This window comes from Tiliqua scincoides, chromosome 10, assembly GCF_035046505.1.
Source record: "Tiliqua scincoides isolate rTilSci1 chromosome 10, rTilSci1.hap2, whole genome shotgun sequence".
In the NCBI taxonomy this organism is placed as follows: Eukaryota; Metazoa; Chordata; class Lepidosauria; order Squamata; family Scincidae; genus Tiliqua; species Tiliqua scincoides.
Window position 1 is genome coordinate 21,202,414 of NC_089830.1, and position 71,221 is coordinate 21,273,634.

The 71,221-nt window shown below is 47.8% G+C and overlaps 2 protein-coding genes and 5 pseudogenes across 2 annotated transcripts; 3 read left to right on the forward strand and 4 right to left on the reverse strand.

The window, feature by feature from the left end:
• Positions 1-12,813: 12,813 nt before the first annotated feature.
• Positions 12,814-12,936, reverse strand: LOC136662097 (5S ribosomal RNA; annotated as a pseudogene).
• A 1,694-nt stretch (positions 12,937-14,630) lies between these two features.
• LOC136662000 (5S ribosomal RNA) lies at positions 14,631-14,753 on the reverse strand (annotated as a pseudogene).
• A 203-nt stretch (positions 14,754-14,956) lies between these two features.
• LOC136662001 (5S ribosomal RNA) lies at positions 14,957-15,079 on the reverse strand (annotated as a pseudogene).
• A 126-nt stretch (positions 15,080-15,205) lies between these two features.
• Positions 15,206-16,228, forward strand: LOC136661543 (free fatty acid receptor 2-like). Its single transcript, XM_066638831.1, has one exon. The coding sequence runs from the start codon at positions 15,206-15,208 to the stop codon at positions 16,226-16,228; it is 1,023 nt and encodes a 340-aa protein (XP_066494928.1).
• A 14,002-nt stretch (positions 16,229-30,230) lies between these two features.
• Positions 30,231-49,326, forward strand: LOC136661544 (free fatty acid receptor 3-like). The gene is made up of 2 exons (XM_066638832.1): positions 30,231-30,264; positions 48,341-49,326. Exon 2 carries the CDS (start codon positions 48,346-48,348, stop codon positions 49,324-49,326), a length of 981 nt encoding a protein of 326 aa, XP_066494929.1. The 5' UTR covers positions 30,231-30,264; positions 48,341-48,345.
• Positions 35,986-36,105, reverse strand: LOC136662037 (5S ribosomal RNA; annotated as a pseudogene).
• Positions 49,327-54,903: 5,577 nt separating the features above from the next.
• On the forward strand, positions 54,904-55,023 carry LOC136661828 (5S ribosomal RNA; annotated as a pseudogene).
• The last annotated feature ends 16,198 nt before the right edge of the window (positions 55,024-71,221 follow it).

Genomic DNA, 71,221 nt, shown 5'->3' on the forward strand with positions numbered 1-71,221 from the left:
TGGATTTGAACCCAAGTCTTCCTGGTTCAGGAAAGGAAAACTCTAAAGAGCTAATGTCACAGTGAGAATGTTGGGGCAAAACTGGGTCAGACCAGGCTGAACCCCACTTTCAGCCACAAAGCTTGTTGGATGCCACAAGTCAGCCACTGTGCCCACATAGCCTGCCTTACAGGGTTGTTGTGCGTTTAAAATCTCCTGGATGGAAGGATGGGATAAAAATGTAATAAGCTACCAAGCTGAGCCAAAAGGACATGAAATTCAAAAGGCATGGTATGTAGTACGACTTTGCCCCTGGTGTTTAATTCTTATTGTCATCTGTGTGTGAGCATGTGTGGTGGACATGTGTGGCAGGGGAAAAGTGTAGTGACCTCTCTGTCCCATGTTCCCATTTTTGATCTTCTACTCCCTGCTGTTTTGGAAATAAAAGCTAAGCAAGGAAAAGTCATGTACATGCTTTAATATAGCCCTCAGTATGTAGCAGCTCTGAGAAAAAAAGGTGAAAAATGAATCAATTCTGGAGATTATTTGGAAAGGGGTTGAAATTTTTTTTTTTTTTTAAATCTACTGTAATGCCCTTGTACAAGTTTACTGTGCTGCCACACTTAGAATTGCCCATTCCATTTTGGGTGCTCTGTTTATGGAAGGCAACCATATGATTGGAAAAGGTGCAGAGAAGGGGGACTCGCAAGGGTCGGGGAGTGAGAAAGGCGAAAGGAAGGAAGGCTCGGAGGAAGGGCAAAAGCATTTGAGAATCAGAAAAAAATAAAAATAAAAACACTGCAGCCAGTAGCATAGCTAGAGGGGGTGCAAAGCACTAAGTTTTGCTCTACCACCCGGAATGGCTTGCATGGCGCAGTAAGGCACCTGAAAAACTTAGGGCACAATCCTAACCCCATATGTCAGTGCTTTCCAGCACTGACTTAAGGGCAATGCAGCTCTGAGGTCAGGGAACAAACATCCCCTTACTTTGAGGAGGCCTCCGTGAGTGACACCCAACTGCAGGATGCAGCACACGTCCCATTGGCACCGCTATGCCAGTGCTGGAAAGCATTGACATAAGGGGTTAGGATTGCACCCTTAGTGGTTGCACCCCCTCTAGCTATGCCACTGACTGCAGCCCTCTCAACACAGTTACTTGGGAGTAAGTCTCATGGAACTCAAAGGGGTTTTGTTTTGATCAGGTTCACACTGGAACAAGACACAGTGAGAATGCTCAATGCTCAAGGGATATCCAGCCACTATTAGTGCAGTCCAAGTATCTGGGGAATTTGCCGACACTGAATCATCCAATTCCCATTTCTACGTACATGGTCAAAGAGGCGCCTTTCAAAGTGGTATCCTCTTATATTTGTCAGGGGGAGAGAAACTTCCCTTGTCACCCCAGCATGGGGTCTTTTCCAGTGGCTGTTGCTGGTGTCTCTTCTGTAGTTTATTTTATTTTTAGACTTTGACCCCTTTGGGGACAGGGAACCATTTGTTGATTTATTTTACTATGTAAACTACTTTGTGAACTACTCCTGTTAAAAAGTGGTTTCTTCTTCTTATATTATTATTATTATTATTATTATTATTATTATTATTATTATTATTATTATTATTATTAACAACAGTCAAGAGCGACCCCTGCAAGTGATGGTTCTCTTATCAGTGGGAAAGCAACTATCCCCATTCCTTCAGAATAGCATCTTCTCCAGCGTGAGGGTGTGAGAAGATTTTTAGGGAGCCCATTTAAGGACAAGGAACCTTGTTTGCATATGTGCTTTTTGTTTGCTTTGCTGCTGTGTGAACATTTGGTTGCTGAAAAGTAATATATAAATATTTTGCAAGAGTGTGATGATGGTCTTTTCCCCCCAGAACTCTCCCTCATTGCTATGATGGCTTGGCTAAGATATACTCCATAAGTCAGTGCACGGCATCTTTTTTTTTTTCCCCCCTCCTGGCTTCATGCTCTAGATCAGGGATGTCAAACAGAGGGATGTGTCATACAGAGGGCTGAAAGTTGGCATTCATGATGCCTGCTGAGGGTCAGAAGTGACATCATTAAGCAGAAAGTGACATCATTCAGTAGATAATGGCCAGAAGTAAGCACTTAGTTCTCACTTAGAAATTCTTTAGCTGCACATGACGGAAGAGAAAATGTGCAAATCTTGTTCATAATTCCAAGATACGAGAGAACCCAGTTATCAAGCTTGGAGAGCCCAATTATAATGGGGGCTGGATAAATTACTTACTGGGGCTGCATTTAGCCCATGGGCCTTATGTTTGACCCTATTCCTTCCCTAGATGCTAGAGGTTATACTTCTCCTTTATGACTGAACACTGAACAGCCTCTGTCTGAGTAATTGACTTACAGTAGCTGTTTTTGTTTTAAAAGAAAGATATGACAGCGCATTCAAATTTTGCATAAAACGCTATGCAAGACTGACAGGTAAACACACAGCCTGTTCCCGAATCATGCATAGGAAACATAAGCATGGACTGTGAAAGGGAATGGAGAGATGCCAGCTTCTCGCCTCCTGTCTGCGAGTCTTCCATCTTCACAGGTGGACAAGCTATTTCTGGGAGGAGGAGGATAGTAGAGGCTAACATCTATGGCAGGGGTGGCCACGCTTGCTTAATGTCAGAGCCACATACAATAAACCTGTTTGATGTTTGAGAGCTGCAATATTTAAGAAGCATTTAAATTCTTAAATATGTTTGCTCACCTTGAACATCAAACTTAATCCAGGGGACTCTGTTTATACCTGGTACGAAAGCTTCAAATTGGTTTATGTATCTTTTATACTAATAGTGATGCAAAAAGGTGCTCAGCCAACATATTTCTGTGAGCCGCGCATGAAATGTCAAAGAGCACGCAAGCTGCCATTTAGCCATCCCTGATCTAATGGGAAGGATTGAAGGATGTCAATTGATTGATTGTTGGTTGATCGTTGGGAGGGACTGTGACTCAATGGGAGAACAAATCTTTTGCAGGTAAGATCTCTTAGGCTTGAACTCTGGCATCTCCAGGCAAAAGAAACTGCAGATCACTAGATAATACTGAATGAGTCAGAGCAACGGTCTGGTTGGGTAGAAGTCCACCTCCAGCTGGATCCTAACCAACACTGGAGTAGCGGGGCCATTCAACACATACTGTATCTGGAGCTGAGAAGGAGCAGGCTGGAGGTCTCTTTGAGATAAGGAGTTATTTGTCTCCATACCCTGAGTAAAGCTTCAGCTTGAGCAATGGGTTTACTCAGACCCTCACCAGCAAAACTGTTGTGCAGCTCACTCATGTTGGACTTTCAAGCCTGGAAGGGGAATAGGATATGGTGGCTGCACTGTTGCCACCAATTTCACCTTCCTCCCCATCTTCCCCCACCCTCTGATCCCCATCTTCCCCCACCCCATTAACACCTCCCCACTTTGCCTCTCCCTGTTACACCAACCCTGCCCCATACCACCTCCTCCTGCCCTCCCCTGACTCCGGCAGGAGCTTACCTGTTCCATCGGGCAAGCCAACTGGATCTGGTGCCGGTGGGATGGTGCAAACCATCCCTCTGGCACTCCTTATACTTAAGGTGTCACAGAATGCTTTGTGGTCACTGTACCAACGCTGCAGAGGCTTAGGATTGCGGCATTCCTATGTGGCTGAAGTCAAAGGTTCATACAGCAGGTAGGATTGGCCACAGGTGGTTGCAGAATCAGACAAAACATACTGTAGGAGAGCAGCCTCAACATTGATGTAGCTTGCATGATTTCACTGTTCAGAGCCCCTAATGATGTCACCAGCAGGAGCATTCAGAGGCTGCCTTTGAAACTCATTTCAAAGGACTTTAGCTAAGAAGAAGCGTCAGGCTCCGAAGGAGACCAACTGAGAAACTTGCCTTAGGGCTTATGTTCCTATCTTTCCTAAGGGCTACCTGAGAGACAGTGTATAGCCCATCTTCCAATGTTTCATTATATGCATACAGCCCACGCACACAATCCTGTGAAAATATATATGAGAGTAAGTCCTCCCTGACACCATGGAAAGGACTTCTGAGTAAGCAGGTGTAGCCCAGCACACTAACATACCTTTTAGATTCACCTAGAAAGTCTTTAAAATTCCATTTCTCCTGTTTGATATTCATTTGTTTTAAACTACTGCAACCCGCTGCAGGAGCATGATTGAAAAGCACGAAAATGAATGAAAATGATGAGATGGAGGATTAAAAGTAGAACTAAGAGGCAGGACAAGGAAAAATACTCTAAGAGCACAATTCAGTCAGGGTGCTCAGCCGGCGCAAGTCACTTGCGCCGACCTGGGAGGGTCGCAAATGTACCACAAAACACAATTATGCCCCCTCAGGTGTCAGTTGGGTCAGCGCAAGGATGTGCACTGGCCCCTGGAGTATGCGTACAGACTCTGCCGTGCCAACAGCAGGTAGGTTTGCGCCAGCCAAGGGTGGGGGTCTGAGGGGGACATGGGAAGGGCAGAGAGGAGGCGTTTTGGGTCAGGCCCATGGGAGGATGGTGGGAGAGTGGTGGGTGGTGGGGGATATGCTGGATCCTGACCCCCTTCCTGGGCAGCAAGGTGTGACTCTGGGCTGCTCGGATCTGCGCCACCTCCGAGTGGCGTAGATCCAAGTAGATCCATTGGGGCCGCAGCGGCTCTCCCTGGGGTAGGGGGAAGCATTGCCCGTTGCCCTGGGCTGAGTCACTTGCAGCCCAAAACCCACACTGGATATGGGACAGCCCTGCCGGCCTTCCTGTTCCAGCACAAGTGAGGATTGCGCTGTAAGGTGGCTGGTTTGTTCACTGGGGTCTGGTCATGATGTGTGTGTGTGTGTGTGTGTGTTTGAGACATGATGAGCTTTTGCACTTCAGAATTTAGTGCTTTAGAATTAAAGTAGTACTTTAGTCCTACCCACAACTCTCCACACGTCTTCTGCTCCTTTCCCTTTTTCTTTTGCTAATACTGCCTCAAGGATTTGATGGTCTTGGACAGGCCTCTCCTGTGCTCCCACCTCTCTCTCTCTCTCTCTCTCTCTTTCTCTTTCTCTTTCTCTGGAGTTGTCCTGCTTGTTTCCTCTTTATCCCCAAATGGTTGGCAACCTTCAGTCTCAAAAGACTATGGTATAAGCCTACAGCACCCAGTATTCCCAGGCGGTCTCCCATCCAAGTACTAACCAGGCCGGACCCTGCTTAGCTTCCGAGATCAGACAAGATCGGGAGATAGTGTTCAGTAGAGGGAGATGGTTGGCAACCTTTAGTCTTGAAAGACTATGGTATAAGCCTACAGCGCTCGGTATTCCCAGGCGGTCTCCCATCCAAATACTAACCGGGCCTGACCTTGCTTAGCTTCCGAGATCAGACGAGATCGGGCATATGCAGGGTAACAGTTGCTTGCAGAGTGAACAAAGAGGCACATGGAAAAAAAAAAAGATTGACGACATTAACCGCAGGTTGCCGTGAAGCTTGCCAAGCGTGTTCATAGCCACCCTTATCAGCAAGTGCCTTTCTGGTGAGCCATCACGTCCGCTGCTGCGGCGGAGGGGTAGAGAGCTGCCATCTCTCAGGTCTCACACCATGACTGGGAATAAATTTTCATATTTTCCAGCGCCGTCATCTCATCACGGAAACAAGGCACAATGCACGGGAATCTGTCATTTGCATAACTTCGAGCATAACTTTTTTAAAAAAATAAACAAATAGACCCTGCTCTTGCGTATTTAACTGGAGTCCGACAGGCTGAAATGATGATGGTGATGCTTTTTGGGATGCAGAGCTAGAAAATGCTGCAGCGGCAGGTCAGGTTATTGCTCCCTTTCAGGAGGGGCAAAAAAAAGAAGATGGCAACTCAATCTGGACCTTATTGTCAACTCCCAGAGAGCCCCTGTGCCAAGGCAGTGTGGTGCAATGCTTAGAGCAGCGATTGTCATTATTTTTCTCCTCACAGCGCACTGATCTCTAAGGTCTTCTCCATCTATGGTCTTTACCTCCTGCAGTGTTGCTTCTGGAGACTCCTCCCGGCTCAGTTTCTAGGACAACTGTCTATAGCAGGGGTGCCCAAGCCCCGGCCCTGGGGCCACTTGCGGCCCTCGAGGCCTCTCAATGCGGCCCTCAGGGAGCCCCCAGTCTCCAATGAGCCTCTGGTCCTCCGGAGATTTGTTGGAGTCCACACTGGCCCGACACAACTGCTCTCAGCTTGAGGGAGACTGTTTGACCTCTCATGTGAGCTGTGGGATGAGGGCTCCTTCCACTGCTTGCTGTTTCATGTCTGTGACGCAGTGGCGGCAGCAAAGGAAAGGCCAGCCTTGCTTTGTGCAAGGCCTTTTATAGGCCTTGAGCTATTGCAAGACCTTCATTCATCCATATAAGTTCATCTTTAATATATTCATTTATGTAAACTTATGTAAATTTATTCAAATTTTAAATATAAATTAATTCTTTTTCCCCCCCGGCCCCTGACACAGTGTCTGAGATACGACGTGGCCCTCCTGCCAAAAACTTTGGACACCCCTGATCTATAGTAATGAATTGTCTGACCTTCTTCCTTAGAGCCAGTGGAGGAAGAGGGACAGGCAATTCCTTACTACAGACAGTTGCCCTAGAAACAGAGCTGCAGAACCTGGAGGAGTTTTTTCAGTTATTTTCCAGTGCTGTGGTCCAAACTCCCATGGCACAGATGTGAACTTTTCGGGATAACCAAACTGCTTCAGCTGGGAGGGGGGTGACCAATGCTTACTTTGCTCATGGGGTGAATCGATCCTCACACTTGCCCTTGTCTCCGTTCTGCTCTAAATGCAGTCATTTTCAGAGGGGAGGGCCACACATGCGCTGGGAAGGGTGGTGGCAGTGCAGGTGTGTGTGTGGGGTGCGCGCCATGCTGCTCCATGATGTCACCTGGGCCTGGCACCCACCAGCCACTGGGCCTGGCAGTGCAACTGAACAAAAACTTCCAGGCATTTCTTAAGAACATAAGAGCAGCCCCACTGGATCATGCCATAGGCCCATCTAGTCCAGCTTCCTGTATCTCACAGCGGCCCACCAAATGCCCCAGGGAGTACACCAGACAACAAGAGACCTGCAAGGCTTCCTGGGAATTGTAGTTAAGAACATAAGAACAGCCCCACTGGATCAGGCCATAGGTCCAGCTTCCTGTATCTCACAGCGGCCCACCAAATGCCCCAGGGAGCACACCAGATAGCAAGAGACCTGCAAGGCTTCCTGGGAATTGTAGTTAAGAACATAAGAACAGCCCCACTGGATCAGGCCATAGGCCCATCTAGTCCAGCTTCCTGTATCTCACAGCAGCCCACCAAATGCCCCAGGGAGCACACCAGATAACAAGAGACCTGCATCCTGGTGCCCTCCCTTGCATCTGGCCTTCTGACATAACCCATTTCTAAAATCAGGAGGTTGCACATACACATCATGGCTTGTAACCCGTAATGGATTTTTCCTCCAGAAACTTGTCCAATCCCCTTTTAAAGGCGTCCAGGCCAGACGCCATCACCACATCCTGTGGCAAGGAGTTCCACAGACCAACCACACGCCGAGTAAAAAAATATTTTATTTTGTCTGTCCTAACTCTCCCAACACTCAATTTTAGTGGCTGTCCCCTGGTTCTGGTGTTATGTGAGAGTGTAAAGAGCATCTCCCTATCCACTCTGTCCATCCCCTGCATAATTTTGTATGTCTCAATCATGTCCCCCCTCAGGCGTCTCTTTTCTAGGTTGAAGAGGCCCAAACGCCGCAGCCTTTCCTCATAAGGAAGGTGCCCCAGCCCAGTAATCATCTTAGTTGCTCTCTTTTGCACCTTTTCTTGCTTTTATCGATTAATCTATTATCTATTAATGCAAAGATGTGGAGTACGCAACTTTCCGCCACCTCCAACGATGGAGGTGCTCGAGATCAATGACAAAAGTGCAAAAGCAGAGGAAGCACAAATATATCACAATGACTATGGCAACCGCAAAGCAAAGTACGTTGTAGGGGCAGAAAGCAAGGGCCATGGAGGAAGCGGCAAATGTAGAGCAAAAACCAGGTAACTATGGAAGCAGACTGTTAAAACCCTCTCTTGACAGCAAGCGGCCATGAACAGTTTTACAAGCCTGGATCCTCTGTGAAGATAGTACCCAAGCGTCCTATTACTAGGCTGTTTACATTCAGGCTCCTGGCTTTCCACCTTCCCCCAAGGGATTGTACTGAGTTCTTCTCCCATGATTCATCCCTCTGATACAGTAATGGATAAATAATCCCCATCGCTTGGGTGGCAGTCCCCCCCTTCCTTCGCCCACACGTCCTCCTCTAAACTATAGAGTAAAGCGAGTTGTTTTAAGGAACATTCAGCCGAGAGGCTCAAGGAGGCAAAGGGAATTAGATGAGGGCAGTGGAGAGGCAGACCTCAGAGGGCTAGTGAGCAAGGCTCCGATGGCCCTTTGCAGGGCTGGCCCAAGACAGGTTGGGTTTGGGTTGCCAACTGATCCAAGCCCCCGTCCGCAACCACAGCAGGCATCAGTGGGTCGTGCTTCAGTTGTATCGCTAAGTGGAGCAGGTGGGGCAGGCTGCGCAGGTGCCACACCCCAGAGTGGCAGGTGCCAGTGGGCCTGGACCAGCCATTCATTGCAATGGTGTGGGATGTCTCCCAGTGGGGTGTTGCCACCAAGGAGGTGGGACATTCCAGCAATGCCACTGCTGTGCTTTCTATGACATGGAGATAAGCATGACCAGCTGCCAATCTAGATGAACTTCTGGTCTAAAGTGGGGAATGTGAAAGTGTTGGGGGAGGTGGATTTTGGGGGGGACCGAGGGCTCTTTTCCATGATATCAGCCTCAGTTCATTTCACTGTTTGTCTGCTAATGTCCTGTTTGTTTAATCATGAATCTTCCCCATTTCTGTCCCCTCCCCATGTGTTGATCTGGTACCTTTAGAGGGGAAAAAAAAAATATGGTGGTCACCAAGAAACACATTAGGAAGAGCTGTGATGCTCCTTTGACATTTTAAAAACAACTTAAAGGAAAGGATGCCCCACACTCAACTTCTTGAAGAAGTAAGTAAGTAAGTCCCCAATCCCCTTTGTCACAAGCACAGGCTATGCCCTAATGACAGTGGCATATCTAGGGTGTTGTAGGTATGAACATCTGCCCTCTTGTAGAGGGCACCACTGAGTAGAAGGAACAGGGGGCAGACAGGTTATGAAGCTGCAGCCTTGTGTTTTGATGGCTTCACCTGCAGGAACAGGTAAAGACAGGAATATCTGTCCAGTGGCGCTCCTCTCTAAAGGGTGCCCCTTCAAGTGGGAGCCTCCGTAGGAGAAGGAATGGGGGGTGGCAGAACTTGAGCCCTACAACTTCCCTCTAAATAGGCGAGCGAACATCTAGCATCCATCTCTCCTGCTACTTCGAGGCAGAGAAGGAATGTAGCTCTGGACATCCCCGTCTGCTCACAACAGGGTCATTAAGGCACAATTGATGTCACATCTTCCAGCTGTCATCATATTAGGACTCCTTTACGATAGCTACGCTCCAAACGCAGAGGCATCTCAGGGATACTGCGTGCTTGGAGTCCAAGTTAAAGAGCATTTTTACAGCCCAATCCTTAACGTGTTTACTAGGAAACGAGTTCCCATTAAATTCAATAAACTTACTATGCACTAGGTATATTTGTGCCTTTATTAACCAAGGGCTCCGTGATCTCTGCTGCGTTTGCTTTCACAAGAACCCTGTGAAGTAGGCCGCTAGGATGTCTGTGTTCATATCAGGAACCAACCCTGAAAGGTTTAGAATCAGCCTTGGATAAATGCCTAGTACCCTGGCCCACCTCTTGGGTCTCTTTAGGGTCACTCCCCCCATTGATTAACTCCTTTGGCTTTTCCCTTTCCTAGCACTTTTGTCAGCATTGGGCAGCCTGAGCCATCATTTTAATTCTCCAACAATGCCCTTGGCTAAGGTCACTCTGGAGCAACACGACATCAGGCTAATATTATAATGCACAAATCTATGGTAAGGCCACACCTGGAGTATTGTGTCCAGTTCCGGTCGCTGCATCTCAAAAAAGACATAGTGGAAATGGAAAAGGTGCAAAAGAGAGCGACTAAGATGATTACGGGGCTGGGGCACCTTAAGAACATAAGAACAGCCCCACTGGATCAGGCCATAGGCCCATCTAGTCCAGCTTCCTGTATCTCACAGCGGCCCACCAAATGCCCCAGGGAGCACACCAGATAACAAGAGACCTCATCCTGGTACCCTCACCTTCCTTATGAGGAAAGGCTACGGCGTTTGGGCCTCTTCAGCCTAGAAAAGAGACGCCTGAGGGGGGACATGATTGAGACATACAAAATTATGCAGGGGATGGACAGAGTGGACAGAGAGATGCTCTTTACACTCTTACATAACACCAGAACCAGGGGACATCCACTAAAATTGAGTGTTGGGAGGGTTAGGACAGACAAAAGAAAATATTTCTTTACTCAGCATGTGGTTGGTCTGTGGAACTCTTTGCCACAGGATGTGGTGATGGCGACTGGCCTGGACGCCTTTAAAAGGGGATTGGACAAGTTTCTGGAGGAAAAATCCATTACGGGGTACAAGCCATGATGTGTATGCGCAACCTCCTGATTTTAGAAATGGGTTATGTCAGAATGCCAGATGCAAGGGAGGGCACCAGGATGCAGGTCTCTTGTGATCTGGTGTGCTCCCTGGGGCATTTGGTGGGCCGCTGTGAGATACAGGAAGCTGGACTAGATGGGCCTATGGCCTGATCCAGTGGGGCTGTTCTTATGTTTTTATGTTCAGGGGTTCTGTGGAGGAATTAGCATGGGGTCTCCCACCTCCCAACTGTTTGCCTACTGCTGCTGTCACAGCCACTGTCCAGTAAACCGACCGGGACCCACCCCCATGGGGGGCACCAACTTAGCTGGGGATGCAGGAGAAGGCACTTTGCTCTTTAAATCTGGAGCCAGATCTAGACCTGTTCGTGGTTACACAGTGAAGATGAGTCAGTGGATGAAGATTCCAGCCCTTGACCTGAGTTGCCCAATGCAACATTAATAATTCTGGTGGGACAGAGTGTCTCATCATTTGAGGAGGACATCTTCCAGAGCTACATTATAGTATTTCTTCTTCCCAGGTCCAGTGGCCACCCCATACCATACCCAACATATTTTTCTGCAGTTTTGATGGTGGAGCCACTGGGAAGCCCAGACTAACAGTCCCACTCTTACAGGTGGCTGTTCGCTTAAATGTAAGATTTTGCTGTTACGCAGATAAGAGGTTTCAGGTCACAGGTTCATTTTTTGCAGCACTGGTAATGACCCTTCTGAAAAACTATGCCCCTCATTCAAATAGTCACCCCCTCCCCCATTTTGGAGTCCTGAATGATCTCAAGTCTTTCCAAAGTGGAACTGGTGCATTAGAAGTTATCCTCATCCCCGTCCCCTTCAGGTCTCCTCTGTCATCTTGACTCCCACTCTCTAGGGCTGCCAAACACCCCCCCCCCCCAAGATTGGCTTGGAGTCTCCAGGATCCCAGGAAAATTGGGGGATTCTTGCTTTCCTGAAACCTGTGCAAACCTGAAATCTCACTTTCCCTACAAAAATGAGACAAGGGAGCTATTTTCAGGACAGTCTCCATTGTGTGTCAGGGATCCACACACGTACCGTTACACGTCTGTTCACATGTATAACAGGCATCATTGTGGCTTAACACATACAATAGGGTTAGGGGCAGCGCAACTTCAGGTGCCCACCCTTTCCATGTGTTCTGCAAACCCAGGCATCCTTCCAAATAGGGATTTTACCCAGTGTGCACCCAAAACTCACTCTATTTCTGTTGGGTATCCTTGAATTGATGGAGGCCACTAGTTGCTGTGATACAACAAAATGATGGTTCGACTACATGCAGCGATCACATTAAAATGTCAACCCTGCTATCAGAGGTTTCATAGAAAACAAACCAGCTAGTCATCCAGTTATCAGGTAGCTGGCTAAGCCTGTAAACCTCTAGATAAGCTGGTATTCATAGCGGCTATTGATCTGCTGCGGTACAAATTCGTGCCTAATCTTGTGCAGTGTCAATGCAGAGATCACTTCCTTATGAGCTGCAGATTTGCCTATTTCAGTGAGAAGGTTCCACACGTAGACCTGGCAGGGCAAATGCTAGCAGTCCATACCCACGCATGGTTCTATACCTGTGCCAGGTCGACTCCTGAGGCAGGGAGGGAGGGCCTGCTGATCCCCCCCCCCCACCCAGTAAGTCAGTAACTGTTGCAGGAGCTGTGGAGGACACCATTGTGTGTGTGTGTGTGTGGTATGACTGTTACCCTGCAGATGCCCGATCTTGTCTGATCTTGGAAGCTAAGCAAGGTCAGGCCTGGTTAATACTTGGATGGGAGACCGCCTGGGAATACCGGGTGCTGTAGGTTTATACCATAGTCTTTCGAGACTGAAGGTTGCCAACCAACCAACCAAGCATGAGAGGAGCATGACATTGGTCTCCTCCCATGGAGTTTTTCTTCAGATTCTCCCCAAAAGCTGTCGCCACCACTGCCTCTCTATGCCCGCTGCCATTGGAATCCTCAACTAGAACCTACTTTGCTTTCCTGCACTTATTTATCTTTATGTATTTAGTGCCACTTCCTTTTCAGATATGTCCAGGGAGGAGGGAGAAAGGGGACCGGGAAAACGTGTCTAGCTTACCCGATGAAAAATTGCGAGCAAATAATCCCTGGGCAAATAGGGAGGTCCTTCCAAGTAAAAGTAAAGGGCAAACTCTGTGGCAAAATATATGCTTAAGCAGCTGTGCTGTTACGGTTGGCAACCTTCAGTCTCGAAAGACTATGGTATAAGCCTACAGCACCCGGTATTCCCAGGCGGTCTCCCATCCAAGTACTAACCAGGCCTGACCCTGCTTAGCTTCCAAGATCAGACGAGATTGGGCATGTGCAGGGTAACAGTATTTGCCAATGTCTAGAGCAACGGGATGGGAGGCAGGTGTCACCTAGTTCATGAGAACGAGGTCATGGTGAGCATTGGCTCAAAGGAGTTGGTTTCGTGGATCTCCTGGGATGTCCCGCCCAGGACTGGCCCATCCACAAGGCAGGTGGGAGCGATTGCCTCTGAGCAGCGATTTTCAACCAGTGCGCCACAGCACATTGGTGTGCTGCAAATGGTCCAGAGGTGTGCTGCCAGAGTTTTGGGGGAGGTTCATTTATTAGTAGGGCCATTGGGGGATGTGAGCCCCCCACAATCAGCATGTTGTGCCTTGTTAATTGTATTTAAAAAAAAAAAAAAAAACTAATGGTGTGCCTTGACAATGTTAGCACCTCCTCAGTGTGTCGTGACATGAAAAAGATTTAAAACCTCTGCCTCTGAAAGCGGGTTGGAAATGGCACTCACCTCCGTCCAGCTGCTTGTGTCAGCCATCAAAGTTTGAGGGTGATTGAGTGAAAGATGAAGAGTGGAAGAGAGGAGATATTCTAGCCCAGTAATTTTCAACCACTGTGCCGTGGCACACTGGTGTGACCCGAATGGTCCCCAGGTGCATTATGAAAATCACTGTAGCCCACCATTTTCCTCTCCTTCACACTTCCTCTTTTGCTCCAGTCCCTTCACTAAATCTAGGGACTGAGAGGAAGAGGAAGAGGAATAGAGCCGCTGGTGCCCCATCTGAACATAGGGTGGCACCTGGCCCAGCGGTTCAGGTGCCAGAAGGACTTGGCTTGACTCTACCATTGCCCATTTACCGCAGACCTCCAGCCATGGGATCGGCTTGACCTCCTGCCCTCCCCTGGTCCAAGTTTATGCAGTCATCTTTAAACCATGAATGTTGTTCAAAAAAATGTCCTAAACTTATCTTCACGACACGGTGTGATGTTCTTTTTGAGCTGCTCTCTGCAGGTGGAAGAACAGACGCATTGTGAGCGCATTGAAAGAGAAATTCTGAATTCTTGCTGAGTCCTGGGAATATTCTCATATGAGGCATAACACAGGGATGCAATAATGTATAGGAAGCTTAGGTCCTGCGACGAGAGCTTCCTGCAGTTTTGTTTGGGGACTTTAGCGCATGGAGCAGGCATATCCAGGAGTGATGAGATATTCCTTCCTCTTATGCACTGCACCATGCTCTAGCAAGACACTGGCTGTGCAGATTGCACATAATGCTGGAGTCCAGCAGGGATTGAAACAGCTCTCAAGCCTGACAGCTGCCTGGAGCTGGACTCTGGGAATTGGAAAGGATGTGAAAGACCATTTGGGCAAATGACTCTCATTGGGCTGACTTTCAGTCTCCAAGAGTGTGGTTTGAACAGCAGGAACATTCCAAGGTTGGTGGCTGGTGTCTGAGTTCAGAGTGTGAGGACCTGTGGAACTAAGAGGGCCATCAGAGGCCTGTCTACTCAGAAGTAAGTCCCACTGTGTTCAGTGGGACTTGCTCCCCGGTAAGTGTGCATAGGATTGGAGGGGTGAGGGCTTGACTTGTAGGGACTTGTCTTAAGACATGAAAATACACGTTTGCTACTCATGTGAACTTGAGTCACGGATGTCGCTGGCTCGAACCTGACTCGCGACTTGGGGCAGTGACTCTTGACACGTCCCTGGAGGATTGCAGTTGGAAGAAGCAAGACTTATGGTTGGCAACCTTCAGTCTCGAAAGACTATGGTATAAGCCTACAGCACCCGGTATTCCCAGGCGGTCTCCCATCCAAGTACTAACCAGGCCTGACCCTGCTTAGCTTCTGAGATCAGACGAGATCGGGAGATAGTGTTCAGTATAGGGAGATGGTTGGCAACCTTCAGTCTCGAAAGACTATGGTAGAAGCCTACAGCACCCGGTATTCCCAGGTGGTCTCCCATCCAAGTACTAACCAGGCCTGACCCTGCTTAGCTTCCGAGATCATGGTATAAGCCTACAGCACCCGGTATTCCCAGGCGGTCCCCCATCCAAGGACTAACCAGGCCTGACCCTGCTTAGCTTCCGAGATCGTGGTATAAGCCTACAGCACCCGGTATTCCCAGGCGGTCTCCCATCCAAGTACTAACCAGGCCTGACCCTGCTTAGCTTCTGAGATCAGACGAGATCGGGAGATAGTGTTCAGTATAGGGAGATGGTTGGCAACCTTCAGTCTGGAAAGACTATGGTATAAGCCTACAGCACCCGGTATTCCCAGGCAGTCTCCCATCCAAGTACTAACCTTCTTGCCTTGGTAACAATTCTCTTTTCTCTTGCAGAAACGGAAGGGATGGCTATCTCAGCAGGCAATGGCGGCATCCTTGCTGTCTACATCATTGCTTTCCTGACAGGCCTCCCCACCAACCTCCTGGCTTTCTACACCTTCCAGGCAAAGTTGCGGCAGAAGCCAGTCCCCATTGACATCCTCTTGTTCAACCTGACCGTGTCCGACCTGATCCTTCTGCTCTTCCTGCCCTTCAAGATGGTGGAGGCTGCCTCGGGCATGACCTGGCCCCTCCCTGAATACCTCTGCCCACTCACCGGCTTCTGCTACTACAGCAGCATCTACATCAGCACCCTCCTCCTCACGGCAATCAGCGTGGAGCGCTACTTGGGGGTTGCCTACCCCATCAAGTACAAGCTGCAACGCCGGCCGGTCTACACGGTGGTGGCCAGCCTCTTCTGCTGGCTCTTGGCCTGCTCTCACTGCAGCATCGTGTACATCGTCCAATACCAAGTGCAGGGCCCCAATGAGACAGATCCAAATCCCAACGTCACCAAATGCTACGAGAACTTCTCCCACGCCCAGCTGCAGATTCTCCTTCCCGTTCGCCTGGAGCTGTGCGTGTCTCTCTTCTGTCTCCCCTTCCTCATCTGCCTCTTTTGCTATGTCAACTTGGTCCGGATCCTTGCCTCCTTGCCCAACATCAAGACCCGCAGGAAGCAGCGGGCCATCGGCCTGGCTGTGGCCACCTTGCTCAACTTTGCCATCTGCTTTGCCCCCTATAACATCTCCCACATTGTGGGCTTCCTCCAAAAAGACAGCCCAAACTGGAGGGTGTACCCATTGCTCCTCAGCACCCTGAACGCTTCCTTGGACCCGGCTATTTTCTACTTCTCCTCCACAGCCATCCAGCAAGCCTTCTCGGATTTCTTCACTAGCATTGGCTGCAAACTGCAGTCTCTAATGCCCAGCTGTTGTCAGCTTTGCCTACCCTGCTGTGTGACAGAGGGAGATGGCAATAGGCGGGAGAAATCCTCTGTTTCTAACCTTGGAGAACAGCCTTGTGAAAGGGTTGGGAGAGGGACGTAGCCCTTCTGGGAGTTGGGTTTGGCCATGCTTCCGAACTAGTTGTGGACGAAGTTGTCCATGGAGTGAAATGAGGGCCTTTCTCTCTTGCACCTCTCAAGAGGGTCTCACGTCCTCCCCAAAGTTCCAGCCAACCTCATGTGAAGGCCTTGAGGCCTTGAGCAGGTGGGACTTTTTTTTGACAGCTGGCCCAAGTGCGGGGGAGTTGTAAAGGACTAAAGAAAGCCATCCTGGCTAAGGATGCAAGGATAGGTCGTCCACTCAAAGCTACGGAAGGGATTCTTCTCACCCAGCCCGTACAGGACTCCCTCTGCCCGCTGTCAGAGGATGAGAGGAGAGGTCATGTTACAGGAACTGGACCGTACCACCTAGACTATTTGGTGATGAGGAGACTATCAAGCCTAATTTTACAGCTGCACATCAGACATCTTGTATGGTGACGTTGAGCTGCTAGAGTGGTTCTGACAACAGAGCATATGCCTGATTTGAGCTCTCCTAGGATTTGAACTCAGGGCAATCAGTTCTGAGGCCCACAGCTTGCTCGATGAGACAAATGCCATTTGGGGCACAACGGCAGCCTGATGGTGTATGCCCCCAACCAGTGCCCGACCTCTGACTCCATTCCAAGTTGGGATTTCTCGTTTGGCATTTATAGCAAAGGTGCTATCTTTAACAGAGATTGTACAAGCAGGTGCTTTCAGATGGTTAACGTAGTTGTAGATTTTAAAAGCAACAAAAAAAAAAGTGCCCATCATTGTTATCGAGTCTATCAGGAACAGAGTCCTGCCTGTGGCATTAATACAGAAGGTCTTTTATTGCAGAAAATGTGATAGATTAACAAACAAAGCTTTGATTACCTTTCGCTTTATGGTTGTGGGTTAATTGTTCAAAGCTGGGAACGGCTGGTCAGGGATTCTACCCCTCCTGCCCCACAATCTAATAAATTGCAAACAGCCGCTGGCTCTTAATGATTTTTATGGAAGTGCACTAAGACAGAGAGTTCTTCAACCTCTAGGTCATGACCCCAATGGGGCTGCGAAGCCTCCATCGGGGGGGGGGGGGGGGAGTTGCTTCTCGGCAACCTTTCAAAGCCTGAGCAAGAGAGGGCTTGGATCCAAGCCAATCATGGGATCACCTTACCAAACTGAGTTCTTGCCTCTTCTTGCTGTATTGCCCTGCAACTCCTAAGGCCAGCTTTGTTTAGGCTGCTACCTCAGGGCTGTTGGGAAGACACAAGACATCAGCGTGAGTAGGGATGGGGGTGGGCGGATTGGGTTCCAGGAAGGGGGGGGCGGCAGGATCAGTGGTGGGTCCCCAGTCTCATACTTTATATATTAATTCATTGGGGTTGTGGCATGAAAATGGTTGAATACCACTTGCACTAGGAAAAGGGCCGCATTTCGGGAGAATGCTTTGCATACAGCAGATCCCAGGTTCAGTCCCTGCGGGAGCATCTGTGGGCAGGGCTGGAAAAAAAACCCTGTTTGAAAACCTAGAGCAGTGCTGCCTATCGGTGTATATAATGCTTAAGTGGAGCAATGTATTGACTCCTTGTCAGTTTCTTGTACAGGCAGCCTCCATTATCCACGGATCAAGCTATAAGTGGTTCCTCACAGCCCTTCCAAATCCACTACCTTGGTTTATGTTTATTGTCTCGCAAAGGAATTGTGTACTTGTGTAATTGTGTACTTTAACTGAATGTCAGGGATGCGGGGAGGGGGGCAGGTTGCACTGGGTGACATGCATGGGGGGGTGACACCACTACTGGCCAAAATTTTAAAACCTTGGTATTTTCAAATACCATCATGTTATATATCAGTCGATGTGTAATTTCATGCAGAATGCAGTTAGACCCACTGTGTTGAAATATCTGTATTCTAACAAAAGTTATATTCAAAAAACCCAGTGGGGAAAGGGTGATGTTGCTTCACCATGCCCACCGCCTGGCTGTATCCCTGCCCACTGCGTGGAAGGAAGTCCGTCATGGAGGTGACATGCTGGCCTCTCACACAGGGTGACAAGACCCTAGTGACGCCACTGTCAGATGCTATAAGATGAATGCTTATAGCAAGACAAGCAGGCAAGCAGCCTGCAGCTAGAGGGGACAACATGAACTGGAAACAGGTTTGCTGTTTTCTTCTCTAGCTGCGGGCTGCCTGGTTGCCTACCTGTCTTCCTATAAGCTTTCTGCTTACAGCATCTGGTTAAAGCAAGCACACAATTCCTTCGCATGACTATAAACAATGTAAATGAAGGTAATGGGTGTGGGGCACACAGGGGAGGCCCAGAGATAGGGTTCCCCCCCATATCCATGGTTTTCCATATCTATGATAGGGCCAGGAATACATCCCCGTGGATACTGGGGACACACACACGATGCCTGTTTTCCTAGTCCTAAAGGGCAATGGTTAATCCTACATATTGGGATAGAATTCCCTGTGGGTTACACTGGTTTAAGGATTGCAGCAGGCAGAGTGTAAAATGCGCAGCACCTGTGTGAAGCGCGACGTCTTTGGGTGGCAAACAGGATGCTCCCCATTTGTGAGTGATGTGAGTGTAAGGAGCATGAACCACAAGGGCCCTGTTTTCCCATGCTCCAGAATGTGCGTCACCCTTGCTATCCATCTAGGTTGTAATCCTGGGGACACTTGCAGATGACTAAGCCCTACAACATTTGGCAAGGACTTGCATGGGAGGAAGCGCACCTAGGTCCAGACTGTGCATCTTTTTTGCACCACCGATGCACTGATTGGTTCGTGTGTCTACAATATGTCGGCTTAAAAGGTGATGAGCTTGGCAGAAGGTGGGGCTTTCGGGGGACAGGCAGGTATGCCTCTTTGCTTCCTGACATGACTTGTCCATCAGGTTAAATGAAGAACCTTGTCTACTGTATTACGAATAAAGTCACTTGGTACTAGGACATGATTCTTCTTTTGCTCTTAAGTGGTTTGAGAAATTCTAGAAAGCCAGTTGGAAGGGTGGGAGTCTAAGCCACTGCGGGGCGATTGTGGTCCAAATTATGTAGAGGTTCTTAGGTTTCCAAGCTCTGTGCCCTCTGAAAGGCACAGAGCTGAGGGGTAAAAGACCCGGATGCCTGGGTTCCATTCCTAATTCCGAGATCCTAATCCTAAAGAAGACACAGACTCAAAGGCCATCACTCGGGCAAGCTGGAGTAGCATGTTTAATTAACTTTAAAAAAACACAAGGCTAGTAATGACCGGTAGGTAAATAAATGTCTCTATATATTAAACAGGGAAGCAACATTGACATGGGGGTTAATGGATAACTGGTACTAGGCTATGTCTACAGCACTGGCCAAGGGGTGTGGTGCTGAGCTGTGTAGCCTTCCCTTCCCATAGAGGGCACTGCAGCAAAAACACAATTCTCAATAACACTTGAACCACTGAGAGAATAACCACTGTTATTCTCTATAACACTTGAACCATCCCATGAATTCCTTGAATAAAATTGGCACTACCGAAATGCATAGATTTTGCAGAGAAAACCGCAGCTCGGTTGCTTCCCCAGATCCTCTGTTGTGGGCACATTGCAAGTCCCTACAAAGTCAGTGTTGGATCTAGTGGGAAGATTTCTGCAGAGTTACTTCTAGGAGTGGATATTGAGAGAGAGAGCTCCATGTATAAGTCGTTCGGCTGGGTCCAGCAGCAACTGTTACCCTGTACATGCCAGATCTCGTCTGATCTCAGAAGCTAAGCAGGGTCAGGCCTGGTTAGTACTTGGATGAGAGACAGCTTGGGAATACCGGGTGCTGTAGGCTGAAGGTTGCCAACCAGATGTTCTTCCCCAGCAGGGCATAAGAGACCGATGCTACTCCCTTGTATCTGGTCTTCTGAGGCAGCCTACTTCTAAAATCAGGAAGTTGTACTTACCTATCATGGCTTATAAGCTGTAATGGAGTTTTCCTCCAGAAATTTCCTCCAGAAGTCGCCTCCAAAACCCCCATTTACAGGCAACTAGGCCAGATGCCATCATCACATCCTGTGGCAAGGAGTTCCCCAGACTAATTAAAGAAAGAAATGGGTAAAGAAATATTTTTCTTTTGTCTCTTCTAACTCTTCTGACACACAATTTTAGTGAATGGCCCCTGGTTCTGGTGTTGCATGAGAGGGAAAAGAGCATCCCTCTATCTGCCATACCCATCCCCTATATAATTTTGTTAGTCTCTCAAGTGTCTTTTTTCTAGACTGAAGAGTCTCAAACGCTGTAACCTCTCATAAAGGAGGTGCCTACACATGTGTGTGCATGTGTAGCCCCAGTCAAAAGAAAGTGTGGCACGCCTGAGTTTGTGTACATGGCTGTGGCAGCTTAATGTCTGTTCCTGCCTTGTTCATTACTTTGAGTACAACATGTACAAACAGAGATATTGGCTCGGCGCAACACCAGACATTTGGCTGTTTCAACAACTGGAACGACTTATTCTGCAAACAGAACCTTGGGTCTGAGATGAACTCCATGGCTCCGTGACAACATTTTGCACTCACAAGATATTCAAGCATGTGGGTTGCAAAAATACTAGGAAAAATTCATCTTAACATGTTGAAAAAGTGAAATTTGAAGTGAATCTTAATGGTTCTCCCAAGGAGAAGGAGATTCCCCCCCCCAAAGGAAAGCCACCTGAGTTTTTATAAGGCACATGACATTTCTCAGAGAGAAGAGGTTCTATGCACGATGTGTTTGTCCTTCCAACTGTATTAGGATTAGTTTTGTGGATTAGTTTTGTGTGGTGTTTTACCAAGGAGAAAGAGCACATGTAAAGCACCACACAAAAAAGAATCTTTGTTATTGGTGAAATTGTGGCTAAACAAAGTCTTGATGTGATTGTATTCATGATCGAAATAGGATTCTGTTTGTATGGTGTTTTATGAGCCATACCTGTATCTGGTCAATGTACACGTATGCATGTATCAAGTCAAACACCACACCAGAAGAACCTCACTTGGTTAATTAATCTGGTGCATTTGTTATTGGCTATTCAGCAAAGCTCCCAGGGTGGTGTACAATGAAAAGAGTAAAACCATACAATAAAAGACCAAAAACAAAGCGATAAAAGCCTTGGTTTTTTTTTAAAAAGCAGCAGCAGTTAATATAAACCGGCTATATCAGAAAACAATTCAAATGGGCTATACAAGATCCTGGAATGCCTTGCAAATAAAATTCTTCATCAGGCATGAGACAGATCTCCAAGAGAACTTCTTCAAGATGGGCATATGACATTTAGGAATGGCATGACTGGAAAAGCCTGATCAAAACCCACCTAGCACCTTAGATGGTAGTGGGACTCCACAGATCCCACCCTTTCCTTTGCTTCTCGATCCTGCGGATCTTGAACCCATTTCTCTGTCCGATCTGGGCAACTGCCAGCATTACACTACCAAATCTTTAAACACAAGCTTAGGTCTGGAAAACCAAGCACTCCAAAAGATGAAGGCTGCAAGCCTACATACATTTTCCAGGAAGTAAGACCCACTGAAAACAATAAGGCTGCATACAATTGTGCTGTCAGTCTGCTCCTGTTGAAAGTCCTCTATTTAGTTGGGGGTGTGTGAGTGGGAATGCAACCATCAACCCCCCTCTCCCATGATGCTAGGGGGAATTATTGGATAGAGTTTAATTGTTATAAAGCAGTTTATTTGGATACTGTCTCAAACCGTTTTGCAGAAGAGGTATTTTTTTGCAGCTTCTTCTCTCTTCACTGCAAGACTATGACAGGAGAAGCAGCACCTGTTGAAATTCTCCTTTCTGTGAAACTATTTGGTTCACAACCAACTCTATTGCAAACAAATCTATTGCAAGCAAATAAAGTGGTCTGTGGGCTGCAATGCCACGTCATGCCACAAGAGGGCAGAAGTATTTCAGAACTCTAAAAGAGTAAGCCTGCAAGTGTCCTGTAGTCAGTGAACTGTATATTTATTTGTTTTATTTTTCACATTTTAATATCCCTCTTTGTCGAAGGAGCTTAGGATGTTCCTCCTGTCCTTTTATCCTCACAACAACCCTGTGAGGTAGGTGAGGCTGAGAGAGGGAGTGACTGGTGCCAAGTCACCCAGAAAGCTTCATGATTGAGTGGGGATTCAAACCTGGATCTTCAGTTCTTAGTCTGACTCCCAAACCACCCTGGCTCTTCACATATCATGGAAGACCTGGTTTCAGTAACAGAAAGGTCTTTGGTTCCATGAAAGGAACCTGTTGTCAAACTGAAAATTGCGTCACAAAGTCCCTTTTTTTATGGTACTATATTAGTCAGCAGTTAAGCGAGCTGGTTGAGACTCACCTCTAAATGATGCAAAAATGATCTGATTTTTTCTCCACCAAATCAGGAAAGAAAAAAAAGAGGAGACAGTGGTGGACCCAGGGGGCAGGGGGGGCAAATGCCCCAGGTGCCAGGAATTTAGGCGCCTGGGGGATGGCACCGTGACCTGCCCCTGTACTGGCTTTTTAAGCGGTTGGGAAACCGGCCAACAGTGGCTGCACAAGCACCACTTGAATGAATGGCTACAGGAGAGCCATTTTAAGGTGTAATGGGTGCCTTTGCCAGCTCTCCCATCATCCAAGCATCCTCTTCATCAGCCGTCCACCTGACCCAACACACCCAGTGGCACTGGGGAATGAGTTTCAACCATGCAGCCCAAGATTTTTCCTTTTCTCCGAATAGGAGAAAGAAAGGTTATAACACAAATGGAAATATGGAGGCTATAGCAATAGTAACCTTTGCAAAAAAAAACTACAACTCCCACAAGCCCCTTCACCTTTCTTTTTAGTGGTTGGAAGAAGAGGAAAAACCGAATACCATGCTGCAGTTTCACAATACTGTGCTGTTATTGCAATGGGGGTGTAGGTAGACCTGCTCATATTCCCATGCTGGACATACAAATGTTTGTAGAGTTCTACAAGTCTTCTGAGCCATGAAAAAAGAGCAGAGGATGAATGAACTGCGTATGAGAGAGAAGCCAAAACAAATATTGCTCCATGTAGCTGAAGATCAGTTGAATCCGATCTAATCCTTGGCTACTCAAGCTTTTACCTGCAGCCAAACAGTGTTGGCAGCTAAATGAAAACAAGCTCTAAATCCCATTTACAGGACCTAGATGGATAACATGTGGGAGCTGGTCATTATGTCCATACTCACTTGTCAATTACATGGCAGGACTTAGGTGCTGTGCGACCCAATTGGAAACAATTTTTCAGGGCCAAAGGATCACAACCATGGTCTGTAGCAGTGGTTCTCAGACATTTAGTACCGAGACCCACTTTTTAGAATGCGAATCTGTCAGGACCCACTGGAAGTGATGTCATGACCAGAAGTGATGCAGTGACCAGAAGTGGGCAGGAGGTCTGGTCTAGAGGGTAGAGCCTCCGTTTGCCTGAAGATAACATCTGCAGGTCGTCAGTTTGAGGCCACTGGCACCGTGCAACCTTGAAGCAGCTGGCAAGCTGAGCCGAGTTATTCCATCTGCTCTGAGTGTGGGAGGATGGAGGCCAGAATGTTGCGACCAGATCAGAAAGAAACATTTGAATGCTGTGGTTTCTTGAAAGATAGAACCTTCTTTCAAATTGTAAAAATCCCTACAGGGATTTAATTAGCCTGCCTATGTAAACTTGAATAAAGTCCGAGGAGAAATCTGAGGACCAAGAAAGGTGGTATAGATGTATTATTATTATTATTATTATTATTATTATTATTATTATTATTATTATTAGTGTTATTATTAGTGTTGTTTGTTTGTTTGTTTGTTTGTTTGTTTGTTTGTTTATCAAGCAGGAAAATTTTTCACAATCCTAGGCTGCAATCCTACCCACAATTACCCAGGAGTAAGTCTCATTTACTATCACTGTCACAGCAATATACATCAGTGGTTCTCACACATTTAGCACTGGGACCCACTTTTTAGAATGCGAATCTGTCAGGACCCACCGGAAGTGATGTCATGACCGAAAGTACCATCATCAAGCAGGAAAATTTTTTAACAATCCTAGGCTGCAGTCCTGCCTACACTTAGAGTAAGTCCCATTTACTATCACTATTAAAACAATATACATCAGTGGTTCTCACACATTTAGCACAAGGACCCACTTTTTAGATTGAGAATCTGTCAGGACCCACTGGAAGTGAAGTCAGGACCGGAAGTTACATCTTCAAGCAGGAAAATTTTTAACTATCCTAGGTTGCAATCCTACCCACACTTACCAAGGAGTAAGTCCTATTGACTAATACTGTTAAAAGAATATACATAGTAGCTTGTTAAATGTACAGGTCTGTAACACTTCCCCAGATGCAGTCACATACCAGGGTAGCATCAATTCTAATATATTAGAGTTGAACCCCTGCTAATTGGGTAAGAGGCACTTTTTCAAGTGGGTGCTCCTTTTTTTAGCAGGGGGAGAGTAACTGGCCCACCTCACCCCAGCAGTGTCTGTTCTAGTGGCTGTCTGTTGGTATTCATTTGCATCTTTTTAGATTGTGAGCCCTTTTGGGATAGGGAGCCATTTAGTTATTTGATTTTTCTCTGTAAACTGCTTTGTGAACTTTTAGTTGAAAAGCGGTATATAAATACTGTTAATAATAATAATATTATTAAAAATAAAATAGTGAAATGAATGAGGACCCACCTGAAATTGGCTCGCAACCCAGCTGGTGGGTCCCAATCCACAGTTTGAGAAACACTGGTCTGTAGAATCTTCAAGATTTGTAGAGAATAATTAACATTTATTATAGACTTGATAAATGTGTGCTTAAACAGTGCATGTGAGTTAATGGACCAAATGGATCTAAACACATTTTAAAATAAAAATTGCATACATGTAAGCCTACTGGTAAACAAGCAAAATGTTGCAGTTTGGACAAAGTGAACACAAATGTGTTTGGCCCCTAGGTGGAGCTACTGAGCAGATCGAATATTAATAGTGGCTGTCTGGAAGCTGTGTTGCCTTATCCTTGCATCCACCAACCCACCCACCCCCCAACCAGGAGAGGCTGCCACCTCTACAGCTCCGCTTTGCTCCTCCCACCAGGAATGGCTCAGAAGGGAGAACCGCTTGCCTGCCGCGCTGAGACTCCCTGCCAGACTGCATGCTCCGCCCCCCTCCAGCTATGCCACTGACATCACGCAAGGGATTTCAAGAGCTTGTGAAAGACTAAGGGCCCAATCCTATCCAGCTTTCCAACACCGGTGCAGCCGCAACCCCGAAGTAAGGGAGCAAACATTCCCTTACCTGGAGGAGGCCTCTGTGACAGCCCCCCTATTGCAAGATGCAGCACATGCCCTGTTGGCATGGTTGCACCAGTGCTGGAAAACTGGATGGGATTTGGCCCTTGGTGCACTACTTGAATATGATACAATTTGCAATGCACATTTGGGAGGGTACATAAGAAGAGCCCTGCTGGATCGGGGCAAAGGCCCACCTAGTCCCGCTTCCTGTATCCCACAGTGGCCCACCAGATGCATCAGGGGGCACACAAGACCACAAGATACCTGCATCCTGTTGTCACTCGGTTGCAACTGGCCTTCTGAGGTAGCCTACTTCTAAAACGAGGTGGTTGCCATACCCATCATGGCTTGTAAACTGTGGTGGTCTTTTCATAAATTTGTCCAATTCCCTTTTCAAGGCATCCAGGCCAGGTGTCTTCCTGATATCCTTTGGAAAGGAGTTCCACAGATTAATTCTGGTTGGCAACCTTCAGTCTCGAAAGACTATGGTATAAGCCTACAGCACCCGGTTTTCCCAAGTGGTCTCCCATCCAAGTACTAACCAGGCCTGACTCTGCTTAGCTTCTGAGATCAGGGATGTGCAGGGTATTCTAGCATGCTGGGTAACAGAATATTTTCTTTGGACTATTCAGGGTGATCATGAGTGGAAGCTGGCACATGAGGGACAGAACAAGTGTGGAACTTGATGAGTGCCTATATATTTCATAAAGCTTTCTTAGGCTGGCTTTAATATTCATCAGCTTTACAGATAACTGGTTATGCTGGATCAATATATTCATTCATTCATTCATTCATTCATTCCACCTTTATTGGCATAAACAATCCAACAAGAAAACAAAATTAAAACATTCAAGGTAGCCACCAATCATCGATCAGGCAAAGAAATACAGAGGAATTTATGCCTCGACAGTGCCTTAAACAAATATTTTGCCACATTTGATGAGCAGCACTCATTTCTCCCGTCCAACAAGTACCGGACCAAGTCTGTATCTGAACCATGAAAGTTTTCCAGGAATATATATAGAAATTGATGGCGAAAATCAATATAATGGGTACAATACAAAAGTACATGGGTCAAGGACTCTTTTGAGGTCAGGTTGCAGGAACATGACTGGGGACTCTCCAATGGTCTATTAAATCTTGCTCTTAGTACATTTGTAGGTAAGATATTAAACCTACGCAGTGTAAAAGCTCTACGAATCTGAGGTGAACACATGAACGATAGATAGCTTGAACCCAAATCAGAGGGCCACGAAAGACCAATATATAGAGGTGAACAAGACTTACGGGCTGCAGCTTGCAAATCCTGTTTCTCTATCAGTCTGAATAAGATTGTAAGCCGAAGACATGGGTAATCCTCCTATCAGATCAGTTGATAAACCTAGGAGCTGAAGTCTTTTGTGAAATAAGGTTAGATCAGGGGAGAAAGAAACATCAGCAAGAATATTGGAGAGCATGATGTTCTGATTTGCCTCAAAACCGACCCTTAGCCAAAATCTCAAGAATCTCAGCCAGGCCAGTGTTTCAATTTTATGCAGACCAGCTTCGTGCCAGAACCTTGGACTTAAAGATCTGCACTGCTGCTGGGATATGGACCAATATATGAAGGCAGAGTTGATAACCTTATCTGGGTTCAAACCATTTCCTGATGCTGATTCCCAATACACTGGGAGGGTTCAAGCCAGGGCAATATAATTTGGGGCAGTGTGATTATAACACTAATTTTTCTTGCATCGAGACTTCATTAATTCTATAAGGAACAAGCTATATAAAAAAAGGAAGAAGAGAGATAAGAAGGGAGGTTGAGTAATAGTGATGCCAGAGCCAAAGATAAGGGTGTTTATTGGGGAAGTCATGGCACATAATAGAGAGCATAAGGGGGAAAGATACACAGATATTGGCACCGGAGCAGCTGCCCGAGTGAGAGAGCAAACATGTCTTGGGAAAGTATTCACTGTGTTACTAGCTGGTTGTTAAACCAATGAGGATTCTCTTGGGTGTTCAATGGGGGTTGTTTCTATCATGTTGGGACCAGCCTCTCTAGTAGGTAGAGTTGCTATGTATTCTCCATGCCCGTTCCACCTGGCCACATCAGAAAGGGAGATGCTTCAGGGTTCAATCCTATCCAATTTTCCAGTGCCAGTACAGCTGTGCCCATGGGGCATGCACTGCATCCTGTGGTGGGGAGGCAGTCACAGAGGCCTCCTTAAGGTCTGGTAACATTTGTTCCCTTAACTTGAGGCTGCATTGAGGCTGCACCAGTGCTGGAAAGTTGGATAGGCTTGGACCCTCAGTCATTCAGTCACCACCATCACCCAGAGCAGGCTGTCTTCTGAGCCACTGAAACTTCAGTCCCATAAGGCACCAGGGATGGTGCCAATCACTTCATCTCCCCAGTTCCAGTGAATTTGGAGCTGTCTTGTCATGAGCTTGCCTGACGTTGTGGGTGAAGGGGAGGGCAGCTACCTCTGTCTGCCTCCTGCCTTCATCGCTCTGCTCTTCCCACAACCTGGATTTGGAAATGGAGTGGGAGGGGAAGTGTGGAGGAGAGGAGAGTGGTTGGCTAGAGGAGGGGTGTCAAACATAAGGCCCGGGGGCCAGATGCGGACCCCAGAAGCTTTTTATCTGGCCCTCAGGCTCTCAGCTGCTAAGGTGTTACAGCTGAAAAGGCAGCCCTCATGAAAATTGGGCTTTCCCAAATCTTGAAATATGATCAAGATTTGCGTACTTTCTCTTCTGTTATTTGCAGTTAATGAGTTTCTGTATGAGAACAGGGTCTGATTTCTGGCCATTAGCTGCTTAATGATGTCACTCTCTGCTTAATGACATCACTTTAGGCCCTCAGCTGGAGCCCTGAATGCTAACTTCGGCCCTCTGTAAGAAACGAGTTTGACACCCCTGGGCTAGAGTGTCCTTAATGCTCTAGTCCACCATTCTTCATGGTAAACATTCTACAAAGCCTACAGAGCAGTGTTTCTCAAACTGTGGGTCAGGACCCACTAGGTGGGTTGCAAGCCAATTTCAGGTGGGTTCCCATTGATTTCAATATTTTATTTTTAATATGTATATTAGATTTGATGCTGGCATGGTATGTGACTGCATTTGGGGAAATGTTACAGATCTGTATTTTGAACAGGCTACTATGTATATGCTTTAAACAATGATAGTCAATGGAACTTACTCCTGGGTAAGTGTGGGTAGGCTGTTAAAAATTGTTAAAAATTTCCCTGCTTGATGATGTCACTTCTGGTCATGACATCACTTCTGCTGGGTCCTGACAGATTCTCATTCTAAAACGTGGGTCCTGAGGATTAGATTCAATGGTGTAGGGGGTGCAAGCCACACCGGTCGACGCGCACTGGGAGTGACACCGCTACCAGCCAAAAATTTTTAAATCTTGGTATTTTTGAATAATACCATCATATTATAGATCGGTCGGTGTGTAATTTCTTGCAGAATGCTATGAAGCAATCTTTGTTGAAATATCTCTACTCTCAAAATATCTCTATACCTCAAAAGTTATAGCCAAAAAAACCAGTGAGGGCGAGTGACGGTACGTAGCCCTGCCCTCTGCATGGGAGTAGTTTCTTCATAGGAGTGATGTGCCGGACTCAGAGTGACGCCCTCGTGAAGCCACTGATTAGATTGTCCACATTTCAAATGCACAACTTTCTCATCTTAAACTTGTGAAATATCACTTGGAGCATTGCTTTGTGCGGAAGAAGCGACAGATGTCCGAAGAGGACTGCCGCAAGTTCACTGCCAGTTTGGGATGGACATCCTGCAAAAAAGTGACTATCAGCCTTGTGACAACTTAGGACCCCCCCCCCCCCATTTTCCAATATAGGGAACTGGGCCGATGATGCCTTAAATGCTTTCAGGTAGGATCTTGGGGGGTGGGAGGCAGGACCAGCACTGCAATCCAATCTGTCCCCCTCTATGTCTTTATAATTCTTTATTCTGTCTGGAATGAAATTTGGCTACGACTTATGTGTGCATTCTAAGGGTCTCAAGAATAGAACCAGCACCAGTTTTGTTTTCATTGCTCCTGAGCCTTTAAGGGCTGCAGTGGCTGTATGGCAGGCAGAAATCCAACAGGTTGTGTGTCTTCCACTGCTGCTCCTCAATGCCAGGAAAAGTTGGCACCTGGTGGATTTCTGCCTGTTGAGCCTCTGACCTCAGGGTCTGGCAGAGCTGATCATGATAGGCAAATTCCACAACCATTTTCAGATTTCAGAACTCTCCCATTCCCTACCCCTTGTGTGTGTGTGTGTGTGTGTGTGTGTGTGTGTGTGTGTGTTGCTTTCAGCCTCCTTTTCCCATCCCAGCCTGCTGCCTGATCCTCTGCACGTTCAGAAGTCACTGCCCCCGCACTTCACAGAGGCTTACTCTTAAGTAAGCTTGCACAGGACGGCAGCAGCCACAACCCCATGGCTGAGGTGGCTCAAAAGTTGCAATCGCACCTTTCCCGGGAAGTAAGGAAGGCTGCAATCCTAAACACACTTTCCTGGGAGTAAGTAAGTCCCATTGCACACAATGCATAGACATGCATAGGCTTGTGCACTCCAAGCCTCCTTGAACTCGATGGGTCCCTTCTGAGCGCACGTGAACAGGATCGGGGCCATGTCTGGGCTGTCACCCAGATGCTGCTTTATTCCCCGCACTTCCACGCCTTGCAGTCCTCAAGGCCCCGCCCACTCTCCTCCTAGCCACGCCCCTGGGCTGTCCAGGGCATAAGAACTGAGCAATCGGTACTTTGCACTTCTGTGCTGGACAGAGTCATCGCGCCGGGGCAGGATCGGTGGAGAGGAGGTAAGACATCACTGGGCAGGGGAGTTGTGGAAAATGAGAGTCTGGGTCACTAGCCATGAGTCATTACCCTCTTTCTTCCCCAAGGGACCCAGGAGTCCGGCTGATCCGGTGGGGGTGTGGGATGAGTGTTGCTGGTGGGTGGGTGAAGCCTTAGGGGTTGAAAGGGGGCTGGTTGGGCTCACCTGTGCACCCTTCCCCAGCCCTTTGCAAACCCTCTCTTCAAGGTCTGCTGGAGTGGAGGGGAGGGGGGGGTGCACATGGGGCACGGTGCACTTCAGAGCTGTGTGAACTCTTCCTCACGTGTCAAAAGTGCTGCGAGAGAAATAATGGTGTCATTTCATGTGCAGGCTCCCGTCTGACGCACACTGAAAAGTGAACCCTTATATTGAGGTGTGGCTGGAGGAGCATGTGAAGTGAACATGTGGAAAAAAAAAAAAAATCCTGTTCTTACCACCAGGAGCCATTTAGTATGGAGGGAAGCTGGGGGGGGGTGGAGATGGGGGGTGCTGAGGACATGCCCTGCTTGTGGTGCCCCCCCTCCAGTTTGGTACTCCCCATGTCTGGAGTAGCCAATTAGTGAGGATGCTCACCAGCCAGATTTTCTAAGACTGGTTTAAAAAGAGGGGAAGAACAAGACCTGGATTAACCCTTAAAAGGAAGGGAAGATGCTGGTGCCTTCCTTGTTTTTCTTCATCAGGGTTTGAGAGATGTCCTGCACTTAGAAATGGGACTGCTTGCTCACCCTTAGTGGCTGCTAATTGCATTTGTGAGGGAAGTGGAGTCCTCTCTTCCTCCTTCCCTAATTCTCTATCTTGTGGGCATCCCAGTCAGGGAAGGCTCTTCTTAGCGTCCAAGCCCCTTGTGCACATTCTTCCAAGCAAGTTGGTGCGCTTTCAGTGGAGTGCTGCAAATTGGATCCATAGCTCAATCAGTTAGCAGTGTTGAAGGGAGGAATCAAATGGACTGATTGACAGCGTGTATTGGCTTGGAATGCCATCCCTCTGTGCTCGCTAGGACTGGCTGCCTTGTGAGTGTGAGGGCTGAGGCCTTGAAAGAGCCTGTTGATTGATCTGTGAGGTGTCCCAAGACTTTGTAATAGATGAGACTTTCTTTACTCAGCGTGTGGTTGGTCTGTGGAACTCCTTGCCACAGGATGTAGTGATGGCGTCCGGCCTGGATGCCTTTAGAAGGGGATTGGACAAGTTTCTGGAGGAAAAATCCATTACAGGTTACAAGCCATGATGTGTGTGTGCAACCTCCTGATTTTAGAAATGGGCTATGTCAGATGCAAGGGAGGGCACCAGGATGAGGTCTCTTGTTATCTGGTGTGCTCCCTGGGGCATTTGGTGGGCCTCTGTGAGATACAGGAAGCTGGACTAGATGGGCCTATGGCCTGATCCAGTGGGGCTGTTCTTAAACTACAATTCCCAGGAGGCCTTGCAGGTCTCTTGTTATTCGGTGTGCTCCCTGGGGCATTTGGTGGGCCGCTGCGAGATACAGGAAGCTGGACTAGATGGGCCTATGGCCTGATCCAGTGGGGCTGTTCTTATGTTATATTCTTATGAGTACTTAGCAAAATTTGCCAATAAGAGGCATTCCCACTTATAGAAGAGGCATTCCTTCCTGTATGTGAGAGAAGGGGCAAGCTTCTCCAGAGATGATGTGTGTCTCTGTCTCTCGCTCTCGCTCTCAGGTGATCAGATGTGATGTACAGGGGGTTAGAGCTCCTTTTATCTTGACAACAAACCTGTGAAGTGGGGGAGACTGACTTGCCCAAAGTCCCCCAGCAAGTTTTATGAAGAACACACTGAAGCCACAAAAGTTGGATATTTTTCCCAGGGGATGGTGTTCCACCAGGGCTGACGTGTACACGAGCTCAATGGGGTGGTTGACTGAGGTGAGTGGAAGCCTGCTCCCTTTTCCTGCTTCCTGGATTTGGAGACGGAACAGAGTGAAAGAGGGAGTTGGAGAAGAGACTGGAGGCCTAATTTCTAATGCTCTAGCCCACCTTTCTTCTACAGTTGGGGCTCTGTTCTTTCTCAAATCTAGGGGGGAGAAGGAATTCTAGGAGCAGACAGACTTATTGCAGGTGAACGGTGTTAGCTCTGGTGTGCTGCCTCAAATATTCTGAAGTCTTGTGCTGGTCCTTGTTCCAGAGAAGGTGCCACTGCAAAGAAGGCCCTGTCTCCTGCGTCTCTCGGATACTAGACAATGATGGAGTATGGTGCAGAGCCTCTTTGAAGATCTCAGTGGGAAGCAGTATCCATGGGAGCAAACAGTCTTCAGAAACTTGAGACACCCAGCGTTTATGACTTTAAAGTGGATAACCGCACCTTGAATTGGACCCAGATAATAATGCAAATTGGGCAATATTGATCAAAATATCAGAGCACTGCGGAGGGCTGCGCAGGGCCCCCGCATCTCCTGCAGCAGCTCTACATCTGTCCAAGTAAGTCTAAAGCACCCCCCTCGCCCCCCTTAGCGATACAATCCTAGGGATCGCGTGGCTGCCTTCCTCCTCTTCCCCCACCCCTTAAAGGAAATGGGGAAGCATTACACAAACTGGTGGGTCGCGACCCATCAGTTTGAGAACCACTGGTCTAGCAGCCACATTCTGTACCAGTTATAGCCTCCAGAGGCAGAGAAAATGTCTTGGTTCCTCTGCACTGACTGTGTTTCTGGTTCAAGAACCCCTAGGGGAACTAAAGTGTTTGTGTTTTGTTCAATGCGGATGTCATTTGATTAATATACAGGAGATGACGACAAGTTGGTCTGAGGAGAGAGGTAATAATGGTTGATAAGCAGCCACTGAAAGCTTGTTCCTCTGACCGTTTCCACTCACGTATGGCAGATAACGGTGTGCAGGTGGAGCGCTGCACATGCTATGGCCACTGCTGAAAGTGTGTGATGGAAAGTTTGACTGTACACACTCCTCCTGCCCACCCTCCCTGCACATAGAAAATAAGCAAATTGAGAAGGAAACTTTTGCCCTGACACACTAGCTTTCTATGCGCAGGGCGTTTTGGTACAGAGGCGCTTTATAAAGTGCCTTTCTCCCAACTGCTGTCTGAAGTGGTACTGCTCAAGTGAGAGCTGCAGGCATGTGATTCTGCTGCTTGCCTAACTTTGTTCTCAGTCTGTGGTGAGATGGAGTGCACCACCATTTGCTCGGGATTGGCCCAGGCATGAGGCCTTAGGGGGAAACTGCCTCCTCCACTTTTGCTGCTCCTTCGCTCACTCCCTGGATTGGAAAAGAGGATAACAGAGTGGAACAGGGTGGTGGTGGAATGTGATGGGCTAAAGTGGACTCGGTCTTGATTTACTCCAGGTCACAACCCTCTTCTCCTCTGTACTTTCTCTTTTCAAGCACATGCATCCTTTTCAAATTCCAACCTGGGCAGCAGAGTTGTTGGCTTGTTCGCTAATAGGAAAGGGACAGTGACTCTTGATGTACCACTGTGAATGCTAGGAGATCTTGGACCAGCTGAATCCAGGCTGCTGCCCCTGGCCTGGTCCAGCCAAGCTCTGGGCTGAGACAGTACTCTAGGACAGTGTTTCTCAACATTTGTCCTCCGCTGTACCACTTCACGTGGTCCATCTATTCAAAGTTCCACTGCAATAACATCATCACCAGTTATTTCTTGGATAGGAGACCAGATGCAATGTGGCCAGCATCAGTAAGAGGCTCCGGGTGGATGGGAGAGCTTTTCGAGCATGGAAATGCTCGCTTCGATGCTCTGCCTGCCATGCCGAGCCTCCTACTGCTGTTTGTTGCGTCGCGTTCCTAGTCTTGCTGCCGGGTGGCAGGTATCCAGGGGTCCCCATGAGTGCCACCAAACACCACCTCAAGTACCACTGGTGATACCCGTCCCACTGAATGAGAAACACTGCTCTAGGACATGGTTGTTCAGCGATGAGCTGTATTGCATCAGTTCAGCAGAGGAAAACTGTGGCTTATGTTTGCGGCTGAACAGGTGCACCTTTTCACCTTTTCCATAGGCTTCCTTTTCTTGGTGATGTTTTCCATTACCAGCTCCTGAGGGTAAAGGCCATCCGATTAAGAGAGCTCACAAGTTTGCCATGCTCTTTACTGGTGTCCATTAGAGGCCCCTGTACTGAGTCTTGGGTTCCGTGCGGGGCTGAGTGAAGTGGAGAATATAGCTGGGCAACTAGCCAGTCACACTTCTTTCAAAGGGGTTGTATTTTATTTGCCTATTAATCTCTCTCACTCATCTGCTTTCCTGTTAATCTCTCTCACTGTTGACCCACTCTCTAGCTGACAAAACCTACATTAAAATATATATAAAAACATTCCAGATTTCACAAACACACTATAAAGAGCGCAATTTGTTCTGCTTCTGGAGCACTTATCTAGGCTCCCCCTCCATCAGAGGTACAGAGTTTATCTACTTGGGCAGTGAATTAAATGGTTGCTCATTGGTGTGCAACAAATGGTGCACAGGTGTGCTGTGGGAGTTTTGGGGGAGTCATTTATCAGTAGGGGAGTCCTCCCCCCCCCACCAACAGCATGGTGTGCCTTGTCAAAAAACAGATGATGTGCCCTTGACTATTTTAGCATCTTGTCAGTATGCCACGAGAGGAAAAAGATTGAAACTAGGGGGAATGTAGCAGTGTATTTGTAAGCCTCTCTGGAAGTAAGCCTCTCAGAAGTTGTTGCCTCTATGCCAGATGTAAACTGCTCCTGTTTTAAGTAAGAACATAAAAACAACCTCGCTGGATCAGGCCAAAGGCCCATCTAGTTCAACTTCCTGTATCTCACAGTGGCCCACCAGATGCCTCAGGGAGCTTACAAGATAACCTGCATCCTGCTGCCATCCCCTTGCACCTGGCATCCAGATATAGCCCACTTATAAAATCAGGAGGTTGTACATACCCATCATGGCTTGTAACCTGTTATGGACTTTTCCTCCAGCAATTTGTCCAATCCCCTTTTAAAGACATCGGGGCCAGATGCCACGTCCTGTGGCAAGGAGTTCCACAGATTGATTACATGCTGGGTGAAGAACTGTCCCGTCTCTCCTGACACTCAATTTTAGTGCGTGTCCCCTGGTTCTGGTGTTGTGTGAGAGGCAAAAGAGCACCCCTCTATCCACTCTATTCATCCCCTGTATAATTTTGTATGTCTCAATCATGTCCCTCCTCAGGTGCCTCTTTTCGAGACTGAAGAGCCCCAAGTGGTGATTTTATGCATTTGTTTGAAACCTTTGAGTGAGTTGCAACAACTTCCTACACAAAGGCAGGATAAATGTTTTAGAAATCTTAAAGAGCAGTGACGGGTAAGTTGCCCAATGCCAAAGGCCCCCAGAGTAGGTAAGCAGCAAGGTAAAGCTCTCAAGGGAGGGATCTCCTAGGCTTTGGTTCCACTACAGAGAGGGCCCTGTCTTGTGTTGGCTCTCCCCATGCTTCAGACAGAGGGGGAACATGAAGTAGGACACCTGTGGAATATTCCAGCACACGGCTAGATTCCTTTCAGATATATTAGCTGGGTCTGCAGAGTCGCGGTTTCTTTGAGATGCATTTTATAGAGTTGAATTCCTAGGCTGCCCTGCCAGGAGGTCACAAGGGATTGGCGTGTTTAGAGTTTTGGGTGCTGTTTCGAACAGCAGAATGAGAGACCAGTGGAATGGATCTGCTCTTGCACATCTTCCATTCACCTCAAAAAATGGTTGGCAACCTTCAGTCTCAAAAGACTCTGGTATAAGCCTACAGCACCTGGTTTTCCCAGGTGATCTCCCATCCAAGTACTAACCAGGCCTGACCCTGCTTAGCTTCCAAGATCAGACAAGATCAGGCATATGCAGGGTAACAGTTGCTGCATTCACCTCAACAGGCCAGGTTTTTGATGAGTGATGAAGGGCTTTGCTGGATCTGGCCCACTGAGTTCAGTGGTAAACCAGATGGGGACCCCAGAAGTAGGATATTTGGTAAGCAAATAGAATTCTCACTCTGTTGCTTCCAAGCAACCAAAGTTTACAGGCCTCTGAGTTTAGGCGTAACATGTAGCCATTGTGACTAGTTCTCCATGATCCTTATAGCAGTCTAACCTAGCGGTCAATTGCCTTCTTTTGTGGTGTCTTGCACATTAACCATGTGTGATGCAGAGAAGACCTTCTCTTGTACAGGAGAGTTTCCCGGTAGGGTTTCTCATACTGACTGGGAGCAGGGAAGGGGGCCCTTTGGGATGTCCAGATCTGAAAGTCAATTCAGTGAGATGATTCCTCATAGTTTTGTTTTCAACCAGAAGCCATGCCAGAACCTGGTGAATCATGACACTGTCTTAGTGTATGATTAAGAGCAGGGACATCAGGAAACTGGACTGCCCCCAGTCATTAGCTCTAATGGTTGTCACAGCTGCAAAGGCTGAAGGAAGGCAGGCAATTAAAGGACAATTTTGCTGTGGGGGCCTGGTGATAACTTAATCACAGAAAATAAGTGTCTAGGGAATCTGAAGATCAGGATGCGATGGCCACGGCGATTAGGACATTCATCACACCTTCATGTTGACAACGCTTGAAGCTTTGTCCTTTGCGAAAGGTTGGTATGCGGGTCTACTAGTGTTGCCAGAGCTAAGAGAGAAGACCAGGCCCCAGGGCTGGCTCATTCATGAGGCCAACTGAAGCAGTGCCTCAGGCAGCATATTGATGGGGACTAACCTTCTCTCTTCATCTCTGTGCCTCCACTGCTTTTCTGTTCGTTGGTCTGGGAAAAGGAGCTTCTGTATTGTGGCAGCATCTGCCCCTCCTATGCTCCATCATCAGTTAAGAAGAAGCAGCATTTGACCTCAAGTGTCAGGAGGCAGGGCCTCTGAGAGGAGGAGGGGAGCGGGTGTACAAAGTTTCTTTTGGATCCCTTCCCAGAGGGGCAGGGGGCAATGGGGACAGGCAGAACAGGGGTAAAACAGGGCAGGGGGAGGGTGGTGACAGCTGGAGTAGTCTTTGGAGCCCAGGTCTACCGGGGCATCCCTATACAGAGCCTAGGTTTACTCACCTGCATGGCTTTGGCAGCTGGATACAGTAATACAGAGAACCAGACTCACTCCTAAGTGCCTCTAAAATCTTTTAAATACAGAAAATCATTGCAGGGAATTAGCATCATATTTAGAACATATTTAGAACAAGAGCATTTTGGTTCACTCTAGCATGGAGGATGTCCTGGGTGTACCAAAGCTTACTTCTGCAGCAGTTATAGTCCTGCAGCTGTGTCCCTGAGCTCCTCGACACTCCTTCCTGGTAAGCAGATCCACAAGCCAAAGAGCTGCTGTAGCAGGCCGGTTTCCTCCCAGATGTGACACTGTGTTGAAGAGTGTCATGCGTGCATTGATGGCCTGGTGTGTACGGCATGCAGCAGTAGTCACCACCGCAGGCCTGTAGTAGTGCCCCCAGCATCGCATGTGGACAGAAAGTTTGAGTGAGGTAGGAAAGTGTAAGATCCCAAAATTTCTGGGCCTCCTCTGTTAACTCCTGGGCCCCCTTTATCCCCCTCTCATAGGCCCCATCAGGAGGTCTGGCGCCAGCCCTGCCGTCACTATTGGTGGCTTGGGAGGCAGTTTGAAATCAGATTCATGTGGAGCCTTCGCACAAAGTTTGGAGGTTTGTGTGGCTGAACCTCCAAAGGAGAAAAAAATGGAGTGGCTGCAAGATTGCAAAGCCGCTGAAACGAGAGGGGCCGTTGGCAGCTGCACTGACCTCTATATACCTGCAACTGTGCTGGTGCTGTTTTTCATGCTGCCTCCATCTTGGCTGGGTCTTGCATGGCATATCCCTTTCTGGCCTGGCACCCGAGGAGTCCTGCCCCCTGTTTGCTATGCCACTGCTTGTATGTCCTCAGCAACTGAATATACAGCTTTAGGGACAGACTCGCTGCTTAGAGATTTACCCAGAGATTTGCTTCGAGAGTACCCAAGGCTTTAAACATTCTCTGTTTGAAGTAAGAAAGTGTCATAGGGCTCCCTGTCTTCAGACCTTTTCCCCTTTGGACAGATGAGTGATGTCTCCATGAGATATTTGAGAACCTGTCTTGGCCCTTGAGAAGATGAATGGTCTCGGTTGGTGCCTCTTTTCGGTGCTTGGTTGCATGGGGATCATGTTATTGGTCCCGAGGTGTTGTCCCTTGCCATTGATGTCGCCTTGTGGTGCCCTGCTAGCTGGATCTACAGAGGTGAGCGCATGTCTGAAGAGAAATCTCTCCCAAGGGAGTTGTAAATAGGCAATCTTTTTCTTCTCTCATTGCTGAAATGTGTTCTGGTATCGCTGTCTGATGTGCCAATGAAAGTAGCATCCCTTCTAGAGTGGGGGGTGAGTGGGGAGGAGGAGAAATAGCATTTCCCTCTTGTATTCCTCCACACCAATCTATTCCCTTTAGAAAGGCAGGCAGCAGGAGAAGTACTGGTGGCAGTGGAAATAACTAAGAGGGAGACTGGCATATGTAGGAGGGGAAGAGCAAACATGGCAGTGGGGTGGAAATCTCTGTGGCTGATGGGGAGGATTATTGGAATATCCTGTGCACTGCATGGGGGTGAAGGGATGGGGGTTTGAGAAGGGTTAGATCCGTGATTTTCAACCTTTTTCATCTCGCGGCACACTGTCAAGGCACTAAAATGGTCAAGGCGCACCATCAGCTTTTTGAAAATTGACAAGGCACACTGTGCTATCAGTGGGGGTTCACATTGCCTAATGGCCCTATTGATAAATGACCCTTTCCCAAATTCCCGCGGCACACCTGGGAACCATTCGCGGCACACCAGTGTGCCACGGCACAGTAGTTGAAAATGGCTGGGTTAGATGGTCCTCTGTATATTCTGCACCCTCTGCCCTGTAAGACAGTGCCAAGTCTGTCCACTAAAGGCACCCCAGAGACTTGGGTGTGTTCATCTGTCTTGGATGTATCAATGCCAGTGTAAGCTACACCCAGGGTTGGCTTTAGGAGCTGTAGGGCTCAAATGATGACATTTATTTATTTTTTTGCAGGGCCCCAGTTTCACAACCAAGCGCTGTTGAATCTTAGATAAAAAGTCTCTTTTAAATTTTATTTATAGCTCTATTGTAGAACGGAAAGCATCGGGATGTGTGCTTAAACAAGTACATATAAGTTAATGGACTAAGGTCCAAATCCTAACCAACTTTCTAGCCCTGACATGGCTGTGCCAATGGGGCATGTGCTCCATCCTGCGGTTGGGTGGCAGTCACAAAGTCTTCCTCAAAGTGAGATGCTCCCTTACTTTGGAGCTGCGTTGCCCTTAGCTTGGAGCTGGAAAGTTGGTTAGGATTGAGCCCTAAATGAATCTAAGCACATGTGGGGTTGTGTGTATTTGACAGGACTAGATTACCCCAGCATAGGGCCCAATTGGAAGCAACTGGACCAGTTGGCTTCAAGCTGGCCCTGGCTGTACCATCCCATAGACCAGGGGTGTCCAAAGTTTTTGACAGGAGGGCCACATCATCTCTCTGACACTGTGTCGAGGGCTGGGGGGAAAAAGAATTAATTTACATTTAAAATTTGAATAAATTTACATAAACTTACATAAATGAATATATTAAAGATGAACTTATATGAATGAATGAAGGTCTTGCAATAGCTCAAGGCCTATAAAAGGCCTTGCACAAAGCAAGGCTGGCCTTTCCTTTGCTGCCACTACTGCAGCACGAACGTGAAACAGCAAGCAATGGAGGGAGCCCTCATCCCACAGCTCACACAAGAGGTCAAACAGTCGCCCCCACTCTGAGAGCAGTTGTGTTGGGCCAGTGCGGGCTCCAACAAATCTCTGGAGGACCAGAGGTTCATTGAAGACTGGGGTCTCCCTGAGGGCTGCATTGAGAGGCCTCGAGGACCGCATGTGTCCCCAGGGCTGGGGTTTGGGCACCCCTGCCATAGACTGAATAACCTGACAGCAAAACCCTCCAGAAATGCAGTATTCCTCTTGAGGGGCAAGACAATAACTAGATCCACACACAGGTCAGCTGCCATGACTGACCACAGTGTCCAGGTGACTTAGCATAATCTCACCTCTGCCACCTCATTCTCATCTCCTTCATCCATCGCTCTGATCTTCAGTTTGATAGACCAAAGGCCAAGCCTGGTTGCCCTGCCGTTTTGGAAAGAGGAATGATCTGTCCAGGAGGCTCGGCTTGGGAGTGATGCTGTGTGCCAGCCAGTTGCCCTATTCAGCTCCCCTCCCCAGCTTTTGCCATCGTCTCTATTCCCTCTGTGGTCACATGTTGGTCAGGTGTCGAGCACCAGCTTTGTCACCAAAAGAGAGGACGAGAAGGTCATTAGCTGTTCCCTAGCAGCTGTACAATATTAGTGCACTGGAAAGTCTTAAAACTCTAAATGCCTCTCTTTCCCATGGATGGGTCACACTTTCTGGTACCTGTCAATGGGGAGGGCTGCAGAGTTGGATCCCAGCTGGGTGTTTTGCCTTACTTTAGAATGTAGAAGCCCATAAACCACCTTGCTGGTCGCAGGAACTGTCTTTTTGCCTTTTGGGAATGCCATCCTTAACAGTTTGCGTCAACACCAATTGTTGCTTTTCAGCATTGAGTGTCTTGGCCAAGGTCTCCCAGAGCGCATTCTCTGAGCGAGGGATGGCTATATCTTTCCCGTGAAACCCCTTAGCACCACCTTCTCATCCTCTTGCGCAGAAAAGAGCAACCACAATGATTAGTGGGATGGGCACCTCCCTTATGAGGAAAGGCTACAGCATTTGGGATTCTTTGGTCTAGAGCAGGGGTGCTCAAACTTTCAACTTTAGGGATGCTGGACCTTTAATAAGTGTATAGAAGAGAGAATTGCAGCAGGTGCAACTTGTCATCCCACAGATGACAAGCTGCACCTGCTGAAATTCTCTCTTCTATACACTTGTTAAAGGTCCAGCATCCCTAAATTTGAAAGTTTGAGGACCCCTGGTCTAGAGAAGAAGAAGAAAGGCACCTGAGGGGGGCATAACTGAGATGTACAAAATTATGCAGGGGATGAAGAGAGGGTAGAAGGATGCACTTTCCCTCTCACACAACCCAAGAAGCAGGGGACATCCACTAAAATTGAGTGTCGGGAGAATGAGAACAGACAACTATTTCTTTACCCAGTGTGTCATTAATCTGTGGAACTCCTTGCCACAGTTTGGAGAGATGGTGTCTGGCCTAGATGCCTTTCAAAGGGGATTGGACAGTTTCATGGAGGAAAAGTTCATCACAGGTTACAAGCCATGTGATATGGATATGTGTGACCTCCAAGTTTTAGAAGTAGGCAACCTCAGAATGCTAAGTTCAAGGGAGTGGCAGCAGGATGCAGGTGTCTTCTGTGTTTCCTAAGGAATCTGATGGGCCCCTGTGAGATACAGGAAGCTGGACTAGATGGGCCTTTGGCCTGATCCAGCGGGGCTCTTATCTTTTTAATGTTCTCTTACCCTTTTGCAACTAAGCCTGAAGTACAGGCACTCAAAATAATCTCCGATTCCCCATTTACCTTGCAGTTGCTCTCTCCCTTTCCTCTGTTGCCCCTAAGAACATAAGAACAGCCCCACTGGATCAGGCCACAGGCCCATCTAGTCCAGCTTCCTGTATCTCGTAGCAGCCCACCAAATGCCCCAGGGAGCACACCAGAGTGTGCAGAGACCTTATCCTGGTGCCCTCCCTTGCATCTGGCATTCTGACATAACCCATTTCTAAAATCAGGAGGTTGCGCATACATATCATGGCTTGTACCCTGTAATGGATTTTCCTCCAGAAACTTCTCCAATCCCCTTTTAAAGGCGTCCAGGCCAGACGCCATCACCACATCCTGTGGCAAGGAGTTCCACAGACCGACCACACGCTGAGTAAAGAAATATTTTCTTTTGTCTGTTCTAACTCTCCCAACACTCAATTTTAGTGGATGCCCCCTGGTTCTGGTGTTATGTGAGAGTGTAAACAGCATCTCCCTATCCACTCTGTCCATCCCCTGCATAATTTTGTATGTCTCAATCATGTCCCCCTTCAGGCGCCTCTTTTCTAGGCTGAAGAGGCCCAAACGCCGTAGCCTTTCCTCATAAGGAAGGTGCCCCAGCCCAGCAATCATCTTAGTCGCTCTCTTTTGCACCTTTTCCATTTCCACTATGTCTTTTTTGAGATGCGGCCCTGTTGATCATGAGTCCTTCGGAAGGGATCTGTTTGTTCTACTGTTGCAAGATGCCACACATTTTGATTTTGCTCTCAATATACATGGAAAACATTGTTTGCTTATTTATCTGCCTGCCCGTTGAGAGCCCTTGGAGAGCCCAGCGTGCTTGGCACACTGTCAGGAACTGAGATTCAGCTGGCAAGCAGCGCTGAGTTGCGGAGTGCCACTATCCAACTGGGCTAAAGGTGGGTTCTCTCTCATTCGAATCTTCAAGCAAAAGCTCAGTGGACACATTCTGGAGATACTAACAGACAGGGGGTTGGACTAGATGACTGTGTGGGCACTTTCCTAGGAAGAGTCAAGGGTAGTGTGTTTTGCACTTAAAACATAGTGTAAGAAAGCGGCACAATGGGATCAAAACTTGGAAGGGGATAAATACCAAAGCCCCCTCTGCTGTACTTCTGCCGCACTTCATGACCACCTCCCTTGATTTTAGGAAACAAAGTAACTGCCCTGGTTACATTTCAGAGCTGGGTAAATGTCCAATGGCACCCTTAACTGCAAGCCCTGTTAGACTGGGAAACCATCTCTTCATTTGTTTTTCTAGAAAACCCTCTTTGTGAACATTTTTTGTTGAAGGTGGGTATATAAATATGTTTAATGAGTCTTCTCCTCCTTTACAGCTCTCTTCAGAGAGAGGTTTGAGCTGCTCCATCCCTTCCAGCAATGATGAAATTTTTTTTTTTAATGCACCTCTCCTCTGGTCCGAATTCTCCTGTTTATGTTCCTGCTGTGATTTTTATGGTTTTGCTCTTCTTTTATGGCTTTATGATGCTTTATTTGGACTTGGTTTTTTAGCCGCCTTGAGGGTGTTTATACCCAAAGGGAGCATTAAAGTGGACGGGTAAATACATCTTTCATGTGCATCCGTGCAAGTGCATGTGTAAGCACAAAGGTGTCAGGCAGAGGACTACCTGGTGTTTTACAGGGCAACTGTTGGGTACTGGTTGAGTTGTTGGTAACTGACTCTTTTTCCAATTGAACAAACTTCCTCTTAGCTCTTAAGTCCCTGGGGCACAGGACTACTGCGTAGTCATCAAATACAGGTGCAGAATCGAACCTTTGACAATAGTGTGGGGAATGAGCAATGATCTCTAGCAAGAGATGAAGGCTGCAACGTCATGCATGCTTATCCGAGAATAAATCCTACTGAATTATAGAGGGCTCATTTTATTTTCCCATTTTTATATCTTGAAGGAGCTCAGGGTGGTGCACTTAGTTCCTCCCCTTCTTTTATCCTCACAACAACCTTGCAAGGTAGGTGAGGCTGAGAGAAAGTGATTGGCCCAAGGAAAGATCATGGCTGAGTGGGGCCTTGAACCTGGCTCTTCTAGATCTTGGTTCAGCTCCTGAACCACAACACCATCCTTATTTCCTTTGAGGAGACAAAACAAAGATTGCACTCTTGGGGTGTTAAAAACATGTATCTCATTTAATCTGTGGCACTTCCGAGGATAGAAGAAGTTTTGAGGTCCTCACAAAGGGCTTCTTCCATCTCTCTTCTCCTCCTGGATTGGCACAGTGGGAAATGGTGGTAGATTTCTTGGTGGAGGTGTTGTGGTTGTCACCGAGTTCCCTGTACGAGGGAAAGAGAATGGGCACTTTCTAAACTAGGAGGATGAACAGGAGGTAGAGGATGTTGGTGGACAACACTTCAGTGTGCCTTCTGGCGGTTGCTGGCTGCCATTTTTAATCCAAAATGCTTCTGGCAACACTTGTCATGATGTAGCATAAGTGGGGGGGGGATGGCAATTGCCAGCAAGTGAATGTTAAGAACGGTACTACCACCACAAAACAGGACATGAGGAGAAAAAAGCTAAAGAACAATTTTTGACTCCCCTTTCCATTCTCCCCCTATGGGGGATTGCCTCAAGACCTCCTGACACAGCACCCCCAATTCTCCCTGATTTGCCAGCCTCAGTTGTTCCCACTCTCTCAATACTCTGGTTCAGCACTCTCCTCCAAATGGAGGCAAGTAGACAGGCAGAGATGTGTGCCTCCCCATCTGTTGCCTTAGGCTGCCACTTCAGTTGGCCTCATGAATGGGCCGGCCTTGCTTGGTCTCCCCTGCACAAAATTCAAACCCAACATTTTCATGGTTCGTCCCTAATACTTACTCTTAAAACATTAAGAATCGCTTTAAAAAAAGTCTTTCATAGCTGTAGCTGCCTGGGTGGATCACAGACCTTCAGCATCTTGTCTAGCTTGTCCCTTAGGTGGAGAAGATTGATTTTGGGATGCTTGTTCTAGGTGCTTCTTGTTCTAGTTTGCCCATAAGTTGATTTGTTTACAGAACTTTATCCTGTTTTTCTCCCCAAAAGGGACTCAAAGCAGCTTAACAAAAACAGATGCAAAGGTATAGGAAACATAAAGTCACAATTAAAAAGCAAATTGCACAATAAGCTCAAATACATAAAGCAATAAAACACTGTTACATAAGAACAGCAGCTATCACCTTCTAAAAGGACCAAGGAGGAAGCAGTTTTTAGACTGTGGGGGGGGGGGTGCCATATAGTTGGTGCCACCACGGAGAAGGCTCTGTTACTTGCCACCACCCTTTATACTTCCCTAGGCAACGGCACTTGATCTGAGAAGTGAATCAGTGAAGTTTCGAGTTTCTGAGTTTGAAATAGGCTTATGGTACTTGCTGGGAGTAGTCAGTTCCTTCTCCTCGGAGCAAACTTTCACTGTTGGATAATGACTGGGAGAAATACCATTGGCCATTGGCAAGATGTAGAGCTTCAGCTTCCAAAGCAAACAGTGCTTCTGAGATGCCGTCTTTGTAGTCCAAACAGGCTTCCTGCCACTGTATCAGGGTCAACATTGTCATGGGAAACGGCTCTCTTCCCTGCAACCCTGCGAGGGATACTGACCTTGTACAGATAGCTTCAAAGAACAGGCATCTCCCCCAGTTGGTGTTTTCCCTGCCAACTTTTCTAATTCCACTCACTGGCCTGGGACGACTCTCTGGCGCTGAAGCCAGCTGTCTTGTCGCTTGCTAGCATCACCAATGCAGCTAACCAGAAGGGGGGACGACTGTTACAGTGAATCAGCCTGGCTCAGCAGTTTCCCCGGTGAGTTAACCACGTGGTCGTTTGCAAGCCAAATCCATCTTGATTATCTTGCTTTTTAATCTAACGTGTCTCTTTGGGAAGGGCCAGGCTGCTGCTGCTATGGTGTGCTGACAAGAATTGGATATAAGTTAGGAATCCTCTGGTTCAAATCTCCACTTGTTCCCTCCCCCCTCCGCTTCCAAGACTGGCCAACCTTTCCGCCTAACTCCCTCTGCAGGGTTGTTGTGAGGACAAAAGGGCCAGACCCTTTATGGCACCCTGATCTTCATTGTTCACAGATAGTATTCCTCTGAATACAGGTTTGGAGAGCAGCAGCCTTTTTACCCCACTTATGGGTTAAATATTCCAACCCACTGTTGAAAACAGTACACTGGTTTAGATGGTTTAGATCAGGGGTGTCCAAACATTTTGGCAGGAGGGCCACATCATCTCTCAGACACTGTGTCGGGGGCCGGGGGGAAAAAAGAATTAATTTACATAAATGAATTTATTAGAGATGGAACTTATATGAATGAATGAAGGTCTTGCAGTAGCTCAAGGCCTATAAAAGGCCTTGCATAAAGCAAGGCCAGCCTTTCCTTTTCTGCCACTGCTGCATCACAGATGTGAAACAGCAAGTAATGGAGGGAGCCCACATCCCACAGCTCAGATGAGAGGTTGAACACTTGTCCTCATGCTGAGAGCAGTTGCATTGGGCCAGCATGGGCTCCAGCAAGTCTCTGGAGGGCCAGAGGCTCATTGGAGACTGGGGGCTCCCCAAGGGCCGGATTGGGAGCCCCTGAGGGCCTCAAGTGGCCCCCGGGCCAGGGTTTGGGCACCCCTGGTTTAGATTCTCCTTGGAGGAAGGGCAGGGTCTAGTTAGTCTGGTATTTTGCTCTTACTTTTGTATATGCCCCCTGGCTGGCAGGAGCCTAGTTTCTAAAGAGGATCAGACCCATGGGGAAAGGACATAACAGAGGCAGTGCTTCTATTGCACAGAAAGGTCTCCAAAAGTTCCTAATCCACATTGTTGCCAACACATCCACTGGAAGGACGCAAACTGCAACTTACATAAAGCTCCCTTACCTAATTACCAGGAGGCAATTCATATTCTGTGGGTTCTTTCAAGGGCAGGATATTAAAAAGATGGATAAATACCTCTCTGTTTATGTACGTATCTGCCTTCTTTTTCAAACCCACCTTGCCCCCCCCCACTTCCCATATACCTCACTTGGCTTGAACCCCCCTCCTTGCCTCAACTTTGCGTTTAACCTTCTAGACTTGTAAACGGCTATTTATCTGGTTAACTGTGGCGAGAATGAATTGCCTCCAGATATCCAAACACCAAAACTTTATGGTGATTGGTATTTTCCCCCTATCCAGGCTAGTACATGTTGGTAGATAGGGTGGCAATGTGGACTAGAAGCTTTTATAGGCTTGTTTGCAAGGATGGAGTACTACCGCTCAAAAGGCAGCACCTCATCTTTTTTTTTCCCCATAGCCCTGCTTAGGAACTGGCTTTATGCCAGCCTGGAAATGCAAGGACCAGAGGGAAGAGAAAGCAGTGGTTGCTGTGGAGGTGATGCCAAGTGAGCTGAGATGATGCCAGCGGGCTGATTGTGGGGCTAATGCCCCAGTCACTTTATCCAAACCGTTTGGCTTGTTAACAGCGCACTTTAACAAACAATTTCTCTTTGACCTTTTCTGGGGATGCTGCCAAGCTGGGAGAGATGGTTGTGGATCAAAGCCAACGGGGCAATGAACTCATTACCAGGGGGTGGATGTGGGGCAGAGTCATCCCATTAATAGAGAGCCATGAGATAGGAACTGTCATGCTAAATTCTTCCTACTGGCAGGTATATTCCTGCTTTTGCAGACCACCCTCTAAATCAGTGGTTCCCAGCCTGGGGTATGCGAACCCCCAGGGGTATGTGTTGAGATATTTAGGGATACATTTTAAAAATTTAATAACGGTGGGGAAAAGATATCTACGTCAACAGTGTAAGACAAGATGCAAGTCAAAAGTTGTGAAATTCAACGTCGTGATGAGTGGCACTGCAGATTGTGTTAAACTTTGAGAAGGGAGGCAGCCCTGGCTGTAGTTTTAGCACAGAAGGTGTAGCTGTGTAAGTCTATGGCAGTGTTTCTAAACCAGTGGCATGGGTACTGCCAGAGGTACTTGAGGTGGTGTCTAGTGGTACTTGCTGAACCCCTGAACACCTACTACCTGGCAGCAAGATCAAGAACGCGACACAACAGACAATGGTCGGAGGCTTGGCTTGGCGAGCAGAGCTCCAAAGCATGCTTTTCTGTGCTCAAAAAAGCCCTCTCGCCCACCCTGAGCCTCTTACTGATGTTTGTTGTGTTGCCTCTGGCCTCACAACCTGGATGTAACTGGTGGTGATGTCATCACCAGTCACTCCCAGTGGTACTTCACATCTGTGGACCATGTGAAGTGGTATAGCGGAGGACAAACCTTGAGAAACGCTGGTCTATGGCAGTGAACAAAATGTGGCAGTGCCCCCCAAAATGGCCAATATTAGCACTAGCAGGTGGGTGGCTTTCGCATGTGGGGCTTAGGTGCGGAATGGGGTGTCTCAAGTGTGACTACCATGGCATGTTGGCTGTCTCGTGCTGATAGCAAGGCCGGTTGACTATCAAATTGAGTCAAGGAGTGCTGTGTTCGAATGCTGACGTTGAGTGTTCTGTGATTACGAGCCCCAGATTTGACTCTTTAGAGAACGTTCAATAAAAAAAAGCTTGCACCACATTTGTTCAGGAAGAGTTTGGACAGCAGATGGGTTTCTTTCTGTCCTCCTGCATCTCACCTGCTTTCTCGCCCTGCACAGGTGAGATGCCTCCAAGCATGGCTCCCAGCCAGGAAGAACGAGACCTTTACCTTGCCATCTACCTGCTCACCATCCTCACGGGCTTCCCCACCAACCTGCTGGCCTTGTCCGCCCTCATCCAGAAGCTAAAAACTAAGGCGACACCCAACTGCATCCTCCTCCTCAACCTCACTCTCTCTGACCTCTGTTTTTTGGCCTTCCTCCCCTTTAAGGTGGCCGAAGCGATTGCTGGTCACTGGCCACTCCCCACCGTCCTGTGTCCTCTGAGTGGCCTCCTCTACTTCACCACCATCTATTCCAGCACTCTCTTCCTCACGGCAGTGAGCGTTGAGCGCTACCTGGGGGTGGCCTACCCCATCCAGTATAAGCTGAGGCGCCATTCAGCCTACGCGGCAGTCGCCAGCCTCGGCTTGTGGGCCTGCTCTTTCGCCCACTGCAGCATTGTCTTCATCACTGAGTACCAGCGAGAGCAGAATCCTCCACCAAATGCCACCTGCTACGCAGAATTCACCCCCGAGCAGCTCCACATCCTGCTCCCCTTCCGCCTAGAGCTGGGCATTGTCCTCTTCCTGGTCCCCTCCTTGATCACCTTCTTCTGCTACTTTGCCTTCATGAGGATTGTCATCTCCTCCCCCCACATCCGCAAAAGCAAAAAGCGACGCGCCGTGGGGCTGGTCAGTGCAACCTTAGCCGTCTTTGTCATCTGCTTCTCCCCATACAACATCTCCCATGTGGTTGGCTTTATCACTGGGGAAAGCCCAGATTGGAGGGACATGGCCTTGCTTTTCAGCACCCTGAATGCAAGCTTGGACCCCGTCATCTTCTACTTCTCCTCCTCAGCTGTGCAGCAGTCCTGCTGGGGCTTCCTGCGCCACCTGCGAAGGGCCTGTACCTTGCCCCCTCTAGTCCAGAAGCTCTTCTACAAAGATACTGAGGAACAGAAGAAAGCGCACTCCCAGCCGCAGGTTTGCTGTTCCAGACTATGATTTTCCATGCCTGTGGAAACTTCTAGAGACTTGGTCCTTCCTGCATAGGCTGAGTAGGCCATGCAAAGCTTGATCTGGGGGTCTACTAAAACACTTTCAGTCCCCTCAGATCAAACCTATGTCATCTGTATGTTTTAGAACTTCAGCTTTGCATCTCCAGGACAGCTGGACGGAAGGAAACGTGCCCTGGTCATTGGCGGAACACCTTTCCCTTACGGGGCTGAGCAATGACAGCTCAGTTTTCTCTCCAGGGAGAAGTTTGCACGTGTCGCTTCTTTGCATGTTAACCTCAGAGGTGCAGAAAGAGGAAGTGGTGGACACTCGCCTGGCATCTGCTTGCTATTGGTGGAGCTACTTGAAAAGCTGAAAGCAATCCAAATGTCTGCTTTGGCAGTCATGATTGACCTATGGATGTCTAGTGCTCCCTAGAGGACACTTTGATTTGTTGCCTTAAATACAGTTTCAGGCCGAAATGAATGACCGATTGGGACATGAATTCTAGCTGCTAAAGGAGGAGGTGAGGAAAGAACATAAGAACAGCCCCACTGGGTCAGGCCATAGGCTCATCTAGTCCAGCTTCCTGTATTTCACAGCGGCTCACCAAATGCCCCAGGGAGCACACAAGAGACCTGCATCCTGGTGCCCTTCCTTGCATCTGGGCATTCTGACATAGCCCATTTCTAAAATCAGGAGGTCGTGTGTGTGTGTGTGTGTGTGTGTGTGTGTGTGTGTGTGTGTGTGCGCGTGTGTGTGTGTGTGCGCGTGCGTGCATGCGTGTGTGTGTGTGTGTGAAAAGACAAAGCAGAAAAGGGAAGAGCAGAAAGTAAGCAGGAAAGTGAAGGAACACAAAGATACATTAAAAGCAACAAGGACAGAATGGTTTCAACCAAGAATTGTGATTTAAATTATTAATTAAATGGTCTTGTGTGAAACCGAGAATGTACACTGTTTTTTTTCCACATGTGTATCCCACCCTTTTCCTAAGGAGGAAGTATACATAGCTTCAGCACAGTGCACATGGCTTCTCACGCCCCCATCCTTGAAACAACCCTGCGAGGTTGGACTGAGGTGGTGACCGGTCCAAAGTCACCAAGTAAGAATAATGGCTATGCGGGGATTTGAACCCAGGTCTTGCCGGTTTAAGGCCAGTACTCTAACCCCTGCACCGCAGTGGTCTGACGTGGTATAAGGCAGCTTCCTGTTATCTTTCCTCAGGAGGCGTTCAGTAGCTTGAGGTTGCCATCCGCTCAAGCTGGCCTCTGTCTCGCCCTCCTTCACTCAGTTTGTATCTTGATTTTTCTCTCCTTAGTTACTTCCACCATGCTAGCATTAGCTTTTCACCTTTCCTTTAAGGTTCTCATGTCATGGGGGGGGGGGGTTAATAATTTCTGTACCTGTGAGCCCCTGCCAAAACAATACCTGAGGCAGCTGTCTCAGTTGCCCTTAGGGAAGGGCCAGCCCTGTGAATACAGCAATGAAGAGCTTTCAGCAGGCTCCAGTGACAGAAATGGTGCCACTTGCAATGTAATTCTTGGGAGGACGGGAGTGTTCAGGCATGTCCCCGTTCTGTCTGTGAGAAACTGGAGGGTATGAGACTGGAGCTCTGCCTGCTATCTGTGCCACCAAGTCTACGTCACAGCATGGGACGTGCTGCAACAGGCTGGAGGGTAGCACTTTTGGATGGTTTAAAGCCACCAAACAGCTGGGTCAGGCATGGATTTAAGTGGCTGATTTCCCAGCCTTCCTTGCAGCGATCAGTGCTGCCCATCATTGGCTTTCCAGAACAAAGGGCTGTATCAACAGATCTGTGCCCAGAAAGAAGCAAGTTGAGTTGGGCGCCTATAAAGGTTGACTTGGGAATGGAAGGCTGCAAAGATTTATTGTTCAGGAGATCATAACCCCTTGTGACGCAAATCGGCTTAACAGGGAGATAAGGAAGCATATCGGAGAGTTAATAACGGTGGTCATTTCCTTGTTCAATATATCTGTCTTAATCGGCTGCCTCTCAATGTCACGCAGAGCAGAGACAGTGAAGGAGCTTGGAGCCTGATGTTCAGACTTCTTTCCCTAGATCAAGAGACGAGACCTGGGGAGGCCCAACTTGTGCCTCTATTGATTTTCTCCCTCCTTCTCGGTATAGCACACAATGATTCTTTTGACTGTACCAAGCTCCAGGGGAGAATGAACTCGATGTAATTAGCTCATGTTTGCAAAGCACTTGATACTGTTAGATGAGACCATGGCACTTATCACACTGTCTGCATCTCTCCAGCAATGGGAACCAGAAAAGGCGTCGATTGCAGCATCCCAGGGGATGCGGAGGGAGTCATGCGCAAGGATCGCATCATGGTTGGGGTGAAAGCAGCAGGTGCTATCATGTCTAGTGCACTGGCGTGCTGGTTAATCAGTGGTTCAAGGAGCATTCGGAGTTTGAGGTTGAGTTCTCAAAACATTAAAGGAGTTGAGGGGCTATGGCAGGAGTGGCCAAATCGGGGTGACAGCTCTGCAGGCCCAAATTCTTAAAATCTTGGTATTTTCAAATAATGCCATGCTGTATATCAGTGGTTCTCACACATTTAGTATTGGGACCCACTTTTTAGAATGAGAATCTGTCAGGACCCACCGGAAGTGATGTCACCGGAAGTGACATCATCAGGCAGGAAAAATTTTCGCAAACCTAGACTGCAATCCTACCCACACTTACCCAGGAATAAGTCCCATTGACTATCATTGTTAAAAATATACATAGTAGCTTGTTTAAAGGACAGGTCTGTAACATTTCCCCAAATGCAGCCACCCAACATCATTTCTAGTATATTAGCATCAAATCTAGCATATTAAAAATACAATATTGGAATGAATGGGGACCCACCAGTTTGAGAAACGCTGCTGTATATCATTCAATGAGTAATTTCATGCAGAATGCAATGAAACAAACCTCGTTGAAATATCTCTGGTCTCTCAAAAGTTGTAGCCAAAACACCAGCAGGGGCAGGGCGATGGAACCTCACCATGCCCACTGCCGCCCACTGCATGGGAGAAGGTCTATCATGGGAGTGACGTACTGGCCTCCCCCACAGGGAGATGCAAACCCTAGTGACGCCACTGCCTGAAAGCATTTCTGTGGTTCTGTTATGTGGGGAGGAGAGTTCTAATGCTGTAGACCACCTCTTCTCTTCCGTTTACTCCATTCTCTTCCTTATTCTGATAAAGGAGAGAGGAAGGTGTGGGGGGGGGTATCCTCTTAGCAAGCTGCCCCCTTATGCACCTGCCTCAGTTGGCCACATGGCCAGGCCAAACCTCAATAGCGATCAGAACCAGATGCTGCACTGGTTTCCATGGAACAATGCTGAGCCCTTCTTTCTGGTTTGACACATGGCTGATTCATATCCCATTCTGCATATGGTTGTTTAACCAAGTTTTCAGAAGAGATGAGCCATTGTGTAAATAACTCTGTCGTTTACATGTCCAATCAACAACTGTTTAAATAGCGCTCTCCCCAATAAAGTTTGTTTTACAAATTCCTGCCTCCATATTTGCTATATAGATCTTCTGGACTGATTTTGTTCAGTAGGACTATGCCCAAAGCTTACCTAGGAAAACAAGGTCAGCCTCATTGCAACATTGAGATTTAAGCCATTTTTATTTTCATGTATAAGCTACTGTGAGCTCAGAGCTGACTCATCCATTCAGCACAATCAAGTGGGGGAATTCTTCAAGGGCAGAACCATGTCAGAGTGAGATTGGGGAAGATTTCACAGTTCTGGATGCCGTGTGTGTAAATTTTAAAATTCTCCTTGCATGTAGAAACCTAGCACTTCAGGGAAAAGTAGTTGCTAAGGTCTCTCCTCTGATTTGCTAATTTTTTACATGTATGCAACTTTTTGTATGTGGGAGAGAGTTAAAAAAAATGTAGTTCCCCACTACCAATCTAACATGGGAGATTCCAGAAGCAGCCCCCTGGTAATGTTGTTGTTTCACACATAGGTGAACTGTCCCCTGCAAAATCTTGGCCAGACATTAATGAGCTTTAGGCTGCCAACTGATAAGGGAAAAAAAAAAAAAAAAAGCAGTCTGGCTTTGAAACAGCTGCCTGATGTGCAGAAATCACCAGCTGAAGCTTTTCACAGCATGGAGAAAAGAATTATCACTTCCTGTCCGCATTTCATACTAGTGCTAAAGGCATAGCTACAGTGGCTGGTTGAAAAGTTGGCAATGAGATTGCCACACAATCCTGAACTGAGTCTGTGACAGTATTATACCTTCAGGTGAAGCCAGATATCATTAAAGGGAAGCCGTAGTGGGCTTTACAGTGTGTCTGGTTTTTCCCCAGCTTTGTACTTTATATTAAATCAAACTTTGATTCAGTGCAACCTGTTTCATGTGGCTGGCCCATATCTATTTAAAAAGTAGCACGTTTACATATACATTATTCTGCACAATAAAATGGAACCCTTTACAAAAATGCTCCAGAGATGAGGTATCTTGAACGTGACATGGGAACTAGCCAATTGGTGCTGTCCACGAGTGTGTGTTCTGCTTCCAACTTGTTGAATGGCTTTCCCCCCACAGTTCACCCACTGAGATGAGACAGGACACACTTCTATTAAACCCTGTGAAGGTGTTACACTCTGCTGTGCTACTCAGCAGGTTTTACAAGATTCTTCATTCTTAGAGGACTTGTCTGATGTCAGAATCTATGTCTGTTGCAACGCGGTGGCATGACCCACTGGAGGTCTGCTTGAATGCTTCCTGTGGTGATTTATACATGCTGTGGGAAGAGAGGAGAAACCAAGAACGGCTGTTAGTGCAGACATGTGGGCTATGTGCCTTTAAGTTGGTCTGAAGCAGTGCCTGGCTCCAGTGAAAGATGAGATGTTGGTTAACTGAAACTGGCAAGAACTGCTGTTAGTTAATGGGAAAGTTGGTTTGGGTTCTGGGTTCCTGAACTGAATGGGGTTGCACATTCCCTCAAAGGTCAGGCGGACACTCTTGAGGGCACTCTTGGTCTAACCCTGATCTGAAAGTCTGAAAGTTGGCCTTGTGCACTTTCCTGAAGAAGGTAACAATAAACCTTGTCTTCATTACACTGCAGTTAGACTACTGTAAAGCATTGTATTTGGGACTGCCCTTGAAGATGCCCTAGAAGTTTTAGTTCAGGGGTGTCAAACTCGTTTTATACGGAGGGCTGAAGTTAGCATTCAGGACACCTGCTGAGGGCCGGATGTGATGTCATTAAGCAGAAAGTGACATTGTTAAGCAGCTGATGGCCAGAAATCAGCACTTTGTTCTCACAAAAAAAACTCATTAACTGCAAATGACAGAAGAGAAAATACCAAATCTTGATCATATATCAAGATATGAGTGTCCCCAATTTTCATGTAGGCTGCTTTTCAGCAGTAACACCTCAGCACTACTCAGCAGCTGAGAGCCTGAGGGCCAGATAAAAAGATCCAGTTCAGGATATTGGCCATGACCCTTTAAAACCTTCTGTGGTTTGGTGTCCAAATACTTCCCCCCCCCCCCAGGCTGCCCACATATAATGCATGCAGCATCACAGGCAGTGTGTCACTTGCAGTTGACAGCTACTGTTACCCTGCACATGCCTGCTCTCGTCTGATCTCGGAAGCTAAGCAGGGTCAGGCCTGGTTAGTACTTGGATGGGAGACCGCCTGGGAATACTGGGTGCTGTAGGCTTATACCACGATCTCGGAAGCTAAGCAGGGTCAGGCCTGGTTAGTACTTGGATGGGAGACTGCCTGGGAATACCAGGTGCTGTAGGCTTATACCATAGTCTTTCGAGACTAAAGGTTGCCAACCATCTCCCTATACTGAACACTATCTCCCGATCTTGTCTGATCTCGGAAGCTAAGCAGGGTCAGGCCTGGTTAGTACTTGGATGGGAGACCACCTGGGAATATCTACATAATATCTACATGAAACCGCTGGGAGAGGTCATCCGGGGGTTTGGAGTGAGGTGTCATCAATATGCTGATGACACCCAGCTCTATCTCTCCTTTCCTCCAGACTCCAAGGTGGTGGTTGAGGGCCTGGAGCGCTGTCTGGAAGCAGTGAGGATCTGGATGGGGGCTAACAAGTTGAAATTAAATCCGGATAAGACAGAGGCTCTCCTGGTTCGGAAATCCTCGATGCAGGTGCTGGATTATCGACTTGCTCTGAATGGGGTTGCACTCCCTCTGAAGGAGCAGGTTCGCAGCTTGGGGGTCCTCCTGGATTCGCAGCTGCTCCTGGATTCCCAGGTGGCGGCTGTGGCTAGGGGGGCCTTTGCTCAGCTTCGGCTGGTGCGCCAGCTGCGACCGTACTTGGATCGTGCAGACCTGGCCACGGTGATCCATGCCACGGTGACATCGAGGTTAGATTACTGTAACGCGCTCTATGTGGGGCTGCCCCTGAAGACGGTTCGGAAACTACAATTAGTACAGAATGCAGCGGCCCGTGTGGTCACCGGAGCCAGGCGGTTTGACTCTGTCAGCCCGCTTCTCCGGGGGCTGCATTGGCTGCCCATTCGTTTCCGGGCCCAATTCAAGGTGCTGGTTTTGACCTTTAAAGCCCTATACTGCTCTGGGCCAGGATATCTTAGAGACCACCTACTCCCGTACAATCCGGCTCGTCCTCTCAGGTCATCAGAGAAGGCCTTTTTGCAAGTGCCGCCACCCAAGGAGGTCCGGGGGGGTGGCTGCAAGAAATAGGGCCTTCTCGGTAGTGGCACCAACATTATGGAACTCCCTTCCCCTTGACTTGAGAATGGCTCCCTCTCTTGAGAGCTTTCGGCGAGGCCTGAAAACACTGTTGTTTAAACAAGCCTTCTGATTTCTGGCCTTCTTAACTTTTTTATACATCTTTTAGTTTTACAGGCTTGATTCCTCGGTGATCTGCTCTTTTACTCTTTTAATCTGACTACTGTTTTTATGGCCCTGTAGTGTGTTTTTAAATGTTTTTATCTGTTTGTATTAATGTTTTTAAATTCTATTGTTTTTTAATATGTTGTTAGCCGCCCTGGGTCCCGTTAGGGAGAAGGGCGGGATAAAAATAAAGTTTTATTATTATTATTATTATTATTAATACCAGTGAGTCAGAGAATAAAAGACTGTTCCATACCTCCTGTGAAAAAGCCAATGGTAATGGCAGTGATCGCTCCAATCTTCAGCAGGTTGAGAACCTGGATCATCGAGGGAGGAAGGAGGGCCTGAAATTGTGGCTCTAGAAGGAGAAGTGCCCAGTTATAAAATAAATCCCATTTTCAATCCCATCCTAATTCTTTTTTTTTTTTTCCTAGAAGGGTTCTTCTGTTTGTAATATGGACGTCAGATTTTTTGCCCCCTTCCTGTCTTGATGGTGCGGCTCTGTTAAAAAGTGTGCCTGATTTCTCCCTTTGACATGATATGTACAATATAGCACAAGTTTTCTCAATGTTTGCCCCCCCCCCACCATACCACTTCACACAGGCCACCTATTGGAATACCACTGGATGTAACTGGCTATCATGTCATCACCAGTTACTTCTGAATTGAGAGGTCAGATGCGATAAGGCAAACACCAGTAAAAGGCTCTGGGTGGATAGGAGGGCTTTTGTAAGTGCAAAAAAAGTACATGCTGAAGCTCTGCCCACAAGCTTCTTACTGCTGCTTGTCATGTTGCATTGCTGGTCTCACTGCCAGGCAGCAGGGGTCTGGGAGTCCTGCAGGTATCACTAGACCTGATCACTAGACACTAGATCACTAGATGTGATGGCGTCTGGTCTGGACGCCTTTAAAAGGGAATTGGACAAGTTTCTGGAGGGAAAATCCATTACGGGTTACAAGCCATGATGTGTATGTGCAACCTCCTGATTTTAGAAATGGGCTATGTCAGAATGCCAGATGCAAGGGAGGGCACCAGGATGAGGTCTCTTGTTATCTGGTGTGCTCCCTGGGGCATTTGGTGGGCCGCTGTGAGATACAGGAAGCTGGACTAGATGGGCCTCCGGGCTGATCCAGTGGGGCTGTTCTTATGTTCTTATGTAGACACCACCTCAGGTACTACCAGTGGTACAAGTGCCACTGGTTGAGAAATGCTGGTATAGCACACTAGAGAGGAAAGGAGATGAGGGCTTGGGGACTCCTGAGAGAAGTAGTTTTCCCATGGCTGCAGCAATGGCAGATCAGCTTTGCTGAAAAGGGAAGGGGAGGGATTGGGGGGGGAGGCGTGGAAGGGAAGCTGTTAATTCTTCTCATGCCCATATTTGAAATCCGAGCTGGAGAAGAGTGCAGATGCTCTCAAAGCTCAGGCCTCCAGTGATTCAGGTCAGAGGTTGGACTACCCACCATAATCGTACTGAACACTTAATGGTTTGAGCAAGGAAGGGTGCTCAATGGTGCACACGTAGCTTGCTCTCTGGTCAGCGTCCAGCAGGTCCAGAAGGCTGGAGGCCCGGTGGGATGTGGTGGAGTCGGTGCAATCCTGCTGGGAGGAAGGCAGTTTGAGCCCCAAATGAGACCAGCTCAGCCTCGCCGGAGCAGGGTAGAAGCCGCTGGTTCTGCAAAGGAGGGTCCATTTCAACACCGGCTCAGTTTGGAGCTGCAGGAAAACCAGCGGTTTGGAGGGACGAGCTGATGGAGGGGAAAAGAGAAATCAAGTGAGTATAGCACTGTCCATCTTCTGCCCCGTCAGGGACCTCTGAGTTGCTCCCAGTGCCATCTCCAGTCTCAAGGTTGGGGTACTTGGCAATCAGGGCAGGCTTTAGCCTGATTGGACAGATTTGGCGCAGTTGGGCCCGGCACCTGGGGTGGAGAATGGGTTACCCTTTGCATGGAGGTAAGCCTGAAGAGGCCAACACGGCAAGCAGAACTCTCATGGGGCTCTCCTGCCCAAATCTGCTTCCAACTGGTCCAAAATTAGGCCAGTCCAGAAACACCTCCAATTGGCCCCAAACCGGGCCACTCTGGAAGCAGTTGGAGGTGACGTGACAATGTTAGTGTGTTATTACTGCCAATCTACTTTCAGGTGGCACGCTGGCAGCCGGTTCTGTGTTTGGCCTGCTTGTCGCAGTACGTGAGACTCCCGGTGCAGGAGGAGGTCCCACAAAACAAATGTTTGGGCACCCCCCCCCCCAAGGACTCTGCGGAGTTGGGTCCTGCACGTGCTAAGGCCAGCCCTGTTGGCAATCATATGTGGTGGCGAATGCAGTTGAAAAATAAAAACCCAGGTCTTCTGCCAGCAAGTTAAGGCCCATGATGGAGAGAGATGTTCTTTTGAGTGTTGATTTAACCAACACTCTCAGATGGATGAGCCTCAGATGCTAGGACAGGCTTGGAGTGATTAATGCTGCTGATTTCTCAGCCTCCTAGGCAGCCCGGGGCACTGCTGCCCATTGCCTCTGCAGGTCAAAAGGGGCTGATTGGTGGCTTAACCTGCTTTGCCCAGATGGAAGTGAGGTGGCTAACTGAGGAAGCTGACCCAGGGGACTGCAAAAACAAAGGCAAGGATTTATGATTCTGGAGATTCTCTCAGCCTCCCTTTGTGACGCAAAGTGACTGAGCTGGGAGATAAGAGAGCCTATCAGAGGGTTAATAACAGTGGTCATTTCCTTTCAGATAGATCTATATGTCTTAACTGTGGCCTGGTAAGAGTCATGTCATGTGGAGCAGCTTGGAGAGTGATACACAGCTGGCTTCTTTCCTGAGATCAAGTGATTCAAGGTGGATGTTGGAGTGAAGGTGGGTGAGAGATGGGTGACCCCATTTTTGGCTTCATTGATCTGCTTCCTCCTCCTCCCTCTGGGGGCTGCTCAGTTGCCGCACACAGCACACAATGAATGATTTGGTTGTACCAAGCTCCAGGGGAGGTGAGCTCAGTGTAATTAACTCCGGTTTTGCAACACATTTGGTACCATTAGAAGAGATAATAATGTGACCAGTGCTATCTGTTTCTCTCCTGCAGTGAGAAAAAAGGGGGGGGGAACTATTGCAGCATCCCAGGGGGTGCAGAGTGAGCTATGTGCAAGGATCATGTCTGTGCAAAAAAAGAAGCAGTACTATCTCATCTAGAGCATCAGTCTGGGAAGACCACCATAAGGATTCAGAGTTTGGGACTGTGTTTTGCAAATGTTAGCAAGGGCGTTGGGGGCTGTGTGGGATTTCTAGAAAGAGCAGCATCCAGGCCCAGGACCAATCAAAGTCAATTCATCACTCCAAGAAGCACCAAATTTCAGTGCCTGACACACCACCACCATGCACAAACATGCTACGCATGGCCAGCAAAGCTGCCTCCACTTCTCCATAGCCAAGGCCTCTTGCAAACTAAGCAGGCATCAGGGGGATCTTTGGAGTAGAATCTCTCCATTCCCAGCAGCCTCTCTGCCCAGCTAGTTTTCAAGAAGCAGCAGAGTGAGGAAAAGGAGCAACAATGATGGCGGCAGGCTGGAGCCCAGGGAGGTGGCTGCGATCAGTGGCATCACTAAAGTTGGTGTCACCCAGTGTGGTAACTCATGGTGTCACCCCCATGGATCGCGTCTACCCCAGAGCTTTGGGTATGCCCAATCTTCCCAGCCAGCCATCTCCCACCCTCCTGTTGGTTAGATGTGGCCTTGCAGAGAGAGAAAGATGGAGACCGGGTTGACTGGGAGGCCAGGTCTACTGGGTGGGTAGACCTGGGCTCTCCTTTGGGAATCCCAGTAGACCTGGGATTCAGAGATGGATAGACCTGGACTCATGGAGGGAAATGTTCAATGGGGGGACCAGGTCTAGTCTACTGGGTGGGTTGACCTGGGCTCCAGAGCTTTTGATGTCACCACCGCAGTGGTGTTACCTGGTGTAGTCTGCACCTCTTGTAGTCTGCACAGTCTTGTAGTCTGCACCTCCTAGCAATGCCACTGAACACACTGACTTTCTCTTCCTCCTCCACAACACCATCTTTGGAAGTGCCACCTGAGGAAGAGGTAACCTACACTTCTGAGTGAGATCAGAACCATGGCAGGGCAAAGTGCCAAGTCCCCCTTACCTCCTGACATGGTTCTGCCCTGTTTCATCTCCTCCCCTCCCCGTACCATAGAAAAAGCAGTCATACCAGGCCACACTCTTCATTTTGAGTAAAGTCTAACTTTTAGAGGTGTCTTGTTTCTGGTGTGTAAGATAGGATTGCAGCCTAAATCTTACTGAACCCAATGGGTTTACTTCTGAGTAAAATAAATCACACTGTTTTCAAACAGCTCTACTAATTTGGTCCTCCCAATTCTCCTTTGCACCGCTGGCAGATCTCGGAGGGTTGACTGTCCAGGACTTGGAAATTTATCTAAGAGTGTGTCACTTTTGGAATTAAGCATTACATAACTGTTTAAGAATAAGCATGAAATGGGCAGGCCAGCTCAACTGACGTAGGGATGCAACTCTGCCAATTTCCCAACTGCTGGCAGGAGTCCGTGAACTTAAGCAGCACCCTGACTCGGGAGTGGAGAAGAATATTTTCTGGATGAGAGAAGAAATGCAGAAACTCCTTGGAATGAGCCTTCTTCATGCTGGGATGTTACAAAGATGAGGGATGGGCATTCTGGGAGGATAGGGCAAGAGAGATCCTTGGGAGGGAGGGATCACTTCATTCATTTCTAACCAAGCCACCCAGATCATTATCCATATGGTAATACGTGTGTATGGCTGAATGCAGGCATTTTGGTGCATGTGTGCGAGGTTCCCATAGAAGATTGGAGTACTCATGTGTGTCTGTGAATCACAAATCAATGTACTTTTGGCTCAAGCCAAAATACAGGTAGACTAGTGGGCATACTCCAGCCCAAGCTCTGTGATTTTAAGGCCAATGCTATGCATGTCTACTCAGAGGTAACTCCCACTAACTTTAATGGGACGTGCTGTCAGATAACTGTGTACAAAATTGCAGCCCGACAGCCTAATCCTATATATGCCTACTCAGAAGTAAGTTCCTTATAGTTTAATGGCGCTTACTCCCAGGTAAGTGTGAATAGAATTGAAGCCTTAAGAGAGTTAAACAACTAGAATTAGGCTGCAATCCTATCCACACTTAACTGAAAGTCCCATTGACTGTAATGGGACTCTAAGTACACATAGGATTGGGCTCTTAACATAAGAACATAAGAACAGCCCCACTGGATCAGGCCATAGGCCCATCTAGTCCAGCTTCCTGTATCTCACAGCGGCCCACCAAATGCCCCAGAGCGGCCCACCAAATGCCCCAGACTGTACACTGCTCTTAGACTGTACACTGCTTGGGGCAGGGGCCTTGTTGTCTTCTGTTTCATAAAGCCCCATGGCTAGGGATGGCATTGTATCAAAAATAAATGCTTCCATTCTTCCCATTGGAAATCAACATGACCTAAGCATCCTAGGTCGCTTAGGACGCTAGGTCCTCGTGTCCTAAGTCCATCATGGACTTCGGACTAAAGTCCTTAAGACTAAGTCCATCATGGACTACACGTGATGTGTATGTGCTACCTCCTGATTTTAGAAATGGGCTATGTCAGAATGCCAGATGCAAGGGAGGGCACCAGGATGCAGGTCTCTTGTTATCTGGTGTGCTCCCTGGGGCATTTGGTGGGCCGTTGTGAGATACAGGAAGCTGGACTAGATGGGCCTATGGCCTGATCCAGTGGGGCTGTTCTTATGTTCTTAACTACAATTCCCAGAAAGCCTTGCAGGTCTCTTGTTATCTGGTGTGCTCCCTGGGGCATTTGGTGGGCCGCTGTGAGATAGAGGAAGCTGGACTAGATGGGCCTATGGCCTGATCCAGTGGGGCTGTTCTTATGTTCTTAACTACAATTCCCAGGAAGCCTTGCAGGTCTCTTGTTGTCTGGTGTGCTCCCTGGGGCATTTGGTGGGCCGCTGTGAGATACAGGAAACTGGACTAGATAGGCCCTGGGCCTGATCCAGCAGGGCTGTTCTTATGTTTTTATCATATGATCACATTACCTCTGCCTCTTGGAGGCACTGTGCTCAAAAACCTGGAGACCCCCGGAAGTCCTATTCAGTTGGTTTCAAACAAGAGGCTATCAATCAGAAACACAACACAGACTGGTTCTGTATTAGCCTTAGGTGATGTGAAGTATGCATTCTTGCTTGATACATTTAATGTGCACTGTGGGCCATGGTGAATTCTCTCTGGTGCTTATGTGCCAATTCACAATGCAAGAGGGAAGGTCATCCACATCCAGAATAAATTTTTATCTGTAATGCATGGTGCACACTTGTCCAGCAGGGGGCAGCAGAAAGACAACTTGCCAGACACCCTTGTGGAGTTTTTCTTACTCTGTTTGCCCTAGTTTTCGCTGGGGTCCCATGGCTGCATAGCTTTCTAGTTTCAAGTCTTGTCTGGGGTTACCATCATGCACGATCTTGTGCCTTTGACAACTAAATGACAGGCAGTGATTATGCAGATCTGATGGGTTTCTGTAACTTACTACATACTAAGTACATAGTAGTACAGGCAGTACCGCAGTAGTACAGGTAGTACCATAGTAGTTTCTGTGACTAGAACTATAGTGGGATTGGCAAAGGAACAGGCACAGGAAAGTAAACTTCTCTTTGCATGAGATTTACTGACTGTTTGGGGCTGGTAGGGTCTCATCTGACCCAGGTCCACCTGGAATTCTGGCTACATCTGTGCTGTGTGTATATGTGGGGGAGGGGGGTAGGTTTGCCTGCCTGCTTGCCTCCCTCAGCCCCTCCATCCATCCTCTGAGAAGGTGGACCTGTCTACAGAAATGAAGGGAAAACAAGCTGTGTGCATTGGAGGCCAGGTCTATTGAGCTGGGCTCTGGAACCTTTTCCTGCTGCAGCCAGGGGGGGAGATTCAAGGTGAATAAGACATTGCCTAGGAATATCCTTGGCCAAAACTCAGTGGTGTAACTAGGGTTGGTGTCGCCTAATTCAGTAACTCATGGTATCACCCCCATGAACCTCCTACTATACCAGACATGATCATGGACACCTCTGGAGTCCAGGTCTGCAGGGCTACCCAAGGTGCAGCCCAGGTCAACCCACCCAGTAGACTTGGCCTCATGGGGAGTGAAAGACAGAGGCCAGGTCTACTGGGTGGGTAGACCTGGGCTCCACCTTGGGAAGTCTGGTAGACCTGGGCTCTGGAGACTTTTCTGGCAGCAACAAGGTCTGCCTGGTCTCTGGAGTGGGCGTAGTGGTGAGCTTTTCTTGTCACCCCCCCCCCAGTGGTGTCACCTGATCTGGTCCGTACTCCCTCCACCCCCTTACTCACTCTATTACAAAGACTGCTCGAGGGCCCATTGGGACTATCCAGATCTAGTCTCTCTTACCATACACATGAAGTTGTATCTCATTTCCACGTGGCTCCCTTTCGCCCCACACCATAATTTGGCAGGTGTAGGTCCCAGCGTCTTCTAGGGAAACATTGGTGATGACCAGCAAGCCCTCTCCTGGGACGAGGAAGGAGTCAGGATAGGTCAGGCTGAAGCGGGGTCCTGTGACCACCACTGATTCCGCCTCTTTCAGGCCTTTGTACCAGGACATGGCCCCTTTGGCTGAAGAGGACTGCCCAGCCGTGATGGTGAAGGGGCATTTCAGTGTAACATTCTCTCCCCGGATGGCAGTCAGTTCAGATGGGACCTGCATGATGGTGTAGTTGGCGCAGAATGCTAGGAGAGGTAGAAGGAAAGCCATCAGATTTGAAGACACAGGTCTGGAGAGACTGGCGTTAGAGTTCTGTAGCAACTATTGCCACAAATCAGGTTGCTTAGAAAAGGACTACAGGGCCAAAGCTGGGTTGTGATATTTTGGCGTCACTTGGGTTCTCTGCTAAGATGGAGGTAAGCAAAAGGTGACCATTTTGGAGAGAAGGTGAGAGCTTCAGTGTGGAAGCAATAGCAATAGCCACAGATTGCTGAATCACTGTGCTCTCCTCACAGGTTGTTGCAACACATCCCGGGTGATGGATATTTGCTTCTTAAACAATGGTGTATCAAGAAATAGCCCTTTTCCAGATAACACATTATAACCAGGTTCTAACACACAGCTGTGGATTGTCAAACAAATGGAGGAGAATTCTGCTCGTAGTGGTCAGAGGAGAAGAGACAGCCACATGCTAATAATAATAATTAATAATAATGGGGCAGGATTCAGTGGTCATCTGCTGACAGCATTCATATAGACAGCAACGGCCACAGAGCCCTATGGAGGTCTAGAGCAGGGGTGTCCAAAGTTTTTGGCAGAAGGGCCACAGCATCTCTCTGACACTGTGTCGGGGGCCAGGGAAAGAAAGAATTAATTTACATTTAAAATTTGAACATTTACATATGTTTACATAAATGTATATATTAAAGATGAACTTATAGGAATGAATGAAGGTCTTGCAATAGCTCAAGGCCTATAAAAGGCCTTGCACAAAGCAAGGCTGGCCTTTCCTTTGCTGCCGCCACTGCATCACAGACGTGAAACAGCAAGCAGTGGAGGGAGCCCTCATCCCACAGCTCATGGGAGAGGTCAAGCAGTCGCCCTCACGCTGAGAGCAGTTGCGTCGGGCCAGTGCAGGGTCCAGCAAGTTTACAGGGGGCCAGAGGCTCATTGAAGACTGGGGGTTCCCTGAGGGCCGCATTGGGAGTCCCCAAGGGCCGCAAGTGGCCCCAGGGCCGGGGTTTGGGCACCCCTGGTCTAGACGATGTGCACTGGGGGTTTAGTAGGGACGGGTGACCTGACTCATAAGACTTGAACTTGAGTCGCCAGACATGTTTTTACTGATTTGTGCGAACTTGAGTTACGTGTGTTATGAAACCGGAAGTGCCTTGGGAGATTTTCTCGGGAACAAATGAAGACATAGAAACTCGAATTACTTACTTGGGTTTGTAAGGAACTGATCTGTGTTTTCTGCACTGCTGCCCTTGCTTCTTGAAGAACAGCAGAGCTTTGGTTAACAGATGGGATGGGGACGTCAGGGGAGTGTTAAATGAGAACTCTCTCTCTCTCTCTCTCTCTCTCTCTCTCTCTTATCAGACAACAGCTACCCCAAATTCTCTCTTTCACCCATTTTGACAGTCTGGTGAAGGGGGTTTGGGGACGCATTGGGCAACCCACTGAGGGTGGTGTGCCTTGTCAACTGTCTAAAAACTGATGGCATATTTTGATAATTTTTGCACCTTGTCGGCGTGCTGTGAGATGAGAAAGGTTGGAAATCGCTTCCTTAGAACTTGTTTTTCTGGCCAAGTTCTGAACAGGGAGCCAAAGAACATTTTAATGAAAGTCATTTTCCCTTTGAAAGGAAGAGGGGCACAACTGGGGTTCTTCAGCAGAATTGCTAATGGACTCAAATGCCCTCTCTGTGTAACCAAGTGTAGATTGTTTGTCTGTTATACTATTAGAGATACCCAGGGGTGTGCAGTCCCCACCCAAGATATTTTGCTAATCATTAAAACTCTCACTCAACATGCCTCAAACTCTTGCTTGTGTGGGAAGCTCTGGTATTTGCCTGGAAATTTTTTACTTTTGGAGACATTTGGTGGCATCTATCCATCTTCTAGCCTTAGGAGCTGTGGGGCCCAATCGTAAACAAATTTGTGGGGCCCCAGATTCACAGTCAAGGTCTGTAGAATCTTAGAAGTATAAGTAAAAATCATTATAGACTTTATATTTCTACGGTCGAATGGCAAGCAATCAAAATGTGCGCTTTAAAATTGCACGTGAGTTAATGGACTGAAATGAATCTAAGCATATCTTAATATAACACTGCCTACATGTAAAACATTTTAAGAATCCTGAAGAAAATTAAAATCATTACTGCTCTCTAGAAAACTTGCAGTGAGGTGTGAGGTGTCTGCTACAATGTGGTGTGTGTTTTCGACAAGACTAGATTACCCTAGCAAAGGGGACCCTTAGACGTGGGACCGAGTTTGGTCCAGTTGGCTTAAAACCAACCCTGAATAGACTATCCAGAATGTCAATTGGGAGTGATAGGGGCACATACAAATGTGGATGCTTGTTCGTGCCTTCAGGAATTCTTACATTGTGTGGACACCCTGGATGTCCTACACTCACAGACCATCTTCAGTTTATTTACAGATGGGAAAATGAGGCATTGAAAGCTGTAGAGGCTCTCAGATGTGGGAACTGGGGGTGGGTATCCCAATCCACTGGTGCCCCAGCACCCAGAGGAACAGCAATGCTGAAATGGCTGCCGCTGTATCCTATGGGTGCCGAGGTAGCTGCGGGAGTCTCCACGGGGTAAGAGAGCATTTGCTCCCAGTTTTTTTTTCCCCCTGAAAAAAAATGTGCTAATGCGTAAGTCTGAGGAACTCACTGACACTTGGCACAGGAAACAGAATTAAAATTAAATTGCTAGTAAGCATGTTAGGGCACAATCCTAGGTAGATCTACTCAGAAGTAAGTCCTATCGTGTTAAATGGACTTACTCCCAGGAAAGTGAAGATAGGATTGCAGCCTTAGTTAGTAAGACAAGGTATAAACAACAAAATGGATGTATATCTTAAGGAATCCAGTTTTCCAGCACTTTCTCCACTAGAATCTGCTCCTGTCCCAGAGCTGGGGTTATAATTCAGAAATCTTGAACAACAGCTTCTTTCATGCCCTCTGTTCCTTAGGCTATATGGAAATAAGTAGCTTTATGCCACATCAGAATCAATACATGCATTTTTTTCAGCATCGCTACTCACCTGTGGGAGAACCTGGAATCCAACGCAGGAAGGGGATCACAAACAGGAGATAGCCCTGGTACAGCCCCATTTGGCAGCTCAGTTTGGCAAGGACTAAAGTGTTCCCCCACTGTACTTCTGCAGGGAGGCAAAAAAAAAAAAAAAAAAAAAAAAGAAGAAGAAGCTTGAGAATCACATGATAGGAAAGCCAGCAGTGCTCAGAAGTTCAAGACTGTGAAGCAAAATGGGCTTCCGCTCCTGAAATAATCTGCATTGTCCTCTCAAGACTGATCCCTCTGGGACATTAGGGAGCAGGGTTTAATTTGAACTCGGGCCCACCTTTGCTTTATCCAGGTCTGGAAGCCGCATTTGGAAGTCAATGCAGAAGTAATTTGCTGGAAGTCAACTGCAGCGAATTTATTTTTGCCCGTTTATTTCAGCCTGAACCTAGTGTGGACTGCCTGTTTCGTTTTGCCTTTAAGGCACTGTGGGAGTCCTTGTGCTTTCCAGGTTCAGCCTCATCAGGAAAGCCGAACTGCCAAAACTGGACAGAAATCAAGTTAGAGAGTTCTTTGCAAAAGAAACCCCAACAGGCTGATTTAATTAAACCTTTTCGGCTCTGACCCACATCCCAGTAACACACCAGGGCTGAAACAGCCTCATCTAAATTAAGTCAGAGAGAAATTCAACAGCAAGCATTTTTCAACAGAGGGACTGTTGGAATAAGAACCATCATGGGGATATATTTGCTATTTTGGCCTGCAAATATGAGCTAAGAAAACTTGCTTGAGAATTTTCCCCCTAAGTTTTTTGCAAAGGCAAACTGCAAAGGCAAACTGGAAAAAGGTGCAAAAGAGAGCGACTAAGATGATTACGGGGCTGGGGCACCTTCCTTATGAGGAAAGGCTACGGCGTTTGGGCCTCTTCAGCCTAGAAAAGAGACGCCTGAGGGGGGACATGATTGAGACATACAAAATTATGCAGGGGATGGACAGAGTGGATAGGGAGATGCTCTTTACACTCTCACATAACACCAGAACCAGGGGACATCCACTAAAATTGAGTGTTGGGCGGGTTAGGACAGACAAAAGAAAATATTTCTTTACTCAGCGTGTGGTCGGTCTGTGGAACTCCTTGCCACAGGATGTGGTGCTGGCGTCCAGCCTAGACGCCTTTAAAAGGGGATTGGACAAGTTTCTGGAGGAAAAATCCATTATGGGGTACAAGCCATGATGTATATGCTCAACCTCCTGATTTTAGAAATGGGTTATGTCAGAATGCCAGATGCAAGGGAGGGCACCAGGATGAGGTCTCTTGTTATCTGGTGTGCTCCCTGGGGCATTTGGTGGGCCGCTGTGAGATACAGGAAGCTGGACTAGATGGGCCTATGGCCTGATCCAGTGGGGCTGTTCTTATGTTCTTATGTTCTTATGATCACATCCAAGGCCCCCTATTTCCCCCTTAATCTCTGCTCCTTGGTGACTATCAGTATTTTACCATGGGATCAGCCACCTTCGTAGTTCGCTGAGAAGGTTTTATCTTGGGTGGTGTTGTCGCTCAATAGACCATATCACCTTGACTTCTTCTCAATATTAGCCACCTCCCTTGCAAAATTCTAACAGGGTGGGGATGTTAAATATTTGGCCCTAGACATTAGCTTGGCCTGGATGTGGACAATATCCCTCTGTGGCTCCTTATCAATCTTTGATTGTTTACTCTCTATGTAAGGCATAGAGGGCACACCAATGCATTAATAGATAACAGACTGAAAAAAAATATATCCCCACCACCACATATATCTATTGACCTGTGGAACTCTCTACCACAAGAAATTTCCAACTATACTGGACTGTAGGGTAGCTAGTGGGATTACTTCATTCTTTTCAACCCCGATGTCACAGCAATACTTACAAAGGAGGTCCCCACGGGCTTTCCCCACAAAAAACGTGTGATGTTACCTGTGCGGATTCCTTCATGACTAATATTCCATGGTAGAGAATCAAGTGATGTGAAATTGGATTTGATTCACTTCTGGGCAATTGTGGAAGAACGTAGGTGGATCGAATGGAAGCAAGCAGCATAATGAAATGGGGGTGAGGTGATGAAATGGGCAACAGTTCAGGGATACCACTTTCAAATCTTCCCATGTAAATGAAAAAAATTCTCTCTGCAACAGAAACTTGCACATCAAAGAGAAAGGCTTTTCCATGCAGAGCTGCTTTTCTAAGGAACTGTTAAAAATAGGATTCCTCACTGATGGGTGGAGTAGTTCATTCAATCACCGTATTCTGCGGTGTGTGGGGGGCAGGCCTGAATCTCAGAAACATCTAATGCACCTCCTTTACAGGACAGGGGCATTTGCTCTTCCCTTAGCACTGATCACTTGCTGTCTTTCTCCCCATCATGACTTTTCATACTGGTCCTATAGGATGGACATCAGAATCAGCCAAGTCTTCGAATAAATCCTAACTCAATTCCCTTAGGATACCTCTGGAGTCAATAATTGCATTTTGATGGATTCACAATTTAGCTCAAGAAAACCAACTGTCATGGTATACCCTTTTGGTCAGTGTATAGCCCCCGGTCTTCAGCACGTGATAGCAAATTTCAACTCGATTTCAAACCAAACAGCACAAAGGCTTAAATAATGGATTTTCTTTTTCCTGGAAAACCATGTAACACAGTCATGGTGATGCTGACAGCATATGACCTGGTTTTGTTTTGGTTCAAAGCCTTTCGAAAATGAACTTAATTCTGTTCCAAATGATTTACACTGGCACCCCCCAAAGAAGCACACAAGACACAGGCTTGGAATGGTTTAAACTTTATTAATAAACAACAAATGTGCAGCTTGGAAAAATTTATCTAAAGTCCCCCAGCGTACTGGCATCTAATAGCTTGGGGAAAATGGTGCTGGCCATCTACCTTCCCCTGACCCCAATAGAGCGTCACATTCTGGCTCAAGGTGTCACTCAGTCGAGGACTGAGTTATCCTATCACGGCCAACCCCAAAGAGTCGAGGCAGCCAGCCAGCACAGACCCACACCGGAAAACCTTGTGTAAGCCTTTGCTTGAATCAGCCAAGGGGCTTGTCAGACAGCCTCATCAACCCGGACAAGTGTTGTCAGAGCGGTTCTGGCTTACCCCTTGGCCTTGCTAACCTCAGCATGTACGCCAGTCCCTGCTCCTGGCTACCCAGCCAGCACGCTACCTGCCACATGGGGGGGGTGTAGCCTAGCGCTTAACCCCCACCACCCCACAGAAAAACCCAACAGGCTCCGCAGACTCTGCTGCAGGTGAAACAGAAAAAATATTGGCCCTAGTGATGGATGGATGGATGGATGGATGGATGGATGGATGGATGGATGGGCGGGCGGGCGGGCGGGCGGGCGGACGGACTCTGTGAGAACATGATCTCAGGGTGGAAGATGGAGGTTCCACCTTGTCTGGACATGACCCACCTCAGGTATGCATTGATCCTGTGCCTGGAAATGTCAACTACAGGAGGGTTGACAGCCCTAAACCACACCCTTCTGGGGAGCATGTCTGATCAGATTATGACAATTCCTGGTAGCCAGCTGTGAGTCAGAGCAAGATCCCTACGGACCAGTAGCCTTAAGGACAACGAGGTCCTCTGGCGCATGTCATTCTCGCCAAAGTGTATTAACAGTACCTGAGGGGGCGTCCTGGAATCCAGAAAGCTCACATAGCAAAGGGAGTAGCTGGCCCCAGAGCATACATCTCTTGGCAACCTACTACATATCCGCCATGTCGCCCAAGTCGAGCTGGGTGCCAAATTCCAAGGCCACTGCCCTCTTCCTCGCCCAAAACACAACAGAGTGTCCAATGATGAGGACACAGGTGGGGAACGATCAGCAGCGACCTGAAAATACAGAAAGGAATGTAAGTAATCTGAATCTGTAACCTAAGACCTGTAACAGTACAACCTTAAGTGTCCATCACACTGGGCAAAAGAACTAGGACCTATCACCAGTCCCTGACCAGGCCGCAGCCATGGCCCCCACATGGGACATCCATCACACCGGGCACCCCAACATTCACTCAGTGGCACCTATCACACCAGGTACCGTTCATCCACACAGGCCAGGCCAACGTTAGCCTATTGACCTTGTGCTTACCCACCATGGGACACCCATCACACTGTGCACCCAAACACTCATGCAGTGGCACCTATCACACCAAGTACCATTCATCCACAGGACAGGCCAGCACATAGCCTGTTGGCCTAGTACTCACTTA

Bases quoted from the DNA above. Each gene is read 5' to 3' on its own strand.
- LOC136661544 (XM_066638832.1), top strand. From the start codon at position 48,346: ATGCCTCCAAGCATGGCTCCCAGCCAGGAAGAACGAGACCTTTACCTT.
- LOC136661543 (XM_066638831.1), top strand. From the start codon at position 15,206: ATGGCTATCTCAGCAGGCAATGGCGGCATCCTTGCTGTCTACATCATT.